At 38.7% G+C, this 60,948-nt stretch overlaps 1 long non-coding RNA gene across 1 annotated transcript; it reads left to right on the top strand.

Moving 5' to 3' along the window:
• The first annotated feature begins 23,229 nt into the window (after positions 1-23,229).
• LOC120799343 lies at positions 23,230-28,094 on the top strand. The gene is made up of 3 exons (XR_005708814.1): positions 23,230-23,326; positions 26,185-26,255; positions 27,033-28,094. It is a non-coding gene; the product is annotated as an uncharacterized LOC120799343 (long non-coding RNA).
• The last annotated feature ends 32,854 nt before the right edge of the window (positions 28,095-60,948 follow it).

Below are 60,948 nucleotides of genomic sequence, written 5' to 3'. Positions count from 1 at the left end.
AAAAAAGACATTCCAAGACTGTCATGCACACGTGACGCAAGTGTGGCCCAGGCGTTATGCATACTGCTCTCCCCAACGCCACAGAGAGAGCAGTATTGAAGGAGAACATAGCCTCCCTCCTTGGGAGGGGAGCTATTATGATAGTCCCTCAGTCAGAGGCACCAAGTGTTGTTTTTTTTTCTCCCCATATTTCCTAGTTCCCAGGAAATCAGGGAACATGCAACCTATACTTGACCAGTGCGTGCTGAATAGACACATTGCATAGCATCCTTTCACTTGCTGAAAATCAGACAGTTGCTGGAATGCCACCAACCAGGCGACTGGATGACATGTATAGATATGGCTCATTGGATTTGCAATGAATCCGCAGGAGCAAGGCTGATACCCCCCACTGGGCCTCAGGGCGCATTCCACTAGAGGGGTCAGTGAAGGATATCTGCTTGGCTGTGTCTGGATCTTCCACTTCCACTTTTGTACCTTTGTCACATACCTCAGAGAAATGATTGCTGGTTTGGTGTCTCATTTGGTGGTTGGGACACCGTCTGAGGGAAACTGCTGTTGCAGAGGCAGTGTCATTTCCTAGTGTTGTAGTTTGGTATGTGTCCTTCTGTTGCTCAGTCAGTTCCTAGCTTTTAGGGGTCAAGGCTGGGGTCCAGCTGGGAGTACATCAGCCCCTAAAGGCCTTTGCCTTAGGTGTTAAGCAATAGCACGTACAAAAATAGAAATACAAGGTACTTGACATAACTCCAGTTCAATGAGTATGTGTGTAGTCATCTAATGGCAGGCCCAGCTAGCCCCATTTTTGGTGTATGTTGCTGAGTTCCAACGGGAGTTGAGCAACGTATGCACTGGGGTTTTATAGGTGACCACAGTGTGTGGTTGCTACCCCCGATTGAGCGATGAGTACAAAGATCTGTCTCAGGTTCCCAAGACGGAGCCTCAAAGGCGTTAACTAATAGCGAAGCCCATTAGAGGGCTAAACACATACTCATAGAACAGGAGTTACGTCCAGTAACGACTATTTTTAAGTTGTTTCACATGCAAGGAAACGTATGCACGTTTTATCAATCATAGTCTAATAATGATCCACTCTCTTCCTCCAACACGTGATGTTAGTTATATACAGTATTTACACTTAGCTGCCAGTTTATTAGGAACACCTAGCTAAAATCAATGCAGTTTAATAAAACAATTCTGCAGTAACTCCGACCTACATGAAGATTATAGTGTTCAGTTTTTGTTCAAACTGTTTAAGTTAGGTGTTGACACAACTTTATGGTCATTTTGTAGGCTGCAGTTTTTGCTGCTGTTGAACTGTATTGATTTATACCAAGAGGTGTTTTTAAGGTATGCAGTAAATGGGCCGGATTGATTGCAATGACGGTTAGATTAGACAGCATTTGTTTAAGCTATAGGTGGACCTGATAAACTGGTCATTGAGTGAATGAATGCTGCATGTTAACCTCATGGGGGTCACCATAGTCATGTACACCTCATATTGGCGGGACAATTTAATGGATGGTGTTGTGACTGGTCATTCAGATCTTTTTTTGTTTTAATTCTCACCCTTTAACCATTGTTGATGATCAGAGTCTTTATGACACTACTGTTTAGATGGACTAACGATATGTATGTCCTGATCTGTGGGGGCACCCCTGACTCTTCCTCCTGTGGGCTTTTTGTAAAGTTCATTATGTTCTAACGTTGGCCCAAAGTCTGAAGCTCAGCTATTAAAGTGCACGGTATTGCAGTAAAGGTGAATGCAGAGAATCCTCTTTTACTGGGCGTTACCATCGTCCTTTTACACTCACTACAAAGACTTTTAATGTGTACAGCTACTGTGGCTGCAAGTGACTATCATTTAAAGGTCCCACTTGACCAGTGGATCTTAAGTGGAGTTTAGTCACATCCCCCCTCGACACTGTGCTAAGCCTCCATGTTAGTACAATGGATGTATTTCACAGGTCAAGAAAACATTTGAATGGATGATACATCTTTTCAAGCAGTGGTTTTTAACTGATCCGGGTTTGACAGCTATTGTTTGACACTTTGCCATGATTGAACACTGTTTTCAGTTTTATTTATTTGAATTTTTTGAAGGAAATATCAAATTATAAGGTGGTTTATTAACTGATATGTATTTGAGTTTCTTGGGGTTAGGACAGGGTTTGTAAATACTGTATTTGATACATTTTTTATGGTTTTTTGTTCTTGTTTTGTTGTGTTTTTATATAGATATTTTCTTTTCTCTTTTCTTTTTAGATTATTTTTCTTTCTTCTTGTACTCCTTTGTAACTCCCTAGCCTGTAGTCAGAGGCATTATCTTTGCTTTATGTCGGGGAAATTGTTAGGATTGAGAATGCAATGAATTAAAGGGATGCACAAATGAATGATGACTTTCAACATGAAATAAACCTGCTCATATAAATTAATCAAAGAAAATACAATGCCATTTGCAAATCAATTTGACAACAGAGTTTTACAAGAGAAAAGTATAGCTGAATTTACAAAGTAGTTCAACAGTCTAAATTTCCCATGAAATTAAATACGGTATTCCTTTTTCAATATATATTTCCATTCCACCAACTCTCAGCTCCTGGGACTGTCCTAATATCCTGAGTATCCTAGGAATCACATTAACATTTGATGGTTCAGGTCACTATTAACATCCAGTGTGTATATTCAGTGCCACTACAGGAAGTAGTATGTTCTTTATGTGGAAAGATGGAAGAGGTGTGCAGGTTGGGGTGGTGGATGACAGAGACAAGGGTTTGTGTCCATCAAAGCAACCCTGTCTCCTAGAAATTACAGGTATATAATACTACATTGTTTTCCCAGTTACGTTGTGGTTGTAAATGTAATCGCTGGCTGGATTATGTTCAGAGGCAATCTTTTTTTGTGTAAATGAAAATCTACATTTACTGTATCTACTGCACACAAAAAGGTGGATGTTGGGTAGACCAAATGCAGGAGTGTGACACAACAATCTGGGGTTCACGTCTGTGGTTTAGGCAACAAAAGCACTTTGGTTAATGTTAGCGAAAGATTTTCTCTGGTGATACAGATTTTCTCTAAATCACCAAACCAGGATCTTTCCTGAGCCTTAACCAAGTGGTATGACAGTCTAAGCATAACCATAAAACAGTTTAATAATACTGGAATCTCTACAAGTGGATGCTGTGCTGCAAGATCAGATAGTCTGGTGGTAAACAAATGAAATATGTTGTCAGTGAACATTTTACTGTTTTTGATACTGACTGATGTTCAGTATCAACAACCTGACAGATAAATTAATTAATAACATTTCCCCAATATGTTAATAGAAAATATAATCATGTGGGTATGTTTCCTTCAATGTGTATTTGCGGTCCAAATTTAGATGTACATGGATGTTAATTTCTAGGAGACTGGGTTGGTCACAGACCTGAAATTATGTTTTCTCTCTTTTGAAATCATAAACATGATCTGTCCCTAACCCTAACCATGTATTGTGGTTGCCTAACCTTAACCGTAACTTAACCATAGTTTATTTGGATGGAAAAAGTGCTCTGACTGGTTTGCGAGCCAAAGATGAAATTACTCCTCAGTTCACCCAAAATGGCACTTTGTTTAAAATCCGTGGTTAACCGTGGCTGCTTCTAGTGTCCCCGAGCTGACCCTGTTTTATCCCACAGCCTAAAGACATACAGGTTTGGTCAAGTGTCTTTACTGCATGAATGCTTTTAAGGAGAGAGTGTAAGTGTGTTCCATTATCCACATTGATAGAGTTCTTGGAAAGAGATCAGGGATGTAGCCAGGAGGAGGCTATGATAGCAGGCTCTTCACCCCACCTTCCAGTATGGTCATTCAGAACAGGTAGACACAGTGTTACTAACTAGAGGACAACTTCCTTTTCCTATCTATTGTCAAGAATATAAAGGCACTCATTTCTAGAAAATGGGGAAAACGGCACAGTGAAAAAGGTTTGAGCATCACCTCGAAAGCTGAATGTGACAGTGAATTACTTTTTAAGCCTTATGTTTTGCATTGTTTGAGCTTTAATCTTATGCTGCAGCTCTCAGTATACATCCACATTCCTGATGTTGGTAATACGTGTTGGTTTGAACACCCTGATGAATGCACTTCATTGTTGACTCTGTGCTGAACCAGCAGTTGTCCATTAACTAAAAATCAATAGTGGCGGGAGCCGTATGTGTGTGCAGCCCCTGTCTGTTTTCTCTTTGTCTGATTGCACTGAATCTGTAATCAGAGGCTGCAAGGTGTTGTTGATTAAGCATTTAAGAGACAGACAGACTTTAACCTTCCTGTTGATGGGGCCATGTTAACATTGGACTCTGGCACGTTTCTTTGCCTCAGTCTGAACTCAGCTGTCTAATGTCAGATGAACTTTCAGATATCATCTTTAGACAGATTTTGAATGAAAGTATTCCCCTTAAACAAAATGCACGTATGATCTTCCCACAAGGTTGGTACACTTAATATACTGAATGTACATTCATATAAATGTGTTAGATCTGAAAGCAAGTAGAGATGGCAGACCTCCTAATATACCACCAACAAATGGAGATATCTCTGTCTTTTTTTCTGTCTGTCTTTCTGTCTCTCTGTCCTTTGATTTTCTCAACAATCGCTCATCCGATCCACCTCAAACTTGGCGGCTGTATTGCTGAGGACCTGAGGAAGTGCAGTGTTGACTGTGAAGATTTTTGGATAAGCAGTTGTCGTGTTCCTAACTCTAACCCTCCATTTATTTTAAACTGCACTTGCTGTTACCGTGGCAATCATGTTTTTCTTTTGCATTGAGACACACCCTTTGATGATGTCACTGACCCTTTACTAAATGATACTTGACATCACTGTGATGTCATCAGTTACATCACAGAAGGTTACTTTGTGACTTTGTAGATAGAACCCATTACTCCCATCAGGCTACTGGACAGGCACATTTGGAATGGGCAAAAAATATAGTTACTAATGTTCAAAAACTAAAATACAAATATGTTGCATTTCTGCTCCATTAATAATTAGCTTAGTGGTAGTTAAATGGTTTCTATCTGAGGATTTTGTAAATGTAAATGAAAAAGTTGAGTGTGCAAACCTCTTTTCTGGCTACATTTGTTTTTATCTATGTGCCGAAGTGTTTCCCCTAATACAGTCATTTACATGTAGCTACATTCTAATCAGCAACTGCTCCAAAGGCTCTCGAAAACAAAATGTGGCAACACAATAGCACAGAATTACATGAGATTAATCTGTATCTAGCCACAAATATACCAGTTTTGATAGTCTAATGTTTCCACAATTTAATTTTGTATCAATCCATCTAGAAGGCTGTTAGTGAAGATAATGCTTGTAGTTAAATCTAGCTTTGCTGAAGACACATAAGTGAATGTGGTGCATTCCAGGCAATTTAATTTTCATATAGAGATGACACCACCAGCCCTAGAGAAACCAGGCATTCTGGCATTTTGGTCATAGACATAATCTAAATAAAATCTTACTGTTGTTTATCTGGGTCATCTGGGTTTAAGTGCACAGCAAGACACAAGGCAACCATACCTCTAGTCTTTAACTGTGTCTGTCTGCTGTTTGCTGCTGAGCTGCCTGCTTCAGCCAAAGATGACTCTACGAGACGTGTGAGACAAAAACAGAACAGTGAAGTAAACAGAATAGTAAAGTCATGGGCATTAAAACCAAAAAAATAAACCGAAAGAGGCTAAAAAGGAACAGCAGAGTACAGTCCTGGTTGAAATTATTGGCACCCCAAATTAACCAGTTTTATATAATCAAAATATTTTAATAAAATGTCCAAGGCCTTCGTCCATGGAGCCCTACGTGGTGTAGTGTGCGGCGTAAGGTACAGGGTGAAACCACCACTTCAGACTGCTCTAGGTCAGCCTGTAGGTCTTTGGATGTCTTTCTTGATATTTTTTCCCATATCCACATCAACTTTCACAGACTTGTCTCATTGAGTCTCTTCTTACCACCATGTCCTGGAAGCATCTTAACAGTTTCATGACAGTGAAACTTCTTGATAACATTATGAACTGATCTTTGCTGATTTCCTTGCAGTGTTTGAAATTATTCTCCTTATCGATAATAGCATTTCTGATGCATTCAGACAGCTCTCTTGTTTTCACCATTGTGAAAAGGAACTGGATCCAATCAGCCCCTTTTTTTATGTAGTAAAACCACCATTGGTTAATTCAGATCATGTGAACACTGACAGTTAAGCACAGGTGAGTCGTCTGTTTGAGGAACTAATTTAAATTCATCAAAAAGTTGCCAAAAATTGTGTCAAGTGTACATGTCTGTATTTTTTATTTTGCTAAATGAAAGCATTTTTTTGTTGTTTTTGTTGTTCAGTAACTTTGGACACTTCATTAATATTCTGATTGTACAAAATTGGTTAATTTGCATTTATTTCTGAAGATATTCTAAATTCTGTACCAAAAATTCTAGGGTGTCAGTAATTTCAACCATGACTGTAGGTGATAATTCTCTGTGGGTTCATCACTATCACTAATAACTTTCACATGCAAGTAGTGATATTACTAATGCATATAAATGCAAATATCTATCATGGCTAGGAGAAATATGAAGCTGTTTTTTATGTTATTGTATGATTATTGTATGATTGCATAGTTTGCTCAGCTAGTGATGTATTATATGTTGTCATGTGGAGCATTTTTTGAATTATGTATGAGTTTTGTTTATAAGTTCTTTTGATGGTGTGGGTTACTACAGGACACACCTCTGTAAAAATGAAAGGAGTCACCTCATTAAAAAATCTTTCTGACCAGTCAATATTAAACTGGAACAGACTGATACATTACATAAGACTATACATAAACATCTCACAGAAATATGGCTCACTGTAATCCTGTATTTTATTCCTGTAGTAATAAATTCCATATATTTCTATTCAAGAAAATTCAGTAATAACATTAGGTAAAGTCAGTCAGTTGTTTTCCATATTACCATATTGCTCACCTGCTTCAATGTGATCATCACCAGTGTCAGCACATAGCACTTTCAAAGAGAAAATAATGTATCATTACTTGTTTTTGTTTTAGCTATTGCAATCATGTTATGGTAAAAAGCAGTATCTACATCCAGCTTTGGGCTCTAACTGTCTCAAAGTCCTGTTCTGTGGCCCTGCAGAGACTGACCATTTCTGTGAATATAGCACCTATTACTAAAGTCTATATTGTCCTCCAGAGAATGATTAGTGATTATAGAGATCTTGAAGGATGTGAATGTTTACTCTTAGCACTCTTAGGAAAGTGCCACTTGAGCCAATTCAAAAAGCAGGTTTCTATTTAAACTCAAGGGAAGGAATTATCGAACAGGTCTTTAAGTACCATCATTGTAAAAGTAATATAGTGGCTAGGTTGAAGATGCACGTATCTGTTTGTGCATAGGGGCTGAGAGGCCCATCATTAAGACTGGACACAAAGGTCCAACACAATACTGTGTGGAGACACAGACAGAGATGACCAAAGCTAAAGACTGCACCTGCTTGTCTTTCTGCACCTTGCAGAACAGAAACCTTCTCATGTGGTAAATTGTCAATTTTGATTTGGTGATTTTTTAATGACCCAAACAAGTCCTCTGAAAAATGTACAAGCAGTAATTGCTAATATGTACAGTTACAATGTTGGACCAGGTACTTATCATAACTATTCACAGAACTTCACAGAGCTATGTGGAAAGTACATGTTTTAATATTGCTTTAATTTACTGAAAAAATAGTCAATACTGTAAAGACTGTGATATGGATCTAGGTATGAGAAAGTTGGTTGGTCCGCCTTTTCAGACCAAAATAAAACAAAGTATCTCAACAACTATTGAGTGGATTTCCATGAAATTTGGTACAGATATCCATGGTCCCCAGAGGATAAATCCAGTGATCCTCTGTCTTTTCATCTAGCATGAGCAGTGAATAGATAAGGATCTATTCAAATATTGCCAGATCTACACGAGGGATTGGCACTAAATCTTGTCCTACATTCATGTCCTAGATGATGTAGCACCACCATGAGGTTGACATTCAGAATGAATTACTTCAACAACTATTGGATGCAGCACATGACTTGTGGTTCAGACATTCATGTTCCCCTCAACATGGATTGTACTAGATCTTCTGTGATCTTCTGACCAGATGAAAATTCTAGCCTCGCTAGCAGGTCAAAATGTACTAATTTACTTACTTTGATTTATGACCAAACACCTGTAAAACTAATGGTCCTCAGCTGTACTGTGTGTTTATTGCTACTAGTACCAACACACTAACCACAATCTCAAAAAGCTTTTAGCCTGTCTACACAGGATGCGAGTGAAAAATGTGAGTGAAAAACTCACATTTGTCAGTCTTCTGCCTCACACATTTCTTCATAGCAGACATGCTTCTATTTTAAATCAATACAGCTCTCTATACAGGCCATGTAGCATGTGTTTCACTTGTGCTTTACATGTATAACTGTAATGCAAAGTATATTCATAGGCACACTCACAGATAAAGGGATACTGTGGCCTCACATTGGCCTTCTAGAAATTACATTTATATATAACTAATTTGTAAAAGCAAATACTTTTTGAATGAAACGTAATTGCGATCAGATTGCATTTTCTATTAACATTTATGTATTTGGCAAATCGAAAATATGTTGATGCCAAAGTGTATAAGTAAGATTGTCACAGATATTGTATTTTTTTCTGCCAACATATCTGCAGTACAATATTCACTTGTAGTGACTACAGCATTATTATGCTTTTTATGCTTATGTTTGGACTCTCAAGGTTAAGGTATTAAATCTTTTTTTCTTTCTCTAACTTTCCCTTACCTTAACCAAAGCACCTTTGTTGCCTAAACTTATGAAAACCTACTGAAGTGACCGGAAGGGAGAAGAGTCGACAGCAAGGGGGGCTCTACCAACAGCATCTGCTTCTATACCACTAACATTCATCTTACAGTTTATCCATTTTTATGTTTGTCTGTCCTTCCATCAATCCTTCCATCCACTTGTGTGTCAATGCATACATCACTTTGTAGTAAGTACACAAGTTCTATCAGTGAAAATAGCACTATTGATCTTACACCAATCTGTCTTTTATCATATTCACTGCTAGCCCATTTTGATGGGTGACTAGCCTATTATTATTGTCTTGATTGTGGTTGCATGCTAACTCCTGAATTCTACTTCCATTCACCCAGTTGTGAGGGAAAAGTGCTCTCTCCTCTCTTCATATTTTCTCTTTATTCAACTGCCCAACTACCTCTCTCTATAGTACAGCTATTATTGTCCCCTAATAGACTATTCTAATGGTTAGACTTGTTTGGGTTTTCTTGAAGGTGCCTCTGAAGAGGTACTCTAAAACAGCAATTTTACAAATGGGGTCAATTAACACCTAAGTAAGACCATGGAGGTCCCCTGACTTTAACTCTCAGCACCATAGTCTCATCTCATGACCTGTTTAATTAGAAATTCAATGCAAAACCTACAACATTTTCCATCTTGGTCTGTGGGAGTAAATCTGATCTCATTGGGCTCTGTGGTAATTTCTGATGTATATGTACCAGGTATAAAAATAACTCCTGACCACTGGCCAAGTAGGTGGTTATTGGAGTACTGAGAAATCTTTAAAGGAATAGTTTGACAATTTGGAAAATATGTTTATTTGCTTTCTGGCAAAAAGTTAGGTGAGGAGATCGACATCAAAGTCTTTTCTGTCTGTTAAATATGAAACTACAGCCAGCCAGCTGCTTAGCTAAGTTTTGCTTAGTACAAAAACAACAATTTTCAAGACCTTACCTGCTGTACTACTTCATGACTACAGCCAGTTATTTACTGGACTTTCTGCTGGTTTCCTGGCAGCTGCTCATAGCTAAGATACAGTCTGGCAAATAGGCCCCCCCCCAAAAAAAATCTTACACTTTGGCTTTGTACGGATTACTGAATTGAGATAAAACACGTTAATCAGTGATGCAGGTAGTTGGACAGAGCCAGGCCTGCTGTTTTGGTCTGTTTACAATCTTTGTGCTAGGCTAAGCCTATCAGCTGCCTGCCTTATATTTAATAGACGGATGTGACTTTGGTATCAATCTTCTCATCTAACTCTGCCAGAAAGAGAAAAAGCACATTTCCATATTAAACTTTTGCTTTAAAGGTCACTGATTCTGTTATAATGCCAAATAGTGTACCCAATTTTCCTTCCTACTGCTTTTTTCTTCAGTAAAAGTCACATTAATTGTGCATGCAGCTCGCGCACCTTAATCCGTCACTGTTCAAGCAAAATTTTGGGTGAAAAGTTTACATCATATTCGAAATTGGAGATTTTTAAATTCAAGCTATCATATGCATATACAGATTTTTACACCACAGTGTATAAGCTACTCTGTATGCTTAGGCCTGATTTGCCAGACTATACATTAATAATTGGCAAACAGTAGTTAAATTTGGAGTTAGGGAATAATTCAATAATGTATAAAATTGTTTGACATCTTATCCACAGTCAGAAGACTGCCCTTATGTGATTCACAGTTTTTCAAAGAGATAGGAGCAGGACATGTTTAGCCGAGGACAAACACTGGAGACTGATGGAAACTGTTAGCCTAGCTCAATCAAAAATGAATGAAAAATACTACAAACACCTTGCATTATCTTTGTTTACTGTAACACATGTAGAAACAGAAAAAGGGACAACAAAAATCATCACTGGTTTGCTAGCAAATATGATAAAAGATGTACATAATACAGCCTTGAAGTTGTTGATATTTGGCAGGACAATGCTAATCGTTGCCTCATGCTTTCACTCTAAACACATCCTGGGCCTTTGAATTGGATACACACAGATTAAACTGATATGCCTTCATCTGACTGTGATTGAGACAGAAAATTATTCCCCCAACTGTCTTAATGTTCCACTAAATTGCACAAACAGTTGGTAACATTCAATGCTAAACAGCTAGTTTATTGCTGAGTAAAAATGTGTTGTTCTACCTTGCATAGATTCCCTTAAAAGATTCCCAATATAATCTATGGTGTATGAAAGCTGAGGTTTTACTGGTGCTGAGGATGTCATCCATATAGTCTTCGAGCAAGAAATGGGGGTCAGGTCAGGACACTTGTGTGGTGAAGTGGCCTCTTTTAGTCTTTCAGTAGTGCCTTTGTGTGGTAGCAAATGGGGGATGTGGAGACAAGTGATGATTCTACTCAAACTCTGGTGCTGGATATGTCCCAGAACGGTAGCTAAATGGACTAGAATTAATGTAAAGATAAAATGAGCAATAAAATGAGGAATCAGAACTATTGGTTCACTATACTTTGGACATGCACTAAAAAGTAAATCATGGTCATAACAGCCAATTATCCTTCATTGTAGATATGAGACTGCAAGAAAAATGTTTCAATTGTTCAGATGGGCACTTTTGTTTTAATAAATTCATAAATTATGACCTTGTTCTTTAACCTTAGTTTATTTCCCATAACAATGATCTTTCCCTAACCTTAACCATACCGTTGTTCCCATGCGCAGCTATTCTAGAAGGAAATCATGTTACAAAAATGTTGGTATTGGAAGTAATCTGCTGTTTTTTACGCAATTACCCAATAACACCATTATGTCTGGTTATAGTATTGTACACACATGTGCATATGCGTACATACACACGCACGTATACATGCATATATATATATATATATATATATATATATATATATATATATATATTACATATAAACACATATAAACCTATACAGTACATCAAGTTTGGTATTAACTCTCTCATGTAGTATGACAATAGTGTTGGTTTCCTATTATTTCCCCTTATCTCTGGACAGTAGGTAATGTACTGAAAAATAACTGATCAGTACAGAATTTAAAACGCATTCTAATAGAGTTTTTGCTTTGTACACTAACTAGTACAGAGCAGGGTATGCTTTAGTTAATGATAGATAAATAGGAGTCTTACAGTTTGTCATCACTTTTATGTAATACATTTGGGTCTCCCTCAATGACAGAATAGACAAGTACAGAAAATTCATAACCAGATCACAACATAGCAGCTTTCCAATTGTTGCTTCTTTAAGAACCTTGCGCCCTGACAAAGAGGGTCACGGACCAGAAAAGTTGGAGCAATCCTTACTGTCACAATAACTGGTCAACAGTTCTCTTTTTCCTGCAGTTCAGTATTAGTTTATTTTTGAAAAAACATTTCCTAATTTTTTAAATTAATTATAAATAAATAAAAACAGGAGAATCAGCACATCAGGGCTCTGGCAGATTGCCAGTATACTTTTAATTCATTATCAGTATTTGCTGTTGGCTTGCTGGGAACCTACAATACCCCATCATAAAGGTTCAAAGCTACAACTCAACTTCACCCATTCACCATGTGTTTCAGCCATTTCCAATGTGCAAGCATGTCAATCATTAACTGGCTCTGTGTTGCCTTAGAAAAGGCTGATAACATCCAATAAAGCCATTTAGTGTCTCTCCGTCACACGCCTGTTGGTTGGTTTACAGTAACTCACAGCCTCAAATCTATTGGCATCTATTGTAGGCCTATTTGATGGATGGATGTACAAATACAGAGTAAGACGTCAGGTGGGGGTGAAATTTCACTGATCCTAGGTATAGTAGATATTCTAAAATCCTGCCATATGCTCTGGAACTGTTTGTTTCCCATTATTTAGCAGGCAGGGCACTTGAACCAACACAGTATATATATCTATGATAAAAGCACTTTTTTGTAGTATAAAGTGCAGGATCTTGGGTAAGTGATAGTGCCTGCATCAACAGATCGACTGTTAATATCAGCTTTACGTTTTGTTTTTTTTGGGTTTTCTCACAGCCAAACCTATCGTGACCCCCTTCATATTTCACACAAACATGACTTTTGAGTTCTACTGATGCTAAAGTTCAACACTATGAATCTCTTCCTGGAGAGACAATCTGAAAATGTGCAGTGTTACCCCCCCCCCCCCAAGTCTTTTTTAGTATAACCTGTGTAACTGTGTTACTTAGAAATGTAGCGTTTTGTATGTATTTATTAGCTGCAGCCGCTGTGGAGTTTATGTTCTTCTATACATCTCCACTTTTTCTGCTGCTTTATTCTGCTGATAATTCTATAAGAAGTGGCAACTATTTGATCTATGCTGCTTAATATTGCTACATAAAGTCTATGGACACCCGCCGTGGTATTCAGTTGTTCCTATTATTTTGTCCACCCCATTTATATCAGTGAAGGTAGGCTAAATAACAGAAACACCTCTCTGTATAATGCAATACAGTCTGACTCACTGGACGTAGACTGTGGGTATAAGCCTGCCATTGGTTGCGTGTCTCACGTGGCATTCTCCCTTTCCGTTTCCCCTGCCTTTTGCTGTTTTCAAAATCCCCTTTGCTACGGGAAACAACAACAACCTCCGAGCTAGCAACCTACATGCTGATAAATGGCAAGCTTTGCCAAAGATTTTGGATGTGCACACACACAGTTGACATATGTCTTTTACTGTCGGTGCAGTTCTCAGCGGGGAACAGTGTATATACATTGAAATACCAATGTATATACACCTGGTAGCACAGAGATATTCTTTAATTTAATAGTTTTATCATATATCATTATTATCACCATATAACATTTTTTACTCCTCCTCGCCCCCCTTTTAAAAATGTAACGCTGTAACATTTACTCAGAGTACACTTCAACTGACTTACTTTTTTACAAAAATAATTTTACTTCTAAAACATTTCTAATAAAATATCCTTTAAGTATAAGTACTTTTACTTGAGTACAATTTTCCAGTACTCTTTCCATCCCGTGGAGAAGTTTCTTCTATCCCCCCACTCACAACCCCCTGAGCTCAGGAACTTCAGTCCAATCAGTGTTGAGTCCTGCTGGTTGGTGACACAGATAAGTAATGTACTGCACTTACATAGCACTTTTCTAGTCCTATCGACCACTCAAAGCATTTTACACTACTGCCACATTCACCCATTCACACACATTCATACAGCGCTCTTCTCTATACATACTGCGCTTTCTACACACATACACTCACAGACCGATGATACATCTGGGGCAATTTAGGGCTCAGTATCTTGCCCAAGGACACTTTGACATGCGGACCTGAGGAGCCGGGGATCAAACCACCAACCTTACGGTTAGTGGGCCATCTTCTCTACCTCCTGAGTCACAGCCGCCCCATCACCGGTGTCCCTTCAAGACCGAAGGAACAGTGCCAGGGATACTGTCCCAGCCCTCAGTACTATATGTTTGTGGTTAAAGTGGGCCGGGGTGATTCTGGCACCTTTGATTCCTGAGTAAATAAATATGATTGGCATAACACATAATAAAGTCAGTCAAGTTCATTTTTCATGTGGTACAGCCTGGCGTTTCTTCCAGCTGATGCCATTGAGATACTCACTTAACTAACACAACAAATCAAGTAATGTCACCCCACAGCCCCACCCCCACACTCAACCCACATCCTTTTTTCATTTTCATCCATAGTCAGACTGTCTATCAGGTATACCGGGACATATCTCAGTGGGCCACCACATCAGTGGGCCAATGGACCATCAAAACTTTCATATAGCCATAAAGTTTTTACCAGTCGGTCCCCTTACAGGCCCTCTCTCGGTACCTGTCAATCAGGGTGGCCAAGAGAACGTGATGCGTGTGTGCTGGGCTCATTGCCCCCCCACCTTTTCAAAGTTCAAATAATTAAAACCTGACTTTCCTGAGAGACAGTTGTCTCTTAGTCCTTGGGTTTTGTTTGTTTAATGTTACCAACTTTTGTGTTCCTGTCAAAATTGACCAACTGATTATAACTGTTCATAAATCTGTCATAATACATAATTACCAGCTGCTGTTGTATTAGATCTTTTTTAGTACCTTTACTTCTAATAATTATAATTAGCTTTACACTTCTGTTTGCCACTTGTACTTTCGTAGATCTCACTGAGCTGAACATACAGTAAACAACTTGTTTTTGAGTAAAATAAATATTTATGGTTTATTTTGACTTTAGTAAATACCAGACGGAACATACTGAGCTATTTATCACAGACCACTTAGTGTCAAAGTGGGGATAGGACATTTATTCTGAAACCCCTCAAATCTTTTTAACAGCAGTACAAAATAGCATTTGTGTTGTTAATATTTTATTAATCAAGAAAGGACATAGGGTCGGGCTATGAAGACAGGAAAACTGACCTCAATTACAAAATTTAACCTCTGAATACTGAACATTACACAGCAACATTTCATGACAGTGTCACTAAAATTAAAACAAATGCATCAGAGTTCACAGTCTTTTAGTTAATCAACCATTACATGGTGGTTATATAAGTATGTGTGTGCACATGATTGATGTGAGGGTTGTTGCATGGGCCTTGCAAATACTGTATGCGTGTTGTATTTTATGCATATGATGCTGGTTTTTACATCTCTTGGTGGACAGAATGTGCACCTCTTGCTTTGTCTCTTTTGTCTGTTAGTGTTGCAGAGCTTGGTCCTGACCCTTGTATGTCTCTCATCAATCTGGTGTTTGAGGACAGTGGTGGCGCCTTTGAATGAGACGCATCACTATGGCTTCCCCCAGCTCCTCCAGGAAAAGCCTCATTTTGAATGCCTTCTTCTGATTCCAGCCTGGACTCACTTCCATCCACACTACAAAAGCATTGTAGGCTGAACACCAGCAAGGGCCATTGTGCGGTCATTGTTTTACATGAGTATTAGACAGAAATGGGTAACAATCAATCAATAAAATACAAGTGGTATTTCATGTCTCACATAGTAACATGGTTAATATTACAACTTAGAAATGTCTTCATTTCAACACATCTAAAAACACTTTTGCAGACAGCCATTTACGCACATAACTACAATGACCATGTACTGGCTCTGAGCACTTTCAAAACGCTAGTGACCCACATCTGAACACTGTGCCTGAACACATTGACACAGACAGAGCACCGGAGGTGCTGCTGCTGCTGCTGCTCCACTAACATGCTTGTCAAACTATGGCTCCTGTGTAGACACTGGCTTATTTTAAGACAAGAGAGACACAGCTCTGCTCTGCCTGTCTTGGATTGTATTTTGAATGAGTATTACATACATCTTTGAACCTAAGGACTAACAGAAGATTAGCCATAAATGAGGTTAACAGTTGTTAACAGCAGCCTTTTAGGACTCTGAGTCTGGACCAGAATGCTGTTAGAAAATTATGAGCATCCTAACCAGTATAAAGTATTATCTGTGGCCAGTTTTACAAAAACTGTAATGGAAAAATGTAAGTAGTTGTACAAATCCCTTTAGAAGCACAAAATGCACAATAGCCATTTTAAGTTGATTGTGAGATGAGAAATGACTGTTAAGTGCCAGTGTGCTTAAAAAGAACTGCTTGTTGAATGGTTGAACAGCTTTGCAAACCCTCACACCTTTCTGACATGGGAATTGGGGGGGCTGTAGCTTTCTGAAACTGACAATCCAACATTCACACCCAACTCCTGCACTGATTGGCCAGCTGTGTGGAATTGAGACAGTAAGCAGTATTTTCACGCTTTACACGTCTGTTTCTCTTATGCTTTATGTGAACAAATGAATGAAAAACAGTGAATGCCTTCTAGGATTACTGGCATTACTGTATCCCACCCTGCCCTGATCTTGATATGGGTCACTGGAGAAGGCACTACACCTCCACACTGACCCTTGAACCTCGTCTTGGGGTAAAAGAGATTTAAGATAGAAATTAGGTACTTGAGCAAAGAAAGAGGTGTGGAAATTTTTAAGATGTGTGTGTCTGTGTTTCCAAGCCCCATTGTCTCTGGTCACTTGGTCTTTTGATGATTCACTTGAACCCAGAGGGCCCCTCTTTGTCCTGACAGGGTCCTGACCGGGTTCTTACCCTCAAACCACTGAGTTCAGAGTTCTTGTGTGTGTTTGCATCCAGTTCCTCTAAGTTAGTCACACTAGTATAGAAGAAAGCATGTAGCAGGTGGGTCTTTCCTTTTTCACTCTATATTTTCTTTATTCTCACATTAACACACTGAGCTGATAATATGAAGTTAATACGCATCAGGGCCACTGAAAACCACTGGGACAAAAAGCCAAAGAGGCAGTGACAAGATTTGATCCAGTCTAACCTGCTAATAAGCTATAAATGGAACAAAAATTAACCACTAATCGTGACAATGTAAGTTCCCAGACAACCGACTCACTGCCCAGTGAACCACACAGGATTATGAAACACTGCAGCCACTAGTCCATAATGAAGATCGATTAAAATGCCGTTGGGAAAATCTCTAATGCCACCATCATACAAGGAATATAGCCAAAATATATGTGACGTCCTCCTGAAACCAAAAACTCAAACTTAAACCTTCAAATGGCTGAAAAGCTATGTTAGCACATTCCATATTAAACTAATTTAAAAAATTGTATGCAGAACCACACGCACTACATGCAGATTTTTGCAACTGATAAGCAGTGTAGACTGCAAATCAAACCCTGAGCAGTCATTGGCAATTTATTCCAAACTCACATATGGAATTCAGAAGAACACGCTTGGCATGACACTTTGCCCCTTAAAGCTCAGAAAATATGGTTTTATTTATTTTTTTAATTTTACGTTATGTTGTTACTACAAATTCAAGTAACATTAAAGTGGCACCCCCAATTTCCCACTTGATGTTCACGCCTGCATATGTGAAAACAGTAGTATAAAGCCTTTAGTATCTCCAGAGAGACCTGTATTAAGTCTGATAAATGTCCTCAGGTGATGTCACCTGAGTCAGTGTTGGGTTGGGTTGGGTTGGGTCTGAAGACTATGAGTTTGAGAAGTAACATAATCTGTGGATGTGGAGTTATAAAGAAGTGAGCTCACCAGACCTATGTAGCCCCCACTCATCTCTGCTGCAGGCTTCGGGCTTCAGGCTACATTAGCTGCTACTAGAATAACATACCCCAGCCTTTGATAGAACTGTCAGTGGTTGAGGTGCATAGTACAGATACAACATAATGATGTATAACAATAATGAGACTAATACTAGAACTAATAATTATAACAATAGGGTGAATAACAATTCTAATAAAACTATATATAATAATTATAATGATAATCATAACTTTTGAAGCAGTGGGTGTTGAGCAGGATCATGGGGGCAGTAAGTGGTTTGCAGTCACACATCCAGAATCTGCAGCTCCAGGGGGTGAAGTACCTGAAGAAAGTGACAGGAGAAAAGAGGAGACAAACGAGAAAGCACAAAACTACGGGAGAGAGAAGAGGCTGAGTTAGTAACGAGCATTGATGCCCCGGCAGTCTAGACCTATAGCCTGAGCCAGCCCAAACTATAAGCTTTATCAAAAAGGTAGGTTTTAAGCCTACTCTTAAACGTGGAGAGGGTGTCTGCCTCCCGGACCCAAACTGGAAGATGGTTCCACAGTAGAGGAGCCTGACAACTGAAGGCTCTGCCTCCCATTCTACTTTTGGAGACTCTAGGAACCACAAGTAAGCCTGCGTTCTGTGAGCGAAGTGTTCTAGTGGGGTAATACGGTACTATGAGCTCTTCAAGATAAAATGGTGTGTAGTCATTCAGGACTTTGTAGGTGAGAAGGAGGATTTTAAATCTGGATTTCACAGGGAGCTAATGCAGAGAAGCTAACACAGGAGAAATGTGATCTCTTTTCCTAATTCCTGTCAGTATCCGCACTGCAGCATTCTCGATCAAGTGGAGCGTATTTAAAGATTTGTTGGGACAGCCTGATAATAAGGAATTACAATAATCCAGCGTAGAGGTGAAAAAGGCATGGACTAGTTTTTGTGCATCATTTTGAGACAGAATGTGCCCGATTTTTGCAATGTTATGTAGCTGAAAAAAGACATTTCTTGAAGTTTGTTTTATTAGGGAGTTAAAGGACATATCCTGATCAAAGAGACCTCTGAGATTCCTTACAGTGGTGCTAGAGGCCATGGCAATGCAAACTAAAATAACTATATCTTTAGATAATGTGTTTTTGAGGTGTTGGGATCCAAATACAATAACTTCAGTTTTGTCTGAGTTTAACAGCAGAAAGTTGCTGGTCATCCAGATCTTGTCTATCTATGTCCTTAAGGCATTAGGCAAGTTTAACTAACTGACTGGTTTCATTTGGCTTCATTGACAAGTACAGTTGGATATCATCTGCATAACAATGTAAGTTTATGGAGTGTTTCCTTATAATATTGCCTCAAGAAAGCATATATAAGGTGAATAGAACTGGTCCAAGCACAGAACCTTGTGGAATTCCAGGAATAACTTTTGAGTATATGGAGGATTTATCGTTAACGAGCACAAACTGAAATCGATCTGATATATAGGACTTAAACCAGCTTAGAGTGGTTCCTTTAATGCCAAATAAATGCGCCAGTCTCTGTAATAGGATATGATGGTCAATGGTATCAAATGCAGCACTAAGATCAAACAAGACAAGTACAGAGACAAGTCCTTTGTACAATGTAATTAGAAGGTGATTTGTAACTTTCACCGGTGCTGTCTCTGTGCTATGATGCACTCTAAATCCTGACTGAAATCTTCAAATAAATATCATACTGTAGAAAGTAACACAACTTGTTGGCGACAGCTTTCTCAAGGATCATAGAGAGAAAGGGACGGTTAGATATAGGGCTCTATAGTTGGCTAAAAAATCTGGATCAAGAGTAAGCTTTTTAAGAAGAGGTTTAATTACAGCTGTTTTTAAAGACTGCGTTACATAGCCTGTTAATAAAGACATATTGATTATATCTAGTGAAGAGGCGGTAACTATGGGTAAAATTTCCCTAAGCAGCCTTGTAGGGATGTAAGAGACAGGTTGATGGTTTAGATGAAAACATTGTTGAAGTTAGTTGGTGAAGGACGATGGGAGAAAAACTATGAATATATATCAGATTTTACAGCTGTTTCTAAGGTTCCTGTGTTTGATTTTGTCTAATAGTTAGAATTTTATCATTAAAGAAGCTCATGAAGTCTTCACTACTAAGAGCTATAGGAATACATGGATCAGTGGAGCTATGACTCTCTGTCAGCCTGGCTACATACTGAAAAGAAACTGAGGGTTATTTCTATTTTCTTCAATTAAAGATGAGTAATAGGTTGCTCTGCCATTACAGAGGCCCTTCTATATATTTTAAGAATATCCTGCCAGGCTAAGCGGGATTCTTCCAGTTTGGTAGAAAAGTTACTGAAAAGCAGTAGATTACTTTGTCTTTGTTCAACTTCCTTAATGTTGTCTTCACTATCAACAATCTCCACCAGTACCAGAAAAACAAAAGCAACCCAAGCTGACCAATCACAGCTCTTGCGGTCTCCATGTGGTATCTATGTAGCTGCTGTAGCCCCAACATGTAGTTACATTGCTTGAGGAGGTGCAAGCCAGCTACATTGTAGGTGCAGTGACTATGTGTGTAGGCTTCGTAGCTACAGCCTTAACCCTTTACATAGAAATATAGAAAAACACTTTGAGTGCACCCCAGGAAAATGCCAGATAGTCTGAGCAAAGCTGAATTTCTTGGTGTGCACAAAAATAAGGCCACAAATGTGTCACAAAGTAAACTCAAAATTCTGCACACCTGCAGTCATGCACACATTTGAATGCTTGTTGGCAACGACTGCTGATGACACATATATGGCTATAGCTATTACTGTAATTCTTAAATACCCAATAATTAATGGTCTGACAATACCAGTTTCATCCTTAGGAATAACTCATATTGCTTTTGAACACTTAAGTCACCCTCACAATGTAGAGCTGGGAGACAACAGATGGTAGTAGTTCTTTTCATGCATACATCTTAGAATGATCACACGAAGTTCTGGTTAGTTAACCATTGAAATTCAGTACAATATAAATGTCAGGAAGAGATATAAAAGGCTTACACACTATTTAACTCACAGTAAGATTGGACAAAAGCTGAAAAGAATGTATATGTCTCTAATTTTGTTTAGACAAATTGGTTTAAGTTGTGTTTACATAACATCACTGAGAAGCTTTTATGGTACATCATAATCGATTTATCTAACATTCAAGAGCAGCCTTTCAGCAGAAGGCTCGTGGACAAAGATATATAATCAACCATTATATAGACCTGGTACAATTACAGGGAACACTGTTTGACTATTTGCAAGTGTCACAGCCCTTCACAGATAACACAGATAACCCAGTACAATTCATCCTGCAAGCAATACAATTACCTGTGCTTGAAGAAACAGGGCCAGCCATCTGCTCTCTACAGTCCTTAGCTGGGCTGCTATTTACAATTTCATGCCTTCTTAATGAAAAGTCTTTCCCATGCAGCAGTTAATGGCAAAACGATCTGTGTGTACCTTCTTCATCTCCAAGGCCATTCTGACTCTCAGCTCTTCCAGACCTTCATTCATTCTCACCTTCAGGAAACTGGTAACACTCAAGAACAGAAAGGCCATATTAGACTTTGCCAGAAACCCTCTAAAAAAGCCTGCGAAGTTCTGGAACAAGATTCTTTGGACAGATGAAACCAAGATGAACTTGTACCAGAATGATAAGAAGAGAAGAGTATGGAGAAGGAAAGGAACAGCTCATGATCCATAGAATACCACATCATCTGTCAAACATTGTGGAGGCAGTGTTATGGCATGGGCATTTATGTCTGCCAAAGTTACTGGGTCACTAGTGTTTATTGATGATGTGACTGCTGATAGAAGTAGCAGGATGAATTCTCAAGTGTATAAGGCTATACTCTCTGCTCAGATTCAGCCAAATGCTGCAAAACTGATAGGATGGTGCTTCACAGTACAGATGGATAACGACCCAAAACATACTGCCAAAGCAACCCAAGGGCTTCTCAAGGCAAAGAAATGAAATATTATGCAATGGACAAGTCAGTCACCTAACCTCAACCCAAAAGAGCATGCCCTTCACTAACTGAAGACAAAACTGAGGACAGAAAGACCTACAATCAAGCAGCAACTGAAGGCGGCTGCAGTAAAGGCCTGGCAAAGCATCTCAAGGGAGAAAACTCAGCATTTCAAGACTTCAGGCAGTTATTGACTGCAACGAATTTTCATCCAAGTATTAAAAATAATTCTTGGATCTTTATAATTATGTTGGTTAATTTTGAGCCTCTGAAAATGAGGGACTATGTATAAAAATGGCTGTAAATCCTGAACTTTTAATGCGATATTTTTGCTAAACTCCTTGAATTGAAGCTGAAAGTCTACAATTCAATCACACCTTGATGGCTCATTTTCAGATCTACTGTGGTGATGTACAGAGGCAAAATTACGAAAATTGTGTCACTGTCCATATACTTCTTAACTTAACCATATAACATGAAATACATTACATAAATAATTGACACTTTGTAGGCGCTAATATTGCACAAATATACCAGAAACTATTACTTTGACATCTGCCATGACTCTACTATTATAATTTAATTCTGATGTATTTTGTCCCATGATGAATACTGAGAACACAATAATATTTTTTCCAATTAATTCAGTTACTACTATTGTGTCCACTTAGAATGGAAAATAGTACAGTATAATACAATCTGATAAAAGAAGTCCACAAACTACAACTTAAAAAATTACCATACATTTGAATAAACACCTCTCAGATACAGTCAACAAAAACTAAACCCAATACAAGTACAATTTGTTGCATGGCTGTTGTATTGCATTGTATTTGATTGCACATGTATTATTTTTTCCTGGTATCCCAGTGTTTTAAAAGAATATTATATTATATTTTGGGAATTAGGCTTAACAGCTTTCTGGACAGGAGTTACTGTGGATGAAAGAATTGATATCCCAAATGCAGTGGGAAACAGCTATCCTGGCTCTGTCCAACATTTAAACAAACTCATACCAATACCTCTAAAGCTCACTAATTATCATGTTGTGCCATGTACTATGTAAAAGCTACATGTTATGGTTTTATGGGGGTTTACGTGCTGTTGTCATGACTCCTGCCCTAGTCCTGTCCATTTTGGCCATTCAGCCCCTGTCTCCTGTCATTTTTCCATCCAGCCACAGATGTCCCTGGACTTTTTCTCCTGTCCCAGTCACCTGACTTTACAAGCCCAACCTGTTCACCATTCCCAATTACCAGACCTGCCTCACCTACCTACACACCTGTTCCCATTTCACGCATCGGCTCTCCTGCATATATGCCATTTGACTCGGTTTGTTCCCTGTTGGGTCATCTGCTTTGTTCCTGTTTCTTTTCACATGTGTTTTCCCTGTATTCCTCCAACCTGCTTTTTGTTACCTGCCTGCCATCTTGCCCGCCAGTTTGCCTGTAAGTCTGTTGTCATTTATTAAAAACTACTTCACTACATCAGTTCACCTTTCTGCCTGCATTTGGATCCTGATTTGTTCTATCACCAGCAAAACCTGACACTATGATCTGACCAACCATGGACCCAGCAGGCATTTTTGAAGACACACTGTATAACAATTCCCTGGTGTGCTGGTATGGGGAGCGGAAGAGAGTCCCTAGTTTAGAGTACAAAGAAACTGCTCTGAAGTTAACTCGCAGGGAAGTCTCCACGAAGCCATGGCTGAGGAATTCCCTACCTGACTAGCTTCAGGAGTCTCTCAACACACCTGATCCCCAGCCAGTTAGCCTCCAGCATGCTAATCACCAACCAGTTCCCCAGCCCACTAGCCACAAGCATGTTTCCCAGCCTATTTCCAAATCAGCTAGCTCTCAGCCTGCTAGCTTCAAGCTTGCGTCCAGGCCTGATAGCCTCCAATCTGCATCCAAGTTGGCTATTTCTTGGCCTGTTAGCATACAACTTGCCTCATGGTCTCCTAGCTCTTGGCCTGCCAACCTCTGTCAAATGGCTAACCCCCAGCCTACAGCCCAGACGGTGAGTCTGTGGATCATCGCCTGCAGCCAGCTCCAGCAAGCACAGCCTATGTTAGCCTACAGTCAGTTTCTTAGTCAGGTGGCTTTGGGTCCACTGTCTTCCTTCACCCAAGTTGGTTAGCATATTGTCTGATCCTGCCCCTGAAGACCCTGAGCATTCTCCTTTCCTCTGGACTCACGTAGCATTTCCTGGGATATATCTGGGGGTTGGAGTCGCAGAAGAAAGTGTGGCTCCTGGAGACATCGATTCCTCCCAGCTGCTCAGTGGCCCCAAAACTCTCCTGTCCAGCGCCACGATTGACACACAGGGGGTCAAGGCCGGTGACATCATGAGTCCCAGTCGAGGTCCGTCCTTTCCTGCATCAGCCGACATTCAAGCCTGTTCCTGAGCCTGTGCCTGAGTTGGCCATCCTGGCTGACACCTTGTCAGTTCCAGAGCCTGTGCCTGAGTTGGCCAAGGTCACGCTGGCTCCTGTCACCAGTCAGTGGCCTAGCCGACCCCCTGAATCTTCTGATGTCAGCTTCCCTTTCTAGACCTCCAGCCTCTTCATTGCCCTACTGCTCAGCCTCCAGAACAGTCCTGCCTTCATCCACTCAGTTTCCTGCTTTCCAGGTCCATCTTGTTCCCTGATTGGGTCCTGATGTGTGCTATTACCAGCAAACCCTGTCAGTTGTATTGTTCTTACATTTCTTTCTGTGTATGAATTACACTGCCTAAAAACTGATAGAACAACTAAACATTTTGAGATTTTAAAAACAGGAATCATGGAATCTTGAATCCTAAATTGAATTCAAGTTTCTGATTTATTCAGCAGCTTAACACAATTGTGTCTACAATGGAAATCAAACATTGTTCAGGAAGTTCATCCCAACACTGTTGCAGAAGTTCACACAAATATGTTGAAGTTGCAGGGTGCTTTGCTTTCACCCTCTGTCCAGTTCATCCCGAACCACCTTCATGGGGCTTAAGTCTGGAGACTGCACTGGTCTCCTATCATGTGATAGGAGACCATCTAGTTCTGTTCTTCTAATGTTCTGGGTCATCATCTTGTTGTAGGATGAACCCTGACCAACCAGTCTGTCTTCCTTTGGTTACTTGCCTTTTTCTCACCATTCTGATAGCAATATACTGTACTACTTCCTGCAGTACAGTATTGTCCTTATAATGCATCACAGGGTGAGGTAAAACAGTTTGTTCCAACACTGCCCAGACAAGAGGGCTTGTAAATCAACAAAAGTTGTGGCACATGTAGGAGTCATTGTATGAAGTGTCAGGGCTTCATTTACTTCCATTGCTGCAGGAAAGCTGTAACTTTCCTATGCAATTTACATGATTTTTCAGTCTTTGGTAACCTAAACTTTTTTTTTTTTTTTTAAACCTTGGGTAGTTTACCGCCGACCTTCGTACCATTTAAGGTTATTCACCGGACTTGAATTGCTGAAATTTCAAATAAAAATGGGGGTGTTCTAAAACTTTTAACTGCTAGTGTATACAAAGGTGATTAATGACTTTTAAGTGTTGGTAGGTGTGTGTGTGTGTGTGTGTGTGTGTGTGTGTGTGTGTGTGTGTGTGTGTGTGTGTGTGTGTGTGTGTGTGTGTATTTATTTATTTATTTATTTATTTATTTGAAGATTGGACAGAGCCTGGATAGTCATTTCCGGCTTCCAGCCTTTATAGTAAGCTAATCATCTCCTGGCTCCAGCTCCGTAACACTCAGACTTAAGAGTGGTATCCATCTTCTCATCTAAATCTCACAAGACAACAAATAAGCATATTCCCCAAAATGTAGCACTATTCCTTAAACTCAATGTCATTATTAAACCAGACACTTATGCAATACAAGCTACATTGCTGAACCAGTATCATCCGTATGCACTCTGATTACTTCTAATTTAGCAGATTTTAAATTAGATGCACACTGTAATTACATTTCAATAATCTTAAATATATAGGTTCTGTAAAATATAAATGCACTTTAATTTTGGTTGTACAATACCAATGAAAAGAGTTAGCATTAGCTATGTTCACTAAACTACCATGTTAACAGAAATGTTCGAGAAAAGAAAAAAATTAAGAGGCTAGGTTAACATTAAGTGGCTTTGCCGCATATTTTCAACGCTAACCTATTTTTTTTGCTCTTTGTTTCATTTTATTACGAGATAGCTTATACTTGCTCACCGGGGTAATGTTATCTATAGCAATAAATGACTGTATATAATTATGGATGATGCGTCTCCACTTCTTCCCACTGTACAAAAATGAAGCCAAAATATTCCGGATACAGGCGCTGTCATCCTGTGCCTGATGTCATTTGGGACCAGAGTCTAAGCAGCAGTGATCAGGTTTGGAGCCAAGGTATGGAAGTCCCACCAATACACCCATCCGACTAAATTGCAAGCACACCCCCCTGAACTTTTGAGGTTGCTTGGCTCCTTCAATCTTGACAGTCTTTGCTGCTGGCTGTTTTATGACTGAAGGGTAGTTAAAATTAGGCAACTAAAACAACTAACCATATAGTCATATTTAAAGTCACACATCTTAACATACTATATTTCTACAAATTCAAATAACATAATTTTCATTATTATTGAAATTAAACTAAACTATCACAACATGGTGGACAGCCAAAACTATCTGTAACTCATACAGTCTATGCTTTAGCTATGTTAGCACATGTATTCAATATGTTAGCAACTGGTAGTTGGCAATGCAACACACCTCTGCTTTTTTTATGTTGAGTCAGTATATCTGAATTGATAGTTATTCATTGTTTAATTTTTATAGTCTCCATTTTAGACAGAAAAAAATTACATCAGCCAGTTTGATATCATCCAAAGAGGCCAAGAGTAAGTATAAATATCATGGAAATATCTGGGAATCAAATCTTGCCTATTATGATTTCAGCATAAGATTTTTCATTTGAGAGTGATATAAACAAACTGAAGTTTTTAATATGTTACATCCATTGTACACTTACAGACCAAAACTACAGCCTGGTAAAGAAGTAAATAGAATAGTAAAAGAAATAGAAAATAAAAGAAAATAATTAAAGAAAATATGATAAATTTAATAACACACCCGCACAGGACTTCATAGAAAAGTGATGATTTCTTTTCATGCTGAAATCAACAGGAACCAAAATCTACATTATTCGGGGCAGTTACATTCACTCTGGGGAAAAACGAGGGAGGGAGACCATCGGGACCAACCTTGGTCTGGATGCTCAGGTCCAGTGATGTGGTCGGGGCGTTGGAGGAAGAGCTGTGCTAGATCCACTGTTGCTGAAATGATCATGGAAACATCAAGAGTTTGAAGCTCGTCACAGGGATCGAGCAGGACTTGCAATTACAATTGGCAGTTCCCTCAGATGAAAATCATCTTCTCTGCGACCACCCAGCGATGCCGGTAGAGGTCTGCCCAACCCAAAAAGATGGATAAAGCCTGGCATTTTATTAACACTGTGATGGATGCCATTCTTTTGTCTATTTTTGGAAGCATTGTACATAATCCTCAGATAAAGTATAGAGGTCCTTGCCATTTTTTGCATGACAGAATTCATTTCACCCTTCTGGGAAATTATATATTTTAAAAAATATTGCCCTGTGTCTGAAAGACCAAATCCAGCAGTTTCCAGTCCTTCTGTCTCATATTCACCAACCAAAGGTTCAGTCTTGCTGCAACATGATCAACTGTGCTAAAAATATATGTAGTTATTATCAATGGGCAATGCAGTTTTAATGTTTTGTATAATTTTTTCACAGAATGTAGGCTTTGCATAGTAAAGGTAATGTTGTGAACCATTATTCATTAACATAATTCAGATTGCTTTTTAGCTGGGGAATTTAATGTATAAGGCTTAAGATTCTCCTGATCCCCACAATATACAGAAACATTCACAGAAGCTTTGAAATTGTATACTGTCATACTATAGTTTTACCTTGGGCAACTGGTCAGCCTGTTTGAACAAATGTGACTGATTGAGGACATTGGTATCATGAGCACTACCAGGCACTTTACAGTTCACACTCCAATAAGTTAAACACAAAGTAGGGTTTTGTTACATAACTATGAGAGAGGTTGTCTGTTACAAGGGGCCCTTTCATCTGAATCTTTCCCCTGCTCGGGGAAGACTTTTCATTGCTCTGTTGTTATTCCTGCTAAAAAATGAAAATAAAATGAGGATGTGAATGAAATAATTTTATACGTAGGCTAACTGGCTGACTTGCACATCTGTTTTATGTGTAGTTAGAAAAGGACAATAAAAAATAAACAAACCAGAATTGGTCATCTACAACACCCTGAAGAAAGTAAGAGGCCCATCCTTTTTGATTTATGAAGTCTCCGATCGCCTGTGGAAGTCCACAGGTCAATTGAAAGCACTATCTGGATGGCTTCTTCCTGGCTCTGAACTTTTATGAAGTGTCCCATAGCTTTGTCCACCATACTGACAGAACATGTACACAAATATTCTGACTGTGCTTCTGTGAACCCAAACTGCTTGGAAACCAAGTGATATTTCCCACAACTGCCCAGTTTGTATAACACTATGGCCACTCTCATCGGTAACGGAATTGGTGCTAATGCTATTGTTTCCTCTGGTCTCATGAACGGTTCAGCTGCGTCCTAACATAAATAATATACCTAATATAGAAGTACTGACTCAAGTTTAGAAGATGTGCCTATGAGTACCATTGGGGAGAAGAGGGGCTGGTTTATCTCAGACTGTAGCTAAGTTTACAAGACTTACTCACTTACAAGACATTGACTAGTTTTATTATACAGTACATTACAAACAAAGATAAAGAGTTCGGCTACATACAGACCATTCTGGTTAAATTAATTTTAAAAAATTAAAATGCTAAAGTAAATAATTGTGTTGTCTTATATTAAGGTCTCTGTCAGTAGTTTGCAACATCTCCACTAGTGTCTTCAATTTTGTTGACATCAGCAATATTATCATGGATCAAGGCAGAGTATTTATGTCCAATGGCTGAATTAGCATCAACAAACTGACTGACTTTGCTGAATGCCAGCACAGAATACTCTAAGCCAGTTTTGAGTCCTCTCAGCTATTTACTGTACAGTAGGTTTGTTTAATAGTGCTTCTTACCAACGCCAGTTACTAAGTAATATTGACGTGCACAATTTAGTTGTCATTTTGTAAAACAGCAAGCAATGTTATGGATTCAGAATTTAACTTGTGTTACTGCCAATACATATTTATTTGGAGACAGGCAGAAATATACTGCTTTCTTCCAGATATTCAATACACATGTCAGCCCTGCACAGGGAACTGAAGAAACGCAGAGCCTTGTGCTCAAGAGTATAATGCACATTAATCAGTCTACAGTGACTTTAACGTTACTGATTGGGCAGGCCAGATGACTTTTAATTGACAGTTTCTCATCAAAACAGTTTCAATAACTCACCTCACATCTTAGTAAATTGCTGCACATCTTAAAATCCTTATGGACAGTCACGTTACTGTTAGCGATTGCAGAACTAATGGCTTTACTAGATTAATGTTACTGGCTTTTTAATTCAAGTTCAAGAACAGTAGAAGGATTTCTTTAGACACAGTAAGGTAATTCAGATTTTTACTGTATTATTTGTAAAATAAAAAGGGGGGACCTTGCCTCAGGTGGTAGAGCAGTTTTGCCGCCGATCACTGGGTTTGCGGTTCAATCCCCAAACCCAGGTTTTCGTCAAGAAGAGCATTTGACATAAAATACTATGCCACATCAAACATGCACATGGTGAACCGCTGTGGCGACCCCTAACGGGAGCAACTGAAAGAACAACAACAACATTTTTAAAAATGAAAAATAATTAGAAAAAGCTAGCTTGCTTTTTTTACCACAAAACTAACATTAGACTGCTTGTTGCCGTAGCTAGATAGCTAAACATTAACATTAACATTAATTTACAGATTAGCTTACAAAACACAAATTTAACTTTTAAAGATCCCTCAGGTCAGTTAATACTGCAGAACAACTCATTTTGTCGATGTGAAAAAGACTATCACAGTTATGTTAACTAAAGTTACATCTCTTCCCGACATTCCCTCTCTGCGTACAATTCCCGAAAAGAAGTCTGCAGGGGCGTCTGCAACTACTTCACTGAGAGCACTTCTCAATCAAAGCTGTCATCATCATCACAACCCTTTTCATAGCATAACATGACCTATACCGTAGCCAGCCACCAGGGGGCGATCAAAAATGTTTTGGGGGAGCTGTCATGTCGTCCATCTTTATATACAGTCATTGGTAGCAATGTAGCTATTGCAATAGGCTTCAAAGTTAATAATGTTGACTAATGTTAGCAACCATGTGCATAAAAATACATTTTTTATGAAGTTGCAAAATAGCTAATGTTCACACTAAACCGTGCAAACTAATGTCAAATGAAAATACGTTTTGCGGCCTGCAGTGTGTGCTGCTTGCCAGGTTGGTGTCTTTTTATCAAAGAGCTTGTCTATAGCGTCCGCCCACTGCCTTATATTGGGGTGCACTCCAAAAGACAACCAGCGCAGTCCCAGAGGATGCCGGAAGAGCGGAGTTTCTCCTACATCTACATCGCAATAAACAAACCAAAACAATCTTAAGCTATGGCTGGAAGTAAGTACGTTTGCCACATACACAGCAAGCATCAAAAACTATGTAAAATCCTCTTTTTTAGCCATTTAGTGTTAGTAAGAAGTTCACTTTTTTTTTATTTTAATCATTGGGTTTAAATTTCACTACTAATGCACCTGAGCCCAACTAGCACTCTATAACAAAGAAACATGATTAAACTGGCAATGTGAGACAACCTCCCACCAAGTGTGTACTGTGTCTCAGATGTAATTAGTTGGGTTTTTTGAGAAATTTCTTTACCAGCATGATAATATGTTGATCAAGGAAATAAGCTGCTTTGTTTTTTTACAGTGTGATGTTATCAGTGATGTTGCATGTCCAGGATACCATATGGCACACAGTTGGACAGAGAATAGTAGGCAGAATGTGGTGGAAAATTTCATTCAATATGGAAATTAAAATATGAAAAAAATGTATGAGAATTTTGTTTTGTAGTAATTAGTAATGGAAAAGGACTGCACATTTTTTAGGTTTTCATCTTGAAGTCAGTAACAAAATGAACAGAAACACTAAAACATGGTCTTGATATGCTTTTTGTGGCCCTAGGCATGCACAGAATGCCATGATCTCTGCACACTTATGTGGGAGACGTCTGCCTTCAGGCTTTTTTGCCAGAAAGCCTTTCTAACAGGGAAACTGGTCACAGTTTGGTTGGTTTTAAGTTCCAAAACTACTTAGTTAGGTTAAGGAAAGGTCATGGTTTGGGTAGAAATAATAAGTTCAACGTTGACTTTTGGTTTCACGTGGGACACAAATTACCACTGGTCTTTTCCATGAGGAGGTCACATGATGTTCCCCCCGTCTTCATGTTGGTTTCCTCTGTGTGCTCTGATTAGTTATAGACACTTTGGTAACAAGAAATAATGTAACTATTTCTAGTACCAAGGGTGTATGTTAAAAGTTTTTTTTTTTGTGATAAACTTGTGGGATAATAAAATGCACGAAAAAGAAAACAGATGACATGTCCATAACAGACAGAGTATTTCATCAAAGATGTAATTGTAAATTTTTAGGCATATTTTCAAGGAGGTTGCAGACCAAGGTCCTGTCATTAAGACATCTGCTGCCATTGTATTGATTACAGGTGACAGTCCTGCTGAATGTGGATGGAGAGAAATTGAAATCCAAGACACTGTCCATAAAAAAATAAGCTGTAAACTACAAAAGTAGTGTAACAAACAAGTGCAGACATGTTGAAATTGTTGCAGTTTTGTTTTTATGAGGATGTTGAGCTGTTATAGCACTGATTGTGGCCCTTACATCAGTCATTGTGGTGTCATATTGGATTTAACATTTTTCAAAATTAAAAAAAGTTACACTTTAGACCATTATTTTTAGATTTTTTCTTGCATAATCTTGTATTTGTATTAGCAGTGAGAATATAGAGACAACATGGGAGTTTGTATGAACAGTAAAATGTTCTGAGACACAGCATAATCTATTTTTCCCAGTAGATAAATAAGTTAATGCTACCTAACACTTTTATGTTAGATATATTTATTTTTATTGAGTGCGAGGTGTTTTAAAATGTATTTCAGTTTTTTTAGATTGGTGGATTTCTAGTAATGTGCACATAAATGCTTTTAGTTGATACATTTGGAGAAGATATGTGAAAACAACCAAATATGATGGGTTGGTTCACATCAGCTTTTGAGTGTATTCACCTCAATAGGAGTACTTACGATTTATTGTCATAATAGCAGCTTGTACACTTAATGAAATAGATTTTAGGTTTAAAACACAAATTTTTTGTATCTTCACACAGATACGGTATTTTAATACAGTGGAATTCCCAATAAAGCTGTTCTCATCTAGATGTTTTTCTCTTTCTGTTGTCAGACAAAGGAACAGAAATGAAATAGTGACTGAAACACAGCCCATTTAGACTACATGTTAACCAGCAACACTGGCAATACTACCTGTAAACGCCCAACTGATGACGCAATAGACATTGTTTGTGCCAATTCATTTTCAAAGAGCAACGGCCAAGGTGGAAACTTCAGCACTCAGTTAGTCAATAACGGACATTCGCATTCATAGGGCTGGCCCTGCTGTTGCGGTCCAGAGAACCATAATTTAAACGATTTTCATTAATTGCACTAAAAATAATGGTTGGAAAATTAATAACTTAATGTTAAGTTGACTATAAGACTTGAACAAGTATGGGTGAATTTTACGCAAAATATTTTCCAGTTAAGTTTCCAGTCAGCCAAGGGTCATGTGACACAGTTATTTTATGTCTGGTGTATTCATAACTTTCATGTTGTACTAAACTAAAAGTTTTGTGTGCAAGCCATTTCGAGTAAATTTTTTTTTTTAAAGTTAAGTGAGGGAATAGAGATTTACAGTGTGTAAGAGGCAATCATAGTTCACCAATTTTCTCATTGTTAGAATTTTCACTTAGTTACGAACGAAATTCATGTGTGGTCCAGACGTGTCGTATGAGCCCTTAACAGATAGACCACCTTTCTTCTCAGAGGGAAAAACAGTCGTTTGACTTCAGAATTATAGTGGGTTAATCTGAATAAATTTGGAGTTGAAATATGACACTGGTATTGATTTAATTAAGAAAAATACATAGTATATGACAAACAATGAAAAAATGATATTCTCTTCACCATATCATCATCATGGCTGCCACTTTACTGAGAGCTTTTTTAGATTTCAGTATTTTTATTGGCAGATTTGTCACAGCAGCTTCTAAATTTCAGTAGTTGTTTGAAAATTCTTTCTGCAGGTCTTTCCAGTATCATCCTCCTCTGTTATAAAACCTGTCAGTGTAACATCCCCTGTTGCAGGCTGGAATATTCTCTAATCTGATATCTCAGTGACTGTTGGTCCCTTGACCTCCTCTTTTATCTAGAAAGATGTTTCTTATTGTCTAACTTCATGTAGCCTGAACCATTCCCTCTTTGTTTCTGTCCCAGTACAGTGCTGTTCTGATGACATGCCACTGGCAGATGAACTTTTAACATTTTCTGATTATTCTGGGTCCTCTAATACAACTACTGAATCTGCTAAATTTGTTCTGTTTTTGTTTGCTGATTTCTGACAGCAGACTTGAAGCTCTGCAGTATGAAGCTCTTTTTACTCTTCTATGACATTGTTGTGAATGAAACTTCCCCACAAATGAAGTGGAACAGGTAGCGTAAACAAGCGAGTTACGACAAGTTTGACCAGTGAAGAGAATTTGGTGAATCTGACTTTGAGCACTCGTACGAACAAGACTCACAGAAAAAAGTGAGAGAAGTTTAGGGCAGGAATATGAAAATGTTCTTGAGGCCCAATGTCCAGTACAGGCAAGAATCAGTTTTGGCCTGGTCAGACATGCTGACACATTAAAAATGTTTGGATGATAGATAGCTATGAAAATGTTGCTATAACTGATATAAAAAAAAATAGAAGCTTTGCTTTAAACACCTACAGGTGTGACTAAAGAACTTAAAAATGACTGAATGTAGTTGAAGGCACATCCGGAAGTGTCCAGTGTGATTACAGTCTTACCCTAACAGATCACGAAGGTCTTTTCTGATCATTCAGATGATATTTGCCCTAAAAGTGTGGACAAACATCAGAGGGTTAATGGCTGTCCCTGGTGCGAACAACTCATCAATCACTGATAGATATGGTGTATATTAGTCTTGTTAGCCTTTCTACTGGAGCCCTTGAGGTGGCTGGCCAAGTTACATAAGCATGCTGAATGGCAGTCAAACATTTGTGCTAGATAAAGAAGCCCTTGAAAGCAGTGAATCCACCTGTATGTTGTTTGTTTTCTCTCAGAGAGCTCCCACACATTGTCCGACAGTGCTCAGATGTACAAGTGTTGTCAAACACTGCAGGGTGTTTGCAGTCTGCACAACTTTATTTATTTCTTCCCAGCACTACTGTGGACCACAAACTATCCACAGCAAGTTTCATTGTAGCTATGAATCATCCTGATATCTCTAAAGCAACAGGTTAGATGGACGGATGGTTGTCCTGGAAGTTTTAAAAAAATACATTAAAATAAGATCATATTCTAATCTGTTCAGTAAAGAGTACCACTTCTACTGCAGCTACTACTATAATTACAAGTGCTGGTATGCTACCACCTAGCACATAGTGCTTAAGTGCTTTTAATTTTTCTGCAACCAATACTTCTGTTACTTGTTGCATATTAACACATACTCAAGATTGAAGCTGTGAGCAGCATGCTGACATATACTTCATACATATACAAAGGAACACACACACACACACACACACACACACACACACACACACAGACACACACACACACAGACACACACACACACACACACTCAGACACACAGACACACACACAAACACACACACACACACACACACACACACACACACAGACTGTGATTGTGGGTGGACAGGGGTGGACAGGCCCAGCTGCCAATGTTGGCCCTCTACAAAGTACTGACCTGAGTGACAGCAAGCACCAGTATGAGGCACATTATCCAGCTCAACAAACAGACCCCGTGAATTATACTCTTTGTATCTAATGTACTGCACTCATTTCAAAGGGAGAGAGAGAAACAGCTTTTCATTATTCACTGGATGAAGTTAGAAGGCAGAAAGTTGTTCTTATGCTTTGTCCCAGAATGGAAGTCATATTTGCTACACAGCTGGAGTGCTATGCCTTTTGTGTTGCATACTAAAAGAAAAGTTGAAAAGACAGTGTGTGTGTGTGTGTGTGTCTGTGTCTGTGTCTGTTCTGTTGTTTGTTGAGATAGATAAGGATAGTCCTGTAAAGTGAGGTTGTCATTGCTAGGTTTCCATTTGACTATTTATTTGGATATTGAATTTGAACAGCTGAATTGAAACAGTTTCAGAATATTGAGTTTTTTAGCTGTTGATAGGAGGATTTTTCTACCAACTATAACGACAATTGCACAGCTGCTGTTTAAAATTTACACCATTTTGAAACTACTTTTTCAGTTGTCAAATATGCCATCTAAAATGTGGAAGGCAAAAGTAGAGAAAAAAAAGATGCATTTTCAAATTTAAAGCATAGGTTCACATTTATTCATGTCAGTCTTAAAGAAAATGGTCAGGTGCCCATATGTACATTGAAAACATTGAAAAAGGCTTTGTCATAACCATTCCTAACCATGGTAATTAAATAGGGGGAAAAATCCACAGTTCTTGTTCTTTACAAAAATGCATTCCAAAGTTTATTTGAAGCTATTAAGAGGCATCAACAATCAGAGTTAGACAAATCAGGCGGATATTCACTGTTTTTAATACAGAATTCCCTCATATTAACTTCCAATAAGGTTGGAGTACATTTTTGCACAGAATGAGGAGTGTGTATTTTGTTGTCCATGACTTACATTGGAACTGCATTCAGGAATGATCAGGAGGAAAGATAACTCCAAGAATAACCTGTTCAGTGTTCCTATGAGCACGTGAATATTGTTTTAAGACTGACATGAAAAAATCTGAACCTAGGCTTGAAACTGGCGTAGTGTGAATGTTCTCTTAAATATTTATTCGTAGACTAAGAGAATACATGTAGGTGTACTTAGCATGGTGTGTACTGTTGGGTTCATATCACTCTAATAAATATAGTGATCTGCTAAGAGGCCCACTTAAATAGAACACCACCCCTTGCCAGGGTGAGACAACAACAACCATATTTTCCTCAAATTACTGGGGTCCCCGGGTCCCTGGTCTGAGCTAAGCTCCAAGTTAATGATCCTGATTGACACATTCTTTATTTCAGGTACAAACACTTGGAAAATGAAAATGAGTTTGCACATAACTAGAACTGTGTATCAGCAGTGACGCATCATCTGCCAGGAGCTTAGGGCACATCAAGCTTGTACAAAACACACACACACACACACACACACACACACAACCATAGCACCTATCATAATTTTCTGACAGTGTGACAAGCATGAAAGATGGTTTGTGTGTGTGTGTGCCCCTCCTGTAATCTCTCTTCCCTCCTTCCTTCCACTTTCTCTATCTCTCTCAGTTTGGTTTCATTCACTCTGAAAGACATCAGTCCTGTTTTGTGAGCAGAGATCATATTTGAGCAAAGGAAATCTCCACTTTTTTTATAAACTGAATGGGAGCTTTTCTGCCTCCACTGGAAGGATTCCAGAACCTTCTCAATACAGCAAAGGCGACAAAGGCCTCCATAAACCCGCTTTCAGTCAGGTTGGCAAAATGACACAGTGAAATGCAAAGAAAAGGAAATAAAAAGGAGGGGAGGAAAAATCAATTCAGTCAGTGTCAGAAGTCACGCTTCATGAGGCTGAGTATGTGAATGCTAACTGCACACAGTCAGAGGCATGACAGAGCGTCATAACCAGCTCCAACAAAAGAAATAACACAACAATCACTCAGGGATTAGTGCTTAGCATCTGGGCTTCAGTGTGTGTGTGTGTGTGTGTGTGTGTGTGTGTGCGCGTGTGTGTGTTGTCCAGTATGCTGTGCTTGGTTGGCCAGTTGTAGTTATTGTCCATGTCTTGGTGTCTTGCTGGCTGACTGGCCCTGGCTAATTGCTGTTGTGCTTAATCTGTACGGGCAATGAGCCATTCACCTTGGCATCAACAGATGATCACCGTTATCATCAGGCCTGTTTGTTCTCCAGTCACAATGTAGGCCAACCAGAGTGCCACCAAACCCGTGGGAGAAAAATGGTAACACTTTCTATCAAAGCAACATTTATAAAGGTTCCATAAGTTGTACCTAATGTTTTACTAATGGTTAATAAATAATTTGCCATTATGTTATAGATCTGTAACAAACATTAATAACTATTGGGTTGCTAGGTTGTGGAAAATCCCTTTGGGTGGTTTTGATTCTCCAGTTACTTAATTTGTCTTCGCAGCTCTCTCTAATGTGGGACTACAAATGCAGACTTGATGGATTACTGTAACAACCCTTTATTAATGACTCATTTACTTTTTTATCTCCATTATTATAACAGTTATAATTTCCTTATTGATAAATAGATAAGATAAATACAAGCAAAAGGGACAACCCCATGTTGTTCTTATTTATGGCTAATAACAGATCTATAAAGCACACATGCCCTGTCTTCTTGTAAATGATCTTAAAGGTGGCATCCAATTCACCTATTTGATTTATCAATAAAGCAGTTCTGGGACCAGAGCACACACCTCACACATATTTGCTCAGACTTTCCAATGTTGCTCTGCCAACCTGTGACACTTGCATACATTTCTAACTGTCCAGGTGACATCTGAGGATCCCATTTGTTATTGATAGAAAATCCCGGAAACTTTCCTAGAGAAAAAGTCCTACAGAGCCACAAGTCATAATTCTCTGTTCAAGGAGGAGTAAATTTCAAATTGCCTGACTGGTTCACAGTTTTCTGTTGCCAACTGAAAGTTGTTGCTGATTAATAATTTCATTATTAGGTAAGCAATAGGAAACCCTGGAGTGTTTAAAGACTCGAATACCAGGGCCAGTATTCAGAGGTAAAGAAGACATTGTGTTTAAATCATCCAAAAGTCCAAAAGCATTGGCATCCCAACAAACTTTAATCAAAGACCACAGTTATTGCTTTGGTCATAAAAGAACAGCATACAAAGCAAATATGTATTAATTTCATCTTATGTCAGTCATTAGAGAATCTAAGAATTCTATCTCCTAAAAAACTATATTCTATGTCTTATTCCATGTCCTCCCACTGGATACTTAAACACAATATCATATGTTAAGGTGAATGAAGCAGGGTGTGAATAAGATGGGGCACTGTCAGTTTCCCCTGTGTAAATAAAGGTTCAAATAAAAATTCAAACACTTAAAAGACACACTTTTTTGCTATAGCACCCAACAGTGCACCCAAATTCTCAGATCTCCTCATTGCTGAGCTTCACAGTTTAATTCAAGACAGCTACTGTTAACTAAGAGTAAATTTGAGGATTTGAGGCTCTGTTGTGTGTTGTAACAAAATATGGAAGTATATGTTGAAAAAACAGGCTACTCCCCTGTACGTCTCCTCTGCGTGCGCCTCAGGCCTTTCAGCTGGTTCACTGCAGAAGCTCTCTGTCTCAACTCTGTGTTGAGATGAATAGGGACCACAGTGTCTGGAACTGGCCGCCACTAGCCTGCCAATCAATTTGTTTAACTCCCCAGGCAAGGGCAGTGATTGGTGGACCCTGCACACACACTCCCTTCCTGCTAACAAAGCAGCCCATATGCCCTCCCAGCAGGGGCCAGCCCTGATATGGAGGCCCATGCATTTAGAGACCCAGTTATAGGAATTTGGAGCTAATAGGATGAAAGGACTACCATCGGTGAATTGAAGCACTGAGCAAATCAAGTGGAATGCACATTCAGGGTGTCAGTCATCATTCAGCCTGGACCTCCATCCCACACTCCCCACAGCCACACTGCACCACTTACAGGGACTAAACACTTAAATAGCATGGATGTTCATTTCATTTCAGGAGGACATCTTGAATTACACAAGTCTATTGATAAGTTCATTGCTATTCCCAAGTTTGGTAGCCCAACTAGTTTTTGTAGTTGGCCTAAAACATTAGATATTTGAATCATTTCTAAATATATGTAATTTTATGTTAAGTGGTATTTTGTGATTAGTTACTGTTTAGTTGGTTGGTGAGCACTTGTGTTTTTAACAATCATTTTTATCACATCTTGAAAGAACACTATACAAATACAATAACAAAGCTAAAATATGAGTTTCTACAGAAAGAAAACTGAACAAATATTATCATGGGGCATAAATGTGTTATATAGAATAATGATGTACTCTATGCATATTACAAACAAAATCATTTAAGGGTCAAACACACATTAATCAAGCAGAAAGAAGGCACGACTCATTTGCATTTTGGGATGTGTACCATGTAGTTGACCCATACTAGCGACTAAAAGTCAGGATATCTCAGCTTCTGCTGCATTACATTTGACTAATCTGTCTCTCTCCAGTCACCTAACCTTAATGTCAAATAATAAACCAGCAACTTGATTGTTTTTGAAATCATGTTTTCATAGTGAAATCATAGATCATCATAGTGAAAGGACTCTGACACCACAGTCTGGGGTTCACGTCCAGCGTCCCTTCTGTGGTTCAGGCAACAACAGCACTGCGGTTAAGGTCTGGGAAAGATGGTGGTTTTGGTTCAATGTCTTAAACCAGACCAAGATCTTTCCTGAATGTTAACCGAGTGAAAGTCTAAGCAGAGCCATACAACAGTTTAATGATGCTGGAGTCTCTACAAGTGGGTATTGTGCTGCAAGTTCAGATATTGTGTAGGAAAAAAAATTAAATATTGTATGTTGTCAGTGAACATTTTACTGATCCGTTCAGTGTCAACATTTTTGTGACTTTTCAGATACATTAATTAACAGAACTTCCTCATTATGTTAATAGTAAATATAATCTGGTTGGCATTACATTTCCTTCACAACATATTTGCTGTTGCAAATTAGTTGCATATAAATGTAACTTCTAGGAGACAGAGTTGGTTTTATGGACCAATTTGTCAATACCATCAGACCAAAAACTATGTTGAGTACATGTGTTAAGCCAATTCTGTATTTTAAAAGTTGATAAGAATATGAAGAAGAGGAAAGAGAAAACATTGAATAAAATATGATTTTGTGTGAAAAACAATGTATTAATTTGCAGTTTCGTTCTGGTTAATAACATGTCACTAAGTTAATTGCTGAGATCCAGAAATGCAGCTAAAATCACATAAAACAAGTAAATAAGTAACTACATTTGTACTACAGTTGTTTTTTTTTTTTGTTTTTTTTTTTGCCTAGACCTAACCAAACCGTTATCCATTGCATTGTCACATCATGAAAGATTAAGTTATTTATTCTTGAACAGGGATTCTGAGCAGTTTATCTGTGGCATATCTTTTGCCTCTGTAGTTGTGATAATTCAGGAAACACTCTTATGGGCTGAATCAGAGGGTAGGGACAACTTGAGTGTTTGATGAGTAAAATATTATCATTACTGTCTCTAACGTGACAAAAATAAGACCTAAGTTGTGATAAATTAATTGCTCTTTCAATATTAATTAACATGTAATGCTGCCTTAAATATTTTTGGACTCTGTAGTATAAATTTTCAATTTGGTGATCCTGAAGGTCCAGTACACTACGGGTCTGGTAAACATGAAGAACAACACTTCAGTAGAGTGTGTCACAATACATTCAGTGGCAACCGAAACAGCTGAACATTAAAGTATAATTAAAGATTCAGCCAATTTATTATTAACTCCATACAATAACTTATGTGTGTATTAGTAATTAATCTTTGCATTTTATCCACTTAACTTGGATTAATGTTCATGACACTATGAGGATTACTAATTATACCCCAGAGAGACATGTTTTCAGTGCTTCTAATTGCTTTTCGGAAACTTTCTGTTAATATCTTTTGGATTAGTAAAATCAAGCCAATTACAATCTAACCTCCCAAACATATTGAAACCAATGGATTTGAGAGGATTTGTGGGGCAGATTTATCTTCAAAAACCATCGCTTTTACATCTGTGGGCCATTTGATGCCTTTAGTTCTCCCCTTAATCACAAAGCTGATTGTTTTCACCCAACAAAAAAATTTGAAAATAGTATTTAATCTCCTTCCCCAGTGGAGTCTGTTTTGGTCAGACATAATCTGCCAGAGTCTGATTGAGCTGCATAATCCCTGGATAAGGAAATGTCCAGCCCCCACCCTTGGCCCCTCCAGCCTCTATTGGATATCTCTGTTGGTGGCTGGAGATGTGACCCCACCCCCGTCTCCTCTGGCGTAGCTTCTCTACTGTGTGAGTCTGCCCTGGGGGCTAAACAATATGCTTCTATTTTTTTTTTTTTTAATTAATCAAAACCTAAATCTGTGTCTCTGAGAGCAGATCTGCACTGTCTGACTGATGATTTGAACTGAGATGGTGACGGCTTTTCCCTGTAGATTGGCCACACGTTATCGTTCCTTTTTGCCTTCGACCCTTTCCTCCTTCACCTCATCCTACCATACATTCTCCCCCTCTTTCCATCTCTTTCTCCCTCTTTCCCTTGTATTTTTTTTAAAAAGGTTGTATTATTATTATTCTTTACCATAGGTGGATAATTGAAGTATTATTTACAAAAGTATGAACAAAACAAGAACAGAAACAAAAGACACAAACAAAAAAACAAAAAAAAAGCAGTTATGATGGGACAAGCATATTGTGGGTTATCTTGTTACTTTGAGTTGTCCTATTGGGTTTTGGAAGATCTGAGTGAGTGAGGTGATGAAGAGAGGAATCAGCTCTAGATGAAGTGCAGGAAAGGAGACCAAGTGTTTTGGAATGGGATCAGATTGTCCTTAAGAGTTGATGTGAGCCTTTCTGGGTTTTGAGTGGTCAGTTAACATATTGAGCCAGTGATTTATTGATAATCTTTTTCTGTCTTTCCAGTTGAGTAATATGTTTTTCTTGGCCACAGTTAATGCTATGAAGATTAAAGTTTGGAGATGTTGTGAGATTGTAAGTGAGCAGAGATCGCCTGAAAGAGCAATGGAGGGGGAGAGGGGGATGCTGAGGTTGAGGATCTTGGACAGCTTTCCCATGACCTCCGACCAAAACTGCCCAACTGGTTTGCAAATGTACCCATATGGTACATTTTGTAAGTGGTGATGTGTACTCTGTGTAGGACCTATTCAATACCTATTGTATTGAGTTGGATACATTTTTGAGCTGTATGACATAGAGAATGTATTGTTGCATATAGTTTGCCAATTGATGTCTGATGTCCATTTGCCTATTGGTATTGAAACAGTATTGTCATTGTGAGAAACGAAATCTGTGATAGTAATATTTTGGGCCAAAATGTATAGTTTTATTAGTAATGGAGGAGTGAAGTCATGGAAGCTTTGGATATCCATTTTCTTTAATAGGTCTCTTTCAACTGTATGTACTGGAAGGGACAGTGGTCTGGTAAGTTGTATGTTCGTTTGAGAAGGTCAAACGTCATGATAGAGCTGCCACTGAAAAGGTGCCCCAGTCTGGTTGCTCCTCTCCATTTCCATGCAAGGAAGTTGATGGTTTCCTTATGGAGTTTAAACATAGGGTTATGCTAGATAGGAGTGAGAGTAGAAGGAGGTAGTTGGTGGTGGTGGTATTTATGGTGTTAACTTTGAAGCAGCTGTGGGTTTTAACTGATTTATCTATGGATGCAATATGCAGAATGGGGAAATCTTTACAGGTGGTCTGCTCAATATCAAGCCAGGCGATAGTTGTTTGTACAGTGTCGGATATACGAAGCTGGTGGGAGAGGAAGAAGTGTTAAAAATTTGGTGCATCGAACCACCATATTGTTTGGGTTTTTGGAGTGTAGTTAATTTAATAAAATGTATTTACTGTTAAATTTAGGTTGGACAACCACCCCCGGGGTTCACTAAAAGGTGTCATGGCAAATAGAGGATTTTCACTTTGATGCTGGAAATGTGGCCAATTAAAGAGAGCAGGGGTGTATTCGATCTATCCAGGTCCTCTTCGATGTTACGTAGTAATGTGGTAAAATTGAGTTTAAATATATCATTTGCGTTTGTTGAAACATGGATTCCAAGGTATTTAATGGATTGAGTTGTGTGGTCATAGGCTGGGTCCCCAACCTCAGCATCCCAGTCAAAATGGCTTAGATGCAGAATTTCAGACTCAGACCTGTTGATGGAGTAGCCAAAGACCTTACCAAAGCTCTTAATCAGATTGTGGACTGATGAGTGGGAGGTTTAGGGATTCGTTAGAAATAACAAGATGCATTGGCATATAGACTGATTTTATGACAGCATGAATTGGTTTTAATGCCTGATATTCTGTAATCCTGTCTTATGGCTGAGGCAAGTAGTTCTACGAAAACTGCAAAAAGTAATGGTGAATATGGGCATCCTTGTCTAGTACCTCTGTTTAGGTTGAATGATCTAGATAGTTGACCGTTGGTGATTACAGATGCAGAAGGTGTGTTATATAGAATCTTAATCCAATCGATGAAGTAGGGGCCAAAGCTGAAATGGTTTAAGGATGTGAAGAGAGAAGGCCAGCCTAACCTGTCAATCACCTTTTAAGCATCTAGAGTTAAGGTAATGGCAGGATGTTTACTCATTGTATCCGTTTTGGTTTTATAAATATGAATTAAGTTGAATAACCTTCACATGTTTTCTGAGGAATATTACTTTGATGAAACCAGTCTGATCCGGGTGCACAAGTGATGAAATTCTAGATTCTAGTCTTAATGCCTAAGCCTTGCTTCTAATTTTAACATCAGTGTTTATTAATGATATAGGGTGGTAATTGCAGCAGTGTGTAAGGTTTTGTTTGGTTCGGGGTTAAGTGTAATAAAGGCAGTATTCATATAGTGGGTAATTTTAAAACTATGGAGGATTCGCAGATCATTTTTAAAAATAAGGGTGAGAGAAAGGACCAGAAATGTTAAAATTAAATAAATTCTATTGGGAATCAATCTAAATCTGGGTCTAGTTGGGCAAGTCCTCCTATTTCCAGCCCCCCCCCCCAGCTTACTTCCCTTCCCTCTTAACCTCGCCCCCCCCTTTCCATCTTTTTGTGCTTTCTTCCTTCTTCTGCAGTCAAGTGTTCCATCAGGAACTGATTCAGGGTCAGTGTTTTTTGTCCCATGATCACTCTTTGCAGTGAGCAGGTAAACTGCGTAACTGAGCCCAGAAAGGCGTCTGGAACTTTACTGTGACACTGTGCAGCCGTTGGAGATGCAGTGATGTGGAAGTGACTGACAGCTGGGTCGGCCGAGGAATGAATGGAGGATCAATGACACATATCAACAGACAACCCTGAGCTGTGGGAAGGGGAGGAGGGGGAGGAGGGGGAGGAGGGGGCCTGTGTGTGTATGTGTATGTGTGTGTGTGTGTGTGTGTGTGTGTGTGTGTGTGTGTGTGTGTGTGTGTGTGTGTGTGTTTGTTTGTGTGTGTGTGTGTGTGAGCGCTTATTTTTGGCCTACACAGTTGAGCAAAAGTCATTTATGTTATTTTAACTGAAAAGAAAATCTTAATGATGACAAACCTTCATTGTGTGTGTTTGTTGACTGCCTATAATTCAAAATAAAGCTATGATTTACTGCTGTGTTAACTAACATTACATACATAAACCATCTGTTAACTACATCAGAAAACATTATTATCTAAGATTTATTTGTTGTCTAGTACGGCTTATCTGTAAATGGTTTAATCAATAACATGTTTTTAAAAATTGCAATGATTTAAAACAGCAGCAAATACTCATGTTTGCCAAGCTGGAAAAGTTGATTGTCAGAATTGTTGCTGAATAATTTTCTGTCGATTGACTAATTGATTAATGGACTAATTGTTTCAGAACTATTGTCCAGTGTTAGTTTATCAGTTAAAAGATCTGTCAGTCAATGTGAGACAGACAGCAGGTTCTAGACTTCATGAATCATGAATCACGAATTGTACGTTTACAAAACGTTTGTGGTCCTATCTTGCAAGAGCTTCCAGTTTTATATCCCAGCCGTACCAGCCAGAACTTCCACAACTCTCCATCCACTGACTATGGACTGAACATTTTCTGCTAATACTATAAACACTCTTTAAAATAAAGGAAAATGACCCCCTAATAATTACTTGTAATAATCATTCATTGTATTCTGTGTCAGTCCAATTCATTGTGCTTTCCCTGCACTGTGAGCACCCCCTTTTGGCAACACTGCAGTTGAGCATCATTCCACTTGTACACTCTCTCTATAAGGGGGCTCACACTACTGGCACAGGGATCAGTTTTGGCCTATTAGAAGACTCCACATATTAAAATGTAATGTTACATCCAGCCCACAAATTTACTTTTTTTTCCCCCATTTTTGCTCCAGTCTTTAATTTTAAAATAATAATTTCATTTAACAAGGCTGCAAAAACACAGCAGAAAAATTAGCACTTTTTTCACATTTAGGAAGTTGCACTTAACTTTGCACCTCGTCACCCTTAACATTTAAGCCAGGACCAAAGTATTCTGTCTTCACACCAAAACATCTCTTTCTAAACAGGGAGGTGGACCTGCAGCAAAGATAGTTTCAATATAGTTTAATGGCATTGCTTCCTGACTCATCTTAAAGTAGGGAGCTACTGTTCTACAACACATGCAGGGCTGTGCACTTGCTACGATGTATTTAATTGAAATTAACTGTAAAAGAAAAAATCAACAACTTTTTTTTCCTTCCATGAGTACAAATGCCCCCAAAATAGAGAAAACAACCAATGGTTCAGAGGTAATTTGGTTATAAGAAACCTGCCCTTTATGATTTATAAGACAATACAATGAATTACATAAAAGACGTAATCTATGATTTTAGGTGGGTGGTTTAAATCGTATATAAGGCATTTCTTAAATGCAATCATAATTAAAGGTTAAATAGAAGATGGGTCAGAGGAGACTGACTTAAGACCAGGTTAATTTGGATTAAAAATAAAATGTAATTTAAAAAACAATTAAAGGGTGGCATATAGTTCCATTAGGACCTGTATGCCACAAACATTGGTGGGAGTAGTTCACTACAGCCCAAAATAATGAAAAGTAATGAACAGAAAACTATCAGGACTGATTGCAGAAAAAAGACCAATAAGATAGAGCAATGTGTAATTAAATGTCTGTTTTTGTCTCCGTGTGTGTCTGTGCGTGTGCCTGTTTTTTAATGTTTTGTTTGTTTGTGATATGGTTGTGTTTGCCGTTGTTTTCGTTGTTGAAGGGCCAAGTTGTAAGGGTACAAATATATTCAAATCACACTGGCTGAGAACAATAGACCATCTGTGATCAAGAACAATAATTATGTCACCATAGTTTAGACACACAAACATAGAGACAGGGAGGCAGGGGTTAAAGGGAGTAAGGGGGAGAGGGAATGGGAGGGAGAGAGAGACCTTCAGTGACATGATCAATGGATAGATATTGAGCCAGACAGATAGATCTGCCCCATCAAGTTTAGTTGTTCATGAATCCTTCTGGTTCCATGGTTCATGAGCTTTGTTGGAGTGTTGGCTCCCCTCTGCAGAAGCCTTTTAGTGGATTAGTATTTCTATTAGTCCATATATGTCTCCCTCTAGTGATCATAAGAGAGTACAACTACACATTGAGACAATTCATGACACAGAAATCTAAAGTAAAAATATGAAGTAAAATAAACTAAACTACACAGTATGGTTATGCATGTACTTACATCTACTAGGCTCCAGGTTCACTGCATGGAGGTATTTTGGTAATGTCATTATTTTGTTCATTTGTACAACTAAAGGGGTCCATGCAAGCTTACATTAACAGTGTTACATTGTAGTCCACTAAACATAATACAACCTGGCTGCCATAGCACTAAGATTACTCCTTTCCTATGTGCTTTGATCCGCTGAGTTTGAGTTCGATCTTCTTTGCTTGCTGCAACAGCAGAATTGAGCTGTTCAGCTACACCTGTAAGTAATAAAACATGAAGAGTCTAACAATGTTAAAATATAATATTAGGCATTGCAATGCTAATTCTAACCTGTCTACAGGAAATGTCATTATATGTCATTAGAAGACTTTCCTCCTGTACCTGAGCAGCAGCATAGTTACTTTTTATTTTTAGGTGACCTCCATTGGCAGTAGTGATTTTGATGGGAGTAAAAATTACATTGATGGCATAACATAGCCTATAGAGCGATAAAGTCCATGTTAGGAGGAGGTTAGGGCGGGTGGATAGTTCAACAAAACACAGGACTTGCTCACAAGACACTGCTGTTGGACTCCCATGCAAAACCAATAGTCAGTGTCCATTCTTTTATCTGTGACCGTTCTACAATCTTAACTGCATGTTTATCATTGTTGCTTTGAAAATGAAGGTGCGGTACACCTGCTGCTGTTGGAGCGCTTTTTCAGGTGGCACGCCTATGGTGTGCATCAGAGGGACTTGTTGATCATTAGATGATGGTGCTTATGCAGCTAGAAATTAATGGAAATTTATTTTTACGTTTTTTTTGTCTTCTTTAGTTTTACAGTACAACTTGAACCTGAACCTGATACTGGCCCGGTCTGTCATTTGAAGGCCCATTACCGATCTGCAACATTTACGGGGGCAGAGAAACTTCATACTCCACACTTGACACATGATTCTCAGCTAAAACTGCTAAAAACCACACCAATGTCTGTCCTCATAGCAAAGCCTGAGGAGAAAATGGGTGTATCATGACACCGCCAGTTTGGACAATAGTTTTCAGCAGAAACATCAGCAGCATTCCTGCACTGGGTCTCAAATAAAATATGAATAATGTTAGCATCTTCACTCTTCCACTGTTTTTGTTTTTTCTGACAGCAGTAACACAAAAGAGTCTCCAATGACATGTTAAACTGAGGGGAGAGAGGGTCCTGTTTTTTTGGACCAAATGGTGTGCCATATTGATGTCTGTCTAGAATTCTGACTCTGAGATTAAGGCTTTATGCAAATATTTGAAAGTAATTAAATTGATCAGTGAAAAGGGATTTACTCTTTGGCTGACGTTCTGAGAATTTTAAGGCTGACATATGGTTGGTGCGTTTATCAGGACTGCTTCTACACACAGTGATAAGCATCAAGAAAAACCAAAGCTAACATATCTGTTACTGTCCGGCAGTAACTCTCCCTCATCCTTCATCTCTGCTGTTTTTCCCTATCATGTTTGTCCCCTGTTTGTCTCTCTCTGTTTGTGTGTGTATGTGTGTCTCAGCCTGGGCGTCCTCCTCCCACCAATTCATCTGCACATCTGCTGCTTCAACTCATCAACTCCGCCTGAAGCCTGCTGTGTTTAAACCCTGCTCCTGCACTCCATTCTTTGCCAGATTGTTCCGTGTCTCAACGTGGTTCATTGCTCTCTGTCTCCCCGGTTTGCCTGCCATGCCTAGTACCTTGTTGGTCTCCTGTGTCGGCTAAAGATTCCCGCCTCTGTCTTTTCAGCTCTGCTGTCTGCTCCGGCTCAGCTACCGGTAACCCTGCCTGCCCTGCTCCACCAACTGAGATGAACTTCTCCAACAACTTTACAAGGAACTACCTTTGGTTAGACTCTTCTCATTACCACGCCTCTGAGTCTGAGTTCTACATTTGGGTCCAGAATTACTACATTGAACTTAACAATGTCAAATATATCAGTTTAATATACTGCATGTGTCCTTATTCAGTTTGTTTAAAGGACTTAAAGATGGTATGTCTTACATTAAAAAAAAAAAAAAAAACAACCTGCCGACAATATTTTTCTTATAGAAGCTATCTGTTATAGTCATCAGATCTCCTGTGGTTTGGCTCTGCACAGGAGATCTGATGACTATAATAGATAGCTTTCTATGATCTGAAAAGATCAGGGATTAATATGTTATTGACAAATAACAACAATGAAAACCTTTTTCTGATAAACACTCAGAAGCTATTATGCCATCTGACCTGATTTGAAATGATTAGGTAGGTTAGTGCAGCCCTCACAACTTTTGTTAGTGCTGGATGTTTTTCAGCGGATAAATGATTATGTAATTACTTTTTGCAGCTTGACAGTATAACTAGGATGCTGCAGAGGAGAGACCTGCCTCATGAAGACCACAGAGAGACACTGCAGGAAACGGATTGGGTTTTCCTTCAACCTAAAAGCAACGTATGATAAAAGAAGGACAAATAACGAGCGAAGAGAACTCTGAGCCCACATGTTAAACAAATACAAAATATCACATACTGGTGCATGATACTTTCTTTCTGTCACTCATTGTCCTATTCGCTGTCTACAAAATGCTACAAAACAAATTCGTCAACGACCTGGTCTTATATTGAAAGGGTGGACAGGCAGTCCTGTTTATTTTTGAAGGTGACGAACTTATTGCAGTTAACAGTGTTTAGCTCTCCGCTTCCCCGGGTACGGTTAGTTCACAGAGGGCAGGCTGAGCGCTGAAGGCCGGTCCCTTTGTCCGTCTGTAGATTTACCGGCACGGCCGTTGCACGAGTCCTGTCTGTACCGGAGGCGACAACTAGAGGATGAGAGCGCGAGCCCTGCAGTAATGATGCGATTTTTTTCTGGACTGCCTGAGGACACCGCGAGCGAGACACCCGGAGGATCAGAGGTAAAAGCGCCGTCACCACTCCTCCGCAAATATGGACACAAGTCCACTACGTTGACATGAGTCGCATTTTTTCATCACTATAAGGCGGGTTAAAATGATGGGGTGGGGGGCATGCATAGATGATGATCTTTTTCTGGCCATAGCAGAAATTTATGTGCTGTTTGATCTTGTCTATAAGTACTGTATATTCAAAGAGTTTCTATTATTCCAACAGTCTTCTGCTATTATTATGAAGAGCCCAATCTGGATTGATTCCTTTCCAGTTTATGAAACCACACTGATTTAAACTGAGCCACGTTGAACCATCATTTTAAACCTGTCCTTCCAAAGTCCCTCTCACACACTGTTTGCTTTAATGAAAGTATTGGTATGAATCCACTTCAATTAGTTTCTGTATTTATGCCTCTGCCCCGGTGACACCCGTGGCTGGAAGCATTTTCTTTTTCAGGTTGTCGGTTTGTCTGTTTATCCCAATCTTGTTAACGTGACATCTCAGAAACAACATGAAAACAAACTTCAACTGATTAGAATTTGGTGGATAAAGGTCAAGGTCACTATAACCTCACAAAACACATCTTTGACCATAACCCATGAATTCATACCTTTATTATTAAAAAATACACTTAATACATTTGGTTAAATTCTTTCAAAGTCTTCCCTACATATATAATATGAGTCTGGATAGACATGGATGTAAACTGCGACTTCACTGGTTGGAGGAGGTATATAACTGCGATGCAGTAATTCTAGTTTGTTTTCTTTTTGTACATTATATTGTTATATAATAATCACATGGTATTAAACTTGTTAACTGAAAGAGAGCTTATGGGAAGATTCACTTTTTCTTTCTCACAAACATGATCTTGAGTGATTCTCACCCAAACTCAATCAGCTGAAAAAGTATGAATTACTGTCATGTTGCTTTTAAGGTTAAGCTGAGGAATGGATATGAGCAAAACTAAAAGAGTGTAGTCCTCTGTAAAATTCATAATTTATGTATTTCCTTAAACAGGTATTAACTTTTTTGCATCAACTTTGAATCAAATGACTACGTGTAGTGTTAAAGTACTAGCTTGTAGTGACAAAGCCATGGAGAATCATCAGTCAAATGCAGCTCGACAGACTTTTTCAGCCCCTTGTAGTCAGTTTTTATGGCACATTTACTCTCAAACATAGCACTAATAGCTCATAAAATTCTGCTATGACCAAGAAGAGATTTATTGTTGTCAGTCACCCCAAGAGTTTTCCAGTCTACACATGCTTAAACAATGTTGCCTTACAACCTGGCTTGTAAGTCAGTAATGTCAGTGGCAGTAACAGCAAATAGGGCTGGGCGATATGGACCTAAAATCATATCTCAGTATATTTAGGCTGAATGGCGATACACCGTATCTCGGTATGTTCTACAAAATGGGCTAAATGGTGAGTTGTAAGTCAAGGCCACATGTGAAATGTAACAAGCACTTTTATTAAAATAAAATACAGAGACAGGGTTTGCTTTCCTGTTTGAAAAAATACAGTTGCAAAACATGTAGATGACAAATTCGATAAAATTAGACTGGCCCTCATTGGAGCGAATACCTTCCCCAAGGCAAAAAATGCCCTATCTTGCAGTGTTAACAAAAGTAATCCGCACCAAAATGTACTGTGTTCTTCCCTGGCTCATGCCGCATCCCTCCACCAAGTTGGTGCAAATCCTCCTTGGCGAAGTAATAAATAGCCTATATTACACAAAAAATATCTCTAAGAATGTTCCTTCAGTTGTCTTTAACAGCAATAACTGAATAAAACATAGTACAATAACAGCATTTGCTCTCCTGCTTAACAAAACACACAGCTGTGCCAATAAGAATAGAAATGTAACAGAACTACTAATCTGAACCATCTCCAAATAATTGAACCATTGTTTTTCTTTTTACAAACCAGGTCTTGTCATTCCCACAGGTTGGCAGTTCACTTGTGGTGGTGGGTAGTACAGTGTGTGACCGATGTACATGCAGAGACTGCAGAGTTTAGAATGAGAAAGTGCAACTCATGTTATTTTCTGTTGCTACAATTTACAAATGTCCCCTAATTGCCTCACACACAGACTATCGGTAGCCAATACAATTTACAGATGTCCCCTAAATGCCTCACACGCGAACTATCGTTAGACGTTAGCTAGGAGGCTGCGAACAGAGAAGCCTCTGGTCCTCCCTCAGTTATTGAAGGTCATGCAACTCATGCATGTGAAATGGTGAGTCTTCTTCTGCAGTGTGAACTGGCACTTTGTCTCTCCCCATGTTACAGGAGAACTTGTGAGTGAGTGTGGCCATGTTCGCGCAGACGCAGAGGAAGAGTGCGGGCAGGGTGTGAGAGTGGGGAAATGCAAACACTGGCACAATTTTATGGAAGAAATTGGTTATATAATGCAACATCAAACTATATTAATTTAAAAGGTATTGTTGCATCTTATATTTCATTTGGAAATATACTGATGTCCCTTGAAAAAATGATATGCCCAGCCCCAGCAGCAAGATGCTGAGTTAACTGAATTACAGACCTGAAGTTTATGATAATAAAATGGCTGTTTTAAACATTCATGTTAATTTCAAATGAAAGCACTTTGACACAGTTATTGGTGAAGTGATTCAGAGCCATTTATTTTTTTGAACAGATCAGAACAGTTGATCTGGAATACTTAACAGCTTCAATGTATGAAAAAATTCAGAAATGTTATCTCTCTGGCGGTAACTGGGTTAACATCAGCACTATTCTGCAGGCTTGTGTTACAGTCATGTACAGCAGCTCAAATAATAATGACATAATATCTGCACAGTAGAGGTAGCTCTTGCTGTCAAACTCAGACTCGGATAGAAAAAATGGACATTTTCACAACTAATCACATCTACTTTGTGTTTAAAACCCAGATTAGGTGTAATATGATCCATTATAAATTCTGCACATACATTTTAGAGTTGAAAATAATTTGTTGCTTAATCAATAAGTCTTTCACTAGAAAATTAATCTCCAACTGTTCAATCAATTAATCACTTTAGGCATTTTTCAAGCAAAAAATCCAAACATTCTTTGGCTCCAGCCTCTCAAATGTGAAGTTTTTCTGTTTTTCCCCGTCATATGGAAGTAAATAGATTATCATTGGTTTTGGACTATTGATTGGACTAAACAAGCAATTTAAACATGTCACCTGGTGTCTCAAAGAAAATATAATGGGTATTTTTCACTATTTTCTTACACTAAAACAATCAATTGATTAATTGAGAAAATACAGTACATGGCAGATGTATCAGTAAAAAAATATAGGACAAGTTAAAATGCCTGTTGTGAAAAGGCCATATCAAAGGGCTTATTAGCTAGGCTTGGGTAGTATCTATTTTTTTATACCTTAATACCTTCCCACCTTTTTACCATGTGTAACAGAACACCAGTTGATGGGCAGTAGTTTTCTAGTTCTCTTCTCCCCCTGTTATGGGAGAAGTCCAATAGCCGAGGTTGAAAAAGTTTCAGTGACCATCATGAGACCAAGTGAACATGAATACAAGCCTTCAAATGAGAGAAATTATTAGGTAGACCGGTTTGGGAAAAATATTAAATAAAGTTACATTTACACATTCATTCTATGAGGCACAGCTCCAGACTTTACTCCACACTCTACCGACTCTACAGATACTGTACATGCACTGAATTTCTGCTGGAACTTCCAGTGCATTTTATTCTAAATTAAACAAACCTTGGTTTATTACAGCAAGTCAAGAGATGTCCAGGGAAACACTGGTAGTGTCGCTGGACTCAGCCCAGATAAGCCCCTTGGAGATGAACAGAAAAATCTGAAGGGCCAGCGGAACTTTAAGTATGATACAAATCACAATTCAAATGTTACAAGCGAAATGAATGCAGGCATAAACAACTAACTGACCAAATAAGTGATCAGATAACTGAACACCTGGGCATTCGGTCAACCTAATAGCTGACCTGCCCTAATTGATTTTGCCGACCTGACCTGACACATGCTGTTTTAAAAAATATTTTTCAATTAAATAACAGAGGAGCCAACTAATCCATTTGTAAGGGGTAAGAATCTCAAGCTTGAAACAAGATACTGTGCACTATTCAGCCACAGCATTGAAACCAGTTACTAGTTTTAATGTTTTGGCTGAATGGTTCATACCAGGGCTATTAAAATAGTTTGGAATGGGGGCCAGTTTATGAAAAGGATCCCAAATGAGGGGCCTGAGAAATTTGGCTTGAAATATGAGTAACTACATTAACAGCTTGATAAAATAAAGTAAAAAAGAACAACATAGGAGTACAGATATAGTGTATTTTGTAAATGCATAACAAAATCAGTATATTGTATTGTATCAAGATACATAGGCCCAAGGCATTTTAACATTCAAATGACCAATATACAAAATGTTCAGAAAATGGCCCTTGTGAGCCATATCACAGACATTTAGAATTTCACTGATTTAACTAACACTCAAAACCCACTTAAGTTCACAAAACAAACATATCTACATAATATGGTATTAAATAGAATTATAACAACATATCAGTTTATTATATTTTATCCACGCAAATTATTTCTATATTGAAATTGCATGGGAAACTTCAATAATCAGTCCATATGAGCCATACCAAATCAATAGCTACATTATGGCATTATTAAGTGAATATCAAGACATATAAGTAACATTCTACAACATACAACCTGTTCAAAAATCAATCCTTATTACTAATTTGATTAACATACCTGTTACCTAATATATGTAGCCTACTTAGCCACCATTTGGCATCTAATGAGAAAAATTACATTTTTTCGACGTAGCAAGAGCAGCGAAGTCAGGTGTATATGTAGTCCCCACAATACACAGATAGTGGTGCAGATAGTGGGAAGTGAGGGATTCGCAATTATTACTTTTAATGGAATTCATGTGTGAGAATGATGATTTTCATGTGTAAGTTGAGCCAAACGTGTGGATAAAAGTTGCCAGAGCCCTTCAATGATGGAATTTCTTGTGACTTACGTTATGAGTTCAGAACTTTTCAGAACCTGCCAGGTGGAATGATTGTCGCAGGTCATCTGATGCCTCAATGTCAATGAGTTTGAATTGTAAAGATGCCTCATTCAGTGACATTACCCAGCTGTTTTGATTTCAACTCAAAATCTCCCGCAACATTTACACAGAAAGGGTCCTTCATAAATCTCATTATTCCAATGAGTGTTCTGAAATTATCAAGTGGTAAAGTTGGTTCTCGATGCGTCTATGTTGTAGCTCTCTCTTGCTCTATACATGCCGGTAACAGGGTGTGACGTCTTTGCTCATAACATGAGGTTAGCCCCAAAATCTTCTTAGCATTTATTGTCTTAAAATGCCTTCTCAAGTTATACTCTTTACGAACCAATATGCACTTGTTGCAGAGTAAACAAACGGGCCTTGCACTGGCAGATATAAACATACACTTCTCTGTCCATTCGCTGTTGAATTGCCTGTTTTCTGAGTAAACCTTTCGTTTTTTGAAAGTAGAAAGAGACATTTTGTCTAACTAACCAGGCTAACATGCTAGCAAGAACAGGACATTAGGCGCTGGGAAGAGCATGTGGAGATGCGACAGGGGAGAGAAACGCATGATTACGCCAGGGATGACATTTTTACACAGATAGGTCTGGAACAAACAGGGATAATTGTGACACATTGATGCAAATGGGGGGGGAAATAATCCTCAAACAGGATCATACAAAAATGATAAAATCATTATTAATCTTTTTAACCAATGAAAAAAAATTTAAAGCGGAAATATATATATATATATATATATATATACTGTGTACATCATTCTTCCAAAACATTAAAACAGGTGTTTTAATGAAAAACCCCAACCCCCCCAAGGAAATGGCTTTTTAATTGAGCCACGCCAAGTGGGCCTTGCTGTATATTTTTTATTGGTTTATTTTTGTTATTATTAATTTTTTACAATTGAGCAAACACTTTTTAAACTTTTTCTGTCTAAACTAAATTTACATGAAATTTATAATGAAATTAAATCAAACATTCTGTTATTGATGGCCATTATCAAAGGCAAAATCATTGTAGAAAGATAGGGCTGGCAGTAGAAGTGCTGCAGCAGCAAAGCAGCTTGTGCGAGCTGCAGCAGTTCTGCGAAGTAACTGTCACGCAGAGAAGGGGTAAATGGTAAATGGACTGCACCTATATAGCGCATTTCTGGTCTTATCAACCACTCAAAGCGCTTTACACTAAATTGCCACATTCATCCCCTCACACACACATTCATACAGTGCTTTTTCTATACATACAGCGCTTTTCTATTTATACGCACACAAACACACACAGATGATACATCGGGAGCAATGAAGGGGAGCCAGGGATAGAACCACAGACCCTCCAGTTAGTCGACGAACCGCTCTACCTCCTGAGCCACAGTCTCCCCTGAAGTGGTGTGGACTAAGGCTAATACTGTGTTTTATCTCAAATGCATTGCTTTGCATATTGACTTGCCACACAATGTCAATTTTTTATTTATATAGCGCCAAATCATAACAGAAGTTATCTCAGGGCACTTTTCATATAGAGCAGGTCTAGACCGTATTTGTTATAGTTATATTTACAGAGACCCAACATTCCTCCATGATGAAGGGCTTGGTAACAGTGGAAAGGAAGAACTCTCTTTTAACTGGTACAACCCTTGAGCAGAATTGGGTTCAGGGTGGCCGGCCATCTGCCTCTAATTGTAATTCAATGTAAGTTTGTTATAGAGCTTGTTTACCATACTTCCGTTAATAGTTTTTTTATAGGCACAGGTGTGTTTGCAAAAGGCCTTATTTTTAAAGGTAATTTCATTCTTGAATACAGAGGAATATTGCACAAGAAAAAAGACTCCAATAATATTGGTATAGCATTAAATGATTACACATATGTCTATATGACATAGAAGAAGTGATTATCTGTGAGTAGCCTGCATTGTACTGTATTTTTACCCACTTGCATCTTTTGAACAGATTTCTTAAACATTAAGCCAAATAACACATGCAGAGACATGTGGCAAGTTGAAATGCTTACTACTGATGTACTGTATTCTCTTCTGAAGCATAATTTTAGTTAAACTTTTTAATAATTGATTTTTATAACCCCTCTAGCATTGATGCTTCAAGTGAAGATAGACAACTTGGGAGACTCATTAATGATGATCAGAGAACCAATGCAAACATTTCACCCCTCCCGACAATCGGAGAAGAAATCTGGTCTGGGACTTTGGTCGGTACCAGTTTTGGCCAAGATTATCTTGTAATTTGCGGGCTTTACAGATCCAGTTTAAAACCTCCCAAATTGTTTGCAGACTAATTGGGACCGCCCCAATTAACATCTAACATGTTTGATATTTAGGAGTTACAATTGAAATGATTACAATTATGATTATGGTTATTTGCCTGCGTGTTTCATCCCGTTGTCTCTGACAGCCTGTGTTCCTGTCTGCCTACTCATCTCATCCGCCTGTAAACTCAAGCCTGCGTTTGTCATTTTAAAAAAATATATTTCTGTAGCAAGTACTTTACATTGAGATAGCACTGTCTGACTCTCTCTTTTGTTCTCCTCTCTCTGTTTCTCCCTTTCTGCCTCTCCATGAGCCCATGACTCCAGCTACAGCCCAGGCCCAAGTTGTCTCTCCCACTACCCCTCTTAAAGAGGTTTGTCAGTACACTTGTCAGTTCGACACACATGAAGTGCTTTAACGTCATATGAAGTAAGCTGTGAGGATTGGTGCTATAACCCTTGTGTCTGTTTGTGTGTGCTTAATCATGGTTTGGGGGGCATGATTTAGACTGCTATGAGATGTGGAGGCAACTTTTCCAAACCTTACCATTTAGTTAGCAACACTTACATCAAAAGTTAGTAAAGTGATCAAAATTCCAAGTTAATGGCAATCCATTTCTGAAAGTCATATGCTGTTCCCTAGGTATGATTTGTCAGAAGAGGACTCAATATGGCTACTGTATCCTCTCCTAAAGAGGTTTCTCAATAAAGTTTCTCTCATTGCCTTTCATGCCACTACCCACTCTGTTCTGCAACACTGCAGGCCCTTAAAATTGTATTGCCCTATATTTCTATGAAGTCTATGCACAATGTACACTGCAAAAACCAAATCATTATGAACAAAGTAATCCAACAATAATAATAAAAAAAAATTTAATCTAAAGCTTGTGTAAAAAAAAAAAAATTGCATTTACTTACGCATTAAAGAAAATAAATTATTTGAGATACCATTAACGAGGTATTAGGATAAGTCTGCGAAAAATAATTAGCGAATAAAAAAATCAGTTGTTTGGTAGGACTTTCTGTTGCAATCCCATAAGTGTGCATGCACATTGAAACCTGGACGACTGGGGACAATGGTGGTATCTACTGGGTTCTCAAGTCGGCAGCTTCCTTTGTCAGTGTTTTACTGACTAGCGCAATGCCCATTCAAAATGTAACTGTCACTAGGGGCTTGGCCTGCGTTAATCCAGTTTGCAGCTTTCTTGAGAGTATCATCCAAACAACTTCACACTCAACACTGCACTTCCTTGGGTCCTGGGCAACACATCTGCCATAACACAGTTGTGGCCCCTCGCAGTTCTAGAGTAAACGCCTCATTTGTGTGCAAAACCTCACATGAACATTTGATGGCACTAATAACGTCAAAGCCCAATTCAGTGTTTATGTATAAACCCTAGAGTTTACATACATGAAAAGTGCGATTTGAGATGACGTTTTTCCCAAGAACAAGCAGGCACACTGCATCTGGAGTATGAGGAGAGATCTCCATATGCAATGCTGTTGCATCTCTTTGTGGCTTTAAAACCAAAGCACAAAGAGAAGTTGACCTTCAGGGATCTTAAAAATTACATCACCAAAATCTCTGAAATGTGACTTGCCAACACCCAACAGAAACTACATTAAGGAAAAGACAAATCAAACATCATGTTAACACATAAAGGATACGACAAATCAAATATCATGTTTACAGGAATATTATGCAGGGTTTTTGTAAAAAAACAATGTTTATACTCAAATAAAAGTAATTCCTCTCAATCATCACTCATGAACGACTAGAATTCTGTGGCGGTGTATTTATCTACAAAGAGCCTGCCCTTTGCCAGTATTTTCTTATTTTCTTATTACTTTGCTGTGTTCAGGACATTCCTGGGCTACAACCTTTGGGCAGCGCGTGTTTAACCAATAACCGCTCACAGGGTGTGAGGGTGGGACTCTAGGTTACATCGCTATCTCCCTCTCTCTCCTCTGTTCTCACTCTGTGTCATGGATATATAAAGAGCTGTAGGCCTATGTGTCTGTTTTACTGAGGGTGGGGCTGAGCTAAACACATACACAGAGCAGAGAGGCCACAGCGGGCATGAAGAAACGTGTGCTTCAGCTGCATTCACATAAAATCAGCAGTGTGACTACCAGCAGGGTTGTGCCGATGTGTGGGGGCATGTTTATTTGTGCTTTAAGTTGTTTTTGTTTTTTAGAATGCTACCGCTGTGAAACAATCAGAAAATAACTTTTATAAGTTATTTTCTAAGTTTTATTTCTCTGATTCACTGCTCTGTTCTAGCTGACACTGCTCCCTCTTCTCATTCACTCACTAGCTCACTTGACCACTGATGCGCTCTCTCTCTCTCTCTCTCTGTCTCTCTCTGTCTTGCTCATTTAGCTGGGAAGTAAGGGCCAAATTTGAATGGTGTGAGAAATCCTGCATAGTGTACCTTTAAGGAAAAGGCAAATTAAACACGTTATCGGGTTGGCCAATTACTGTTTTTTTCAGACAAACTGATGTCACAACTTTGTATAAATCTAATTATATTATTATATTAGAGGATACTGACCAAATAACAGTTTTGCATATGTCACCTGTTGTCACTGGCAAGATTTGTTAGGAAACACACTATTGTGTTGTTCTTGCTGCGGATATTGACAGTGTTTTGAAGGACTTAATAGCAGGTGAGGTTAAGTTTTCACCCGTGTCTATTTGTTTATTTTATCTGCAGGATTATGCAGAAACTACTGAACCAATTTTTACCGAACTTGGTGTAGGGATAGGGCACGGGCCAGGGAAGTACCTATTAAATTTTGGGGAAGATCCAGATCATTTATTAGGAATTTGAAATTTTTTTGTCTGGTGTATGTTGTTTGAAATTTGCCTTGGCAGAGGTATACGCTGTTGTGATCTGGCAAAAAATCAACATACCCTTGCCAGGACTTGCACCCGGAATCTTCCAGCCAAAGGATGGATGTTTTGCTATTACACCACAAGCATTTTGTGTAGGTTTTTTTTTTTTTTTTTTTTTTACTGAAATACAAAAAACACATACACAGCAACTAAAAACTTTATTATATACAATAACTAAGATAGGATAAGATGTACCTGATTGATCCTCTATCTTGCGCTCAAACGATGTTGTTTGCTTGTGAAAAGCACAGTAATACAATGTTGCACAATGAAAAGGGTGAAATGTCCAATGCACAACACAAAATAGCATAAAGCGTACTCTTAGTTCTTGCACAGAAACAGCTTGGTTTGCGAGTTAAAAGCACAGTAAATACAACGTTACACAATGAGAGCATAGATCTTTTTTCTTCTCAGCTGACCCCGGGGGGGCTTCTTACAATGTCAAACAAATGGCACCACTCATTAACATTCAGTATAGGCGACCTATAAAACCTAGGAATCCTTTCCGGGGTGCAGTGTGTGTGGTCAGTCAGTCTCGTTTGTTACTGCTGAAGTTGGCTGCTCTGCTCCACTGATAGTGTCTAGGTGAGGGCGTATTAAGTGGCATCACAGTTGTGTTCTGCCGTTCTCAAAACCCTGGCACCTGCACGCTGTAAATTGTCTGGGTGCTGCACTGTCCACGTAGTGTAGTTCCGCCATTTTCTTCACATAGAGTAAAGTATCATGTAGAAAAGAAATGTTTGAAACTCCTTGAGAACCGTTCATCCAAAAAACTTCACAGTCAACACTACACTTCTTCTGTAAGTGCTATGTGAAGGCAACTGGACTTGCTTGAAGTTCTTGAAGACGTTTCGCCTCTCATCCGAAAGGCTTCTTCAGTTCTAACTGACTAGTGGGGAGTATCCTCTGGTGAGATCAGCAACAAAAGTGAGTCGTTGAGGTCACATGAGTTGTTGACCCTCGAGGTCATCATTTGAGTCTTTGAGGTCACATGAGTCCTGGTGTGGATGGGTGTTCAGCTGTCTGGGGAATGAACTTAGAACTGCATTTTTTAGGTGGCTGACAAGTGGTGTCTCAGACCACCTCTGTTTAGTG

The sequence above is a fragment of the Xiphias gladius genome, chromosome 14, assembly GCF_016859285.1.
Source record: "Xiphias gladius isolate SHS-SW01 ecotype Sanya breed wild chromosome 14, ASM1685928v1, whole genome shotgun sequence".
NCBI lineage: Eukaryota > Metazoa > Chordata > Actinopteri > Istiophoriformes > Xiphiidae > Xiphias > Xiphias gladius.
Note: the sequence above shows the minus strand (reverse complement) of the source record. Positions and strands in the feature narration are given on the sequence as shown.